Here is a 70,543-nt window from a genome sequence, read left to right as displayed (position 1 = left end):
GGAAAGCCTTGACTTGGTCTTAATGATTCTTATCCACACATGGCCCCCGGCGCCGGGTGGGGTGTTGTGGTGGGGGAGCGTGCGGGGACGCTCGTCGGGTTTTGTCGTTTATCAGTTTTTCTGGGACTTTGGATTGATTACATGAGTTAAGCGGCCACCTCTTGGTTATACTCCAGTGCTTCAGCTGTGTGTTGTTGAGTTTTTAGGGCAAACGGCCTATCAAAAGAAAGCACTGCCGGTCTTCTTATCAATCCTTATCTCGTGCTCACCATCGATCTCGATTTTGCAGATCTTTTTCCCTTGTTTTGGGTTCGAACAGCTAGAGTAGAGAAAACTAGGGTTTGAGAAAAGGGCAGAAAATAGAGGGGGGTCATACATTGATTGACCATTAGGTTTTGGGGGGTGCGATATAAGTAATAGATTATCTATTTTCCAAAAGTATAATATCCGAGAACCTATGAGATATGGGAAAATGGAGGAGGGGGACAAAGAGCATCTTTGGGAAAGAGGGAAGGGGCGGGGAGGGGGGAAGAGGAGAGCTCGTGGCCCCTCCTCCCTTTCGTCTCCCTTTCGTGCGTGTGCGTGCCGGTGTCAGCGTCTCCCACGCCTCCCCCAACACCGTGGAGTGACTACTGAGTGAATGGCGCCGGTCAAAACCCTGCGGCCCTTTTGGCCTTGGCATCGTGCATCATCCTTTTGCGGTAAAACACACGCTCTTTTGCCAAGTCGCATTTTACAGCTAAGTCACCTTTTACAGCGCTTACACAGGATAAGCTCTTCATTTTAGAACGTGTCTGGCTTTTCAAACCCAAGTTTCGTCCTCGCTGAGCTAACGAATGTCACGGGGTACTCGTTTTGCACGATTAAGTCCTGACTAACGTGGCCTGATGCTTATGATCTAGGATGGGGTCGCCCCGTAGCTTGCCACTTCCAAAGGTTTTGCGATAGAACGAGAATATCTAGTACCCAAGTGCTAAGGCCAAAGGATGGTCTCCGTGGGGCAATAGGTTCTTCGCAGACATATATAGTCGGGCACAAATAGCATATGGGACCGACTCCATCGGGTCTTTTCTGTCCATAAATGATATGTATATGTGTTGAATATAATGCTTGGACAGAAAAGGAAAGGTCCCTAGTGCTGTGGCATAGCTCTGTTGTCTTTATTTGGAGCATTCTCATTAGTCTTTTCCCGTCAGTTTCCACTTCAAATTCACAGATTCATGAACGCACGGCTCGTGCCCACTGTACTTTTTAAAAATCTTTGACGTTGCTCTCTCTGTTCCTTGTCGAAAAAGATCTTCGTACGACCGATTCGTTTGATGCTGCAAAGATAGAAAAAAGGAGAAATAAATCGCTAAGTGTACCGATGCATCATGATCAAATGAACGAAGGACCAGACAGAGAAAAAAAAGGGAAAAAATCGAACGGCAGCTCCCATATAAAAAGCTGAGCAAGACTAGACCCGTAAGAAGCGGGGGAGGAGACACGTGTCGCGCCCGTAGGTGCGTGTGGACCATGACGTTAAACATTTAGTATTCGAAGATAAATTTTGCAGACTCATTGGGTGCAAGTTGCTCATTTTAAGACATATTAATATCTCTCTCTATCTCTCTCTACGATGCCATTTTGGCAGTCACCAATTTAAATGAGATGGGCCAGCTACTATTCTTTCTTTTTTCCGGTTCTTTGTAGCCAATGGTTTGACCAAAAGTAGGTATTAAAAATAATTTAACATAGGCTTGATGCTTTTGTTAATGAAATTCTCTCATTGAATTCCGTTAGCTCGTGTCGTGTAAGCTGTCAAGCCTACATGGAATTTAGGTTTAGAACATGCAAATCTGATTCTTTTTTATGTGCTTTATGCCTGTTTGCTTTCTTCAGCTTCGCTTAATCTGATCTTCAAAGCCTAAGAGAAGTAGAAACAAAAATGACATCGAATTCTCCACTCAACTAAAGCTCAACACACATATAGTCGATTGAATGATCTATTAGTCATGCTGTCAATGTCCTATTGTGATAAGTCATTGTGTTTCGCAACAATGGAATTTTCCGCTTTTAAATTGTTTGAAAGTTCGTGGACTTTCATGGGCAACACGTGATATGGCCGTTATGTTAAGTAATTTTTGCCGTTACCGGGCCTCACATTTAAATTTCAAAGCTTTGTTATCTTTTGATGTTTGAATTGTTAAAAGGATTAATAACGATGTGATGGGGTGGAGTGAAATAGTGAGATGAATTGAGGGCAAAAATTTCGTGAGAATTTGGTAGAGCTCGTGTTGAATTGACAACACAAACTCAATTGATCTTTGCTTTGTTACGCTTAATTTGGACCTAGAGAGGTGTTCCCTATACACAAGCATAACTCCACTTGACTCACGATGCAAGTGATGATCGGAGTTCAAGCTCAGATCATGCTCAAGCTCGAGCGGATAATGTTATTGATCTTGTGTTAACAGCCTTAATCTCAACTCGGTACATGCTCAAAATTTCAAACTAGGTTCTCAATACGACCGATTTAAATACGGGAGGGGGAGAGAACGTGGAGCGCCGGAGGAGACAAAAGAGAAGAGAGAGAGAGAGAAGAGAGAGAAAAGTGGGGCCCACCCACCGCCCACTCGCAAGCGGAGTCTTACCAAAACTCCAAAGGCCCCACCAATCTCCATTTTTATTTTCTCTCGAGTCTCTGCCCTCATCGACCTAGAGCTATAGCTCTAAACCTTAAACTGTAACATCCCCCCTCTCCATTCCCTAATACTTACAAAACATGACAACCTAAATCTTTCATGTCCTCTCCTTCATCTCCCTGTCTCCTCAATCTCTCCAACCTAAAAAAAAAAATCCCCCACTCTTCTCTCTCTCTCTCAAAGAAACTCAGATACACCTCAAGCATGGAGAATTCAGCTCAAGCGTACTTTAGCTACAATTGACAGCCGAAACCCAACTCATCATCATCATCTTCCTCTTCTTCTCCTTCTTCCTTTTCTTCTCAAAGGCCATCATTACATAGTAAGGGAAAAGAGCAACATCGAAAAGGAAGCGAGAAAGGGAAAGCTCCCCCCCTAGGAAAAAGGGAGCAGAAAACACCCAAGAACGAAGTCTCCTTATTTTTGCTTTTGTCCCCCCCTTTCTTCTCCACTATCTTCGTCTCTTTTTGAAAAAAACCTCTCGCTTCTCTCTCTCTTTCTCTCTCTCGTTGCAATTTGCCTGATTTTGTGTATGTAACAAAGAACTGATGGATCCAGCTTCTGCTCATGGTCACTCCCTTCCACCACCCTTTCACACCAGAGACTTCCAGCTCCAACAACAGCAGCACCAGTTCCTGCACCATCCGCCAAGCTCCGAGGACGAGAGGAGCGGCGGCAGCGGCTCCCTAAAGCGGGAGCGCGACGAAAGCAACGGTGACAACAACCCTAAGGGCGGTGAATTTGGCAAGGACCAACTGCTGGGCGATCAAGGCGGAGAGGGAGAGATCACAAGGAGGCCCCGAGGGAGGCCGGCTGGATCCAAGAACAAGCCGAAGCCCCCGATCATAATCACCCGGGACAGCGCCAACGCACTCCGCACCCATGTTATGGAGATCGCAGATGGTTGCGACATCGTCGAGAGCGTTGCCACCTTTGCGAGGCGGAGGCAGAGGGGGGTGTGCATAATGAGTGGAAGCGGGACTGTCACCAACGTCACCCTGAGGCAACCGGCCTCGCCTGGTGCGATCGTGACTCTGCACGGCCGGTTCGAAATCCTATCCCTAGCTGGCTCGTTCCTGCCACCTCCAGCACCACCTGCGGCCTCGGGGCTGACCATATACTTGGCTGGCGGGCAAGGGCAGGTGGTTGGGGGGAGCGTCGTGGGGACACTCATCGCCTCGGGGCCCGTCGTGATCATGGCAGCCTCATTTAGCAATGCTGCGTATGAGAGGCTCCCTCTGGAGGAGGATGATGCGGGAATTCAAGTCCAAGGAGGGAGCATGGGGTCCCCAGGCAGCGGTGTCGGAGGGCAGACACCGCAGCAGCAGCAGCAGCCGCCACCGCAGCTCTTGGGAGATCCGAACAACGCGGGGCTATTTCACGGGTTGCCTCCAAATCTCCTCAACTCGATACAAATGCCGTCCGAAGCTTACTGGTCTGGAGCTAGACCGCCTTACTAGTGCAAAATTTCAGTTATGCTCCTTTCTCTTTTAATTTTAATCTCTCTTTCTCTCTCTCTCTCTCTCTGTCTTTCTCTCATGAGCACATTGAAGCTTGCTAGGAGGTAGCCGGATCTTCTGTAGCTACTAGTGGAAGTAATCTGTGGTTTTATTTTACCTTGAATGAATTTTAGGTTTTCTGTCTTCTTCAATCAACTAGCTGATTTCATTTCTCATTTTTCCTGACTAGGCCTAGGACTGATTGGGTTTGATGTGAAGAACCATGTAAATTGGGTGGTGAGGCGACTTGTGTGAAATCTTCCGTTGATGTTGCTCTTGAATTGTAGGATATGAGGAACTTGGATTTGATAGAATTTGTACTGCTGAATGTGCCGATCAATTTGACAATTTATATTTTGTTCCTTTCGAGTTTCAAACATCTTATCTCTCCTGATGGTTTAACCTTCTTCTTAGAGAGTGCTCTTCTCCAGAAATATTAATGTTTGAATTTCACGTTATTTTACAATGGGGTGTGTGTTGTTGGTCATCCATCTTCATGAAAACAAAGATGCAAATTTCTCCGACCTTAAGCTTTATTATTTTCATTGGGTCTTTTTTTTTTTTTTTTTTTTCATTTTTGTTACTTCACGTATTGATTTTGAGAACATCTAGGAGGATAAAAGGGGGCCCATCTGGGGTCATTAATTATGGGGTGATAATAGGAGAGATAAATAGTTCATGAATTTATGTGTGAGTGTGCGAGTGTTGCTTCGATTGAGATAAGTTGAGAAGGTCAAGGCAGTTCATTTAAAGTGGCCTTTTGCAGTTTCATTGAGGCTGGCATGCTATTCAGGAGTGAGGCAAAGAGGCATATGCATTTGCGCATGGTGTTCCTTATTCTTGGGGAGAGAAAGAGCTTATCTCTCTCTCTCTCAACCCTCTCTCTCTCTCAACTCTAGGGTTATGTAGTGAAGTTGGACATGAACTGGTCTACACGTGCACTTCACTGAACTAGCACCTTTACGAGGCAAACCACAACAGCACTTCCATAAAACCGCCACAATTACCATCCCCTTTCTCTCCCTTACATGGAAGGCATGCCAGTTTTCATCTTTTTGTTCATTCCTTTGACTGAAACTGCATGCATTTTGACCCATGCCAAGATCTATCTTGTCCCCACTCTGAATCGAGACTGTTCCTTTCTTGTGTACCCACCTGTTTTGTCTCCCCCTTCTTGCTTCTCCCACCTTTGTTTTATCTTCTGATGGAATCCCTGGGATTTGAGAATTTTAACTGGCGCTTTGAATTTTGAAACAATGTTTACCCAAACATGAATGCTGGAGGCTAGAGACCAAGGATCATTTACTCGTTTGGTTAATTAAACTTATGTTTAAGTTTAATTGGGTAGATAATGAAGCAAATCGATTTGTACATGAGTGTTATTTGTCTAAACTCAAGCAGGGAAAATTTGATATATCATTTGGTATGTTAAATTCAGTAGACATCTTTGCATCCTTAATATTGCTCATATTCGAATTAGTTAAAATATTTTTTGTTTTCATTTCTGTTCCTCATGTCCAAGCGATCAGTAGGAAATGTTGTCTTTCATGGCTAATACTTAGAGTTTGGCAAGGGTGCATTTATTAAAATTTTCTTTTAGCTTGCCACGGTGATTCTTTTTGTGGATTATCTATTTCTTATATGGAAAAGGTACCTCTAAATTCGTGAATAACCTATATATCATTAACACATCATAATGAGTGATTTGAAACATCAGAATTTTGAAGGGTTGAGATACTTCTCCTCCTTCTTCTTTGTGGATAATTTGTACATGATTAACACATCAGAATGAGTGATTTGAAGGGTTGAGATACTCTTCTTCTTTTTCTTCACGACAATGATTAATTCGTGGATAATCTGTACATGATCCACAAATTAGAATGAGCGATTTGAAACATTAGAATATTTACGCATTGAGATACTCCTCCTCCTTCTTCTTCTTTGTGGATAATCTGTACATGATTAACACACCGGAATGAGGAGTGATTTGAAGGGTGAGATACTCTTCTTCTTCTTCTTCTTCTTCTTCGTGGAAGTGATTTTTTTGTGGATCATCTTCCTCTTATATGGAAAAGGTACCTCTATATTTGTGGATAATATGTACATGATTTAAACATTGGAATGAGTGGTTTGAAGGGTTGAGATACTCTTCTTCTTCTTCTTCTTCTTCTTCCCACCTTTGGTCACCGAAGCATCGTCACCTCATCTATCTCTCTCTCTCTCTCTCTCTCTCTCTCTCTCTCTCTCTCTAAGTAAGAATAAAAATCTCAGCTCGATCAAAGAATTGAAATGTGTTTTCTGCTGGGACCAATTTAGAAGGCTTATAGGAACATGTCATAAAAGTAGTGCCCTTCCAATTTCTCTTGAAAAATGAAATTTAGCCCCCTGTGAACAATCATGATGCATTCTTCATAAGTTAGACTGGCTTGACACCTCTTTTGCAGCTTCTTGAACCTCAAATGTATATCTCCACCTATTCAACTTGCGTTTGACTCAACTAGATCGACGCTATTACCTCGGGCTTAGCTCCATAAAACTACTAATCAAAGGCATGGACGACCATGGATCTGAGGTCATTGGTCGATCTGTAGCAACCACGCTGGTGATGGTTGTCTCAGCGGCCACTCGTGGTGAGAGAGGGGGGGATTATCATGTGCACGCTCGGGCGTGTGCGTGATTTTTCCCATTACTATGTGAAACTATTTTGATAAAGTCTGGATGTTCTTGGTGAAGTGGCTTAATTTGGATTCTTCATTTGGTTGACGAGATGTTAACTATTCATCTGAGGGGATAAATTCAAGGCGTAAATTTATCCTCTGAAAGATAAAAGATCCATACCCTGTTTTTCATATCTATATCTATACTATCATTAAAGGAGAAATAGATCCTCTCCCTTTGTTTCTAACTTTTGACTGTGCACCTACAATGTTTTATTTTCAACAGTGAGATCATGATGAAAATCTCACTTCTTAGACTAGTTAGGGTTTTCAAAGCTTCCTTTCTTTACTCAACGTTCATATGATAGTGAAAGGTAGGGTTTGTCAAAGATAGGATTCTTAGAATTACCTGTCGCATCCTAGCCAATGTGAAAACTAATTTTTAACATAAATTTGGAATAAGGACACATTGCGCATATGTCATCCTTTTATATGATTGGTACAGCATTTTTGTAGTAATCCTTACTATGAAAAAGGATCGGAGTTTTTATAAGGTGTCAAACACCTTAAAACTGCAGTGCATCTCCATAACTTCACTAATTTGCTCAGTTTTAATTGCTCCATTTCTTCTTAGAGTTATTACGGTGTTAAAAAATGTAGTAAGAATGAAATAAGTTACCTTTATAACGTAGCTATGAAACAACTTGGTTACAGTAGAACCGCATCTACATGCCAAACGGAATAACACATGAAATTACAGGAATGACTATCTTCTTGTTGCTAGATATGGTATAGATCCAATAGACAGTGAAATTTTCGTTTGAATCCTTTGTCATTATCAATAGCGATGACATGTATTTAAGCGTCTTCCATCTAATCCATGCTTTGCTTTTCCATTCATTGTAATAGCCACTTTAGTATAACATCCAACATGAAAGCTATATTCTATCTATACATCGACTGTGCAACTTAGGTTGGCAGGTAAGCAGTTACATATGCGAACAAAACTAGGACAAGGACCCTTCGAGCGTTTTTCTTTTGGCATATAAAGGTTCATTCAAGGGAAGCATTCCTTACGGAACTTGTTCAACCTCACTTTATGACTAATGTTGGGTGAAGTTTGTCTCTTCGTAACAATGAAGTAAACGACCTCTCCCAACTAATTATGACAGGAAACATTTATAGGACTTGTTTAATTCTAGGTTATGCTGCAGACCCTTGACATCTAGGGTTTCCTCTATGAATTGATTTGCAATTTGCGCAATTTGCCCGCATGGCTCATATGCTGTAATCTGTAAGCTTTCAGATAAAGCTTCCATTTCCATCATTGCCAGTAATTTAGCAGTTCAGAGGCATCATAGAGCACTTAAAAATATTTGCCTAGTGGATCCTCGAAGCTGTACCTGGTTATTCGCCAGTGATGTTCCTGATGCAGCGTGACTAAATTAGCATGGACATTCTGGAAATATCATTCACAAATTAATTTGCCCGAGACTATATCTCTATTGTTACTAACATCCATGACGAGCATATAATAGGATGCAAACAACGCTCTACTTCAATCCCCGCGTCAAACTCGTGGAAGTTACTGTGTTTCCATCAGGTTCTGTTTTCATCCTTGACTGTTTAAATCATTCATCCGGATCTCGACATATGGGTGCTAACCTAATCCTTACATCAGTACGGCTTATGGCGAAAGTACCCTTTACATAATCCCTGACGAGGCAAATCTTAAGCTCGGAATTTATTCACCTAAAGAGGGGGTACTTTGTTGTAGAGAAACGAAAAAAACAAAAGAAAACACGCGTAAGTTAGTTAAGATTTTTTCACATCTATGTTCTCCATCTAAGGAGGAGAGGTCTCTTTTCTGGAAGTGCCCAGATTGGGCGATAGCAAATTTTTCCCAGTGGAAGGGCCACAAATCTCAGAAGGGCACTCTCCGAATAGGCCCGGAAATTGCCCAGGGAAGTGTCTAAGAAGTTAAAGCGTTGTGTATTAAGCCCACGGGGCTTGAGTTACTTCTTCAAACCATAAGCCCAAACCTCCACCACCAGTAGTCCTTTTTCTGCTGTAGACTAGAAAAGGCGCGGAAGGTCGAGGCCGGCGTCGAGCTCGACTGGCATTGTCGGCTGCCCCTGACGTTGCCGTACGGGCTGCGACCAAATACTTGGCTTGAGGCACATAGCTACTCAACATCATCTGAGATACAAACATAGGATATTAGCGAGTCCATCGAGATTTATCATTTAATTTTCACATTTGATAGCATTGCCCATGAACACGCAACTTGTTCCGAAATAATTGAAATATTCTTTCAACTTGTTCCGAAATAATTGAAATATTCTTTTCGGCTAGGCCCAATGAAGAAAAGCAAAAAATGCTTCTTTCGGGTTTGCTGCGTGGTCACCAAACTAAAAGTCACTTCTTTTGATCAAAAAGCGAGATTTTAAAGTCCCTTCTTTCGCTGGCGATGAAGGCCCCCTTGTAGAGGCATTTCTTTCTTTTCGATGTGCCAGAGGATATCTATCTTTGCTTGGTGCAGGATAAGTTAAATTACTAAAACTCGAATCAAAACAGCGATACATGAACATTTTGCGTTCCTAGATTAATCTACTTTCATTACGATATGTTTCAGAGAGTCCATTCATTCTTGGTCAATTCACAGAGAGAACAGAACACCAGCATAGACAGCTCTTGCGGGGCCAAGTTGGATTGGAGAGAAGGAAACAGAGGAATCATTCCAGGACGCAAGAAATAAAGGCAGACATTCCAGGAGCAATTCCTCTAATCGACCAGGAAAAGACAAGAAGGGGCGAAAAAAAATATATTCAATCCACTGCTCTAAACCCAGAACTATTGCTGCTTGCCCCCTTAATCTCCACGAATTGACTAACCCGCCTCCGTTCAGATCTTGTCCACCTTGTCCGCCTTGATCAAGGGGTTGGCTTTGGCGATCGCGTCCTGGCCTGACTTCTTGAAGTTGAACTCGCACCGGTGGCTCTCCGGGTACCGGTGCGCCCCGCAGAACGTGGACCCGCACTTGCAGTTGAAGCCCGTGAGGCCGACCTTCCTGTTGCACGCCTCGCACCTAGGTGGGCAAGCCACGGACACGAGAATTTCAGATCATCCGGAGCGACAAAAGGACTAATGAAATCCACGATCGGCACCTTCTAAGGACATGAATTCTCTTTGGAAAAAACCAATTCAACTCAATACTAATGATAAAAATTTGAACTTTAAACGGGGCGGGTAATCGCCCACCAGCCCCCCTCGATCTGCCGAGCACAGTACCTGTTCGTGGCCTTCGACTTCGGCTCGCCACTCGTGGGTGGAAACTCCGAGCTCGACGCCCCGACGCCAGGCATGGCCCGCGATGGACTGGCCGCCGCCCTCGTCGAAGTTTCTTGTGGGGCCGGGGCGGCGTCTGGGGCAAGGGACTTCTCCATGGCGGCCTTGGCGGCTGCGGCACGCTGCTCCCGGAGGCACAAGTCCTTGTAGCACTTGGAGCAGAGGCCCATGGTGGCGGGGTTGCCCCAGAAGCCGCAGTTGTTGGCGCAGAGCCGCGCCTCGGTGACGGGGACGCTGTCGTCGCGCTCCGAACCCATCTTCCTTCCTTCTTCTTCCTTCTACTCCTGCCTGATTCCGATTCAAAGCGAAGAGGAAGCTCGTCAAATTCAAGAGCTTCTGCGAATATCTTGATGCGCAAGGATTGTTGTGTGCAACTGCGAGGGGCTTCTGGAACGATTGAAATCCCGGGTTTTGCACGATTCGCTCGAGAATTGCGGTGGTGGAAAACCAGAAAAATACAGTGCGATGGATTTGATTATGCGTCGGGGGGAAAGATAGCGGTCCGGTCGGGAGTGATTTATAGTGGCAGAGAGAATTTCAGTGAGTGGAGTGAAATCGGACCCAGAAAGGAAAGGCTATAACTACTTGGATTCGCACGACCTATTCCAGCACATTACGTAAAAAATAATAATAATTATAATAAGAAGAAAATCAATTATTTGTATATATATCACATCGCCTACTACAGAAGTGGGCTATGGACTATTTAGTCCATGTATTATAGAATTTGTGTATATTATTAAAAGAAAAGACAATTGTAATCAAGAAAATATAAACTAAACAACAACAATAACATAATATTAGGGGTGAGCAACCGGTCCATCATATCGTGCCACCAACTCACACGGGAGTTGAGTAGGGTTCCTAAAATAAAAGAAGGAAATTTAAGGAACCGGTTTTTGATAGCTAGGTTCCCGATATTATACCGCTTTAATCGTCCGTCAAGAAATCCATCAATATTTTAATCACCGTCCCACAAATTATTCGCAAATAATGTTTGCCAAAAATAATGGTCCTATCGGCGGTCGGCCTGAAGCCTCCCGGTTCAGACCAAGTCCAATCCCAGACGGGAACATCGTTCTAGAACCAATCGCCCATGAACACTACTGCCCAAAGCTCAAGCTAACCTTAAACCTTCGTGAAGAATCCATTTAAAAGTAGCTGATTTGAACATAGAACCCGCTCCAAAAAGAACTAATCCCCATGTTTCAGTTTCGAAAGAAAAAGCTCCAGATACTCGAATGGAAACTAGAGAAAAGGAAAAAAAAAAAAAATCGGGATCCCGAGCGTGATTACCTAATAATACTCGCGGCTTTCGTCCGACGGTGGGAACGCGGCCGTCGATCGATCAGCTCCAAGCATACCCTGCGCCGGCGCCGGCGCCGGCTCGACGAGATGGATGAACAGGGAACGGAGAGGAACGGAAGTCGGGGATTGATGAAGGAGGAGAGAGCGAGAAAGGGAATACAGAGGAGCCCTGAAAAAGAGAGAATCTCTGGAGCTTTTCCCTTTCGGCGAGAGATGCTTTGAAGATGAAGACGGATTCTCTGTCTCGACTCGACGGGGGAAAATCAAGAGGCGGCCGCCGCCGTCGCCACCCACGGGTTTGCGCGATCTTTTTTTCCGAGGGGCCCGCGTTGGTTTTCCTTCTCCCGTACCGACCGGCGTCCGTCCGATTTGCGGGTGTCCCGTTTCTCGGGACCTGATCGGACGGTCCGGAGTGAGATTTCACGGGGATTACTGTGCTTCTTGTGGTCCTTAGATGTAGATGAAAGGAATTTCGAATGCTTCGTGCTCTGCTCGACCCATTCAGTCGGCCGGTCGAGGTTGGACCGGGCTCGCCGTGGTTGGACCGGGCCCGTTTCCCGCGCTCGGAGGTTCTGTAGTGTGCTGACCTCATGATGCCTGAAATGGAGCTTTTCCGTTGACAAAATCGGGGGTTGACTAGTCGCATAAATTACAACAAAAAGGAACTTTGTTAGGGTTATCATGGAAAAATTTCGTCCTCCGCTATCTTTTTTTGGAATGACGAGAGGAGTAATTTTTTAAAAAACTTATTATCTCAATCTATCCTTTTGAATTGTTAACTGTTTGCATAATCTATTAAAGTATTTTGTTAGTTAATAAAGATGATATCTTTTCATTATGTTAGACAACTCATGTGGATATATGTGTAATCTCCACGCAAACAAAATCTAGTAGACTCTAAATCAAGTCTATTAATGTGGAATCTTGAAATAATTTTTTCTTAAAAAAGAAAAAGAAAAGAAAGAGTACCTTTTAATTTTACCAATTTATAAATCCTAAACATTTTAATAATTTACCATGTAATCCTTTCAACCAAATCATTAATGTGGACGTCAACTATCTTACATAGCATGGTATGAGTCAATCGTGTTGACCTGGACGATTTTTTTAAATTCCTTTTTTATTTTTTTTCCTTTCATTTTCTTTCCTATTTTTTTACTATGGCCAGCGAGGTCATCAAAGTTAGCTAGCCACTGGGTGAGCATCACAAAGTCCTCACTAGTTGCAAGCGAAGGCCATGAAGCTCTCGCCATTGGTGAGAGTCAAGGCCCTCACCCAACCTTGCCTAGGGGGAGGTTGCCTTGTCCAAATGTAAACAAGGGTAAGCTTGCTAGATAGCGATAAACCTTAATGGGAAAAATAGAAAAAAAATAAAATAAAATAAAATAAATAAATAAAAATTTAGAAAAAGCAAGAAAATTGTCCACACCAAAGCTATGTCACGTAGGACAACCGGCATTCAGCTTACCAAATTCCGGTTAAAATTAATCATAATGATTACATTGACAGATGGTCAAAACTTTTTTTTTATAAAAAAAAAATACCTAATTAAAGGGTTTAGCACTAAATTGGTGTACAATAGTTTTATAATTTTTTTTGGTAATTATCCCTATAAATTCTAAACTTAATTACATAGCTGCCAGTATAAAAGGATATAAGACAAGAGAAGCAGTTACAATAAGCAATCATATTTGATCTTTTATGAAACTAAAAGAATAAGTTACCTCTGTATTGTGGTAACTCTCCTTCTCTTTATTCTAAGTATTGGAAAACTCGATCGAATTAACATTATGATACCAAAATATCCTACCAAGACTATGAAGTCTTTGCCTACTAGGAATCGATGACTGATGCCAAGATTTTGCAAGCGGATTTTCTCTTATTATACCCAGGTTTCTATAAAAGGACTCTGTGTACTATGTTTTGTAAAGAATTCACAAAATCCGATCACAAAAGTCAGAAAGATGTCAAACTATCAAGTTCATGTTTCGGCTTCTCCGATGTTGATTCGCGATGACCCGTCGCTGCCTCACGCTCACATGTGCGTCTCCTACACCATTCGGTCCATCCACGAGTCGACCGACCGATCGCCATCGTCGCGCATCGTCGACCATTACGGAAAGCAGCGCTTTGAGTGTCCGCAGTTCGTGTCTACCGACACCGACACCTCGCCGTCGTCGACCTCTTGGAGATTCATATCTTTCACGCTAGACAGGTTGCGACTGCCGTTCCCGTTGGATCGATTGAGATGGGTCGATCCGGACGGCGGGGAACTCGCGGCTCGGGAAGATCAGGCTCGGGACGAAATCCTGTCCGAGATTTTGAACGTCGCCTGCCGGGTCGCGAACGACCCCCGCAACAGGGGGCGCAAGAAGTTCGGCGTCTCGGTGGACGTGACGAAGGTGGTCACCCTCCCCGAGGACGAGATCCGAGAGATGGTTCGGAGGCTCATGGTTGCGGGCCTGGGACGCTACGTCCACGAGATGCTCCGGAGGTTCGAGGCGGCGTCGGAGTCGGCGATCGGGAGCGTGGAGAAGGCGGTGATAGCGAAGCGCCGCGATCCGAGCGAGGTCTGCGCGATCTGCCTGGAGGAGCCGGAGGTGGGCGAAGAGGTGAGCCGCATGGGCTGCTCGCACGAGTTCCACAGCAGGTGCATCGAGAAGTGGCTAGAGATTGCGGATACCTGTCCCACATGCAGACACCAGTTACCCACGCTCGATAAACGAGGTTAGCCCGAGCGGCATGGGCTGCTCGCGCGCGAGTTCCACAGCAGTTGCATCGAGAAGTACCGAATCTTTTGCTTCGTGATCTTTTCTTTTAATGGTCGGACTCATGTGAGGTCGCGAAACAAGTTTGACACATTGATTTGCTGTTTTCCTGTTGATTGATTGCATTATACGTTCTGATGATTTTCTTCGCTTGCACCACTATGGGCTGATCGATGAAGGAATGACACTGTCGTATGAGAGCAATAGCATTACGCTTGATGAATTCTCAAGGGTTAGGATCACTTTGAACACTAACCATACTGCAAGTATACTCAAGTGTTTTAACAAGATGAAAAAAGGGCACAATTTGTTATATATACTATTGAAATTCTAAATTCTCAGGCTAATTAACTCTACTAGATTGGCTTAATTAGTAGTTAAGGCACGGACTTATGCGTATGGATTAGGTGCGAGCCTCGCCAACCCTCGCCTGTGGCCGGTCACCGGTCATCAGGATGCCACTTAGTTGACTGTCCCCAATCAAGTTCCGTTTTCAATGGAAACCCTGACTTTGTCAACCGGTTTCCACCTTTACTCTTTTTTTTTTAATCTTTTCCAAAAAAGAATTAGCGAGATTCCTACTAATAAAAAATTACAAGTAAAAAATGAATGATCAATGTGATAATTTCTTATGTCTGTGCACATAAGACTCAAGACCATCCTCGTAAAACCCTCCAAAATTCCAACACAACCCAAGCATTGTTAATTACAAGTAAAAAATATTTGTAGACAAGTTCGCTATCGCCAAGTTCGCCCCACCGAGTCCCCCACCAAGTTCACCGTCGCTAAGTTCATCGTTGAATAACGGTGCCGTAGCTTAGCAAGGTTCTTGGTGCCTTTTTTACCACAAAGTGCCCTTGCAATTGTTTCTAGACATAAAGTTCTCAGATATGGACACTACTTCTTTCTTCCAAAAAGGAAATGAAACCATAAGAACTAGTTAGTGCAGATGAACTTTCTTTAAACTTTGAATAACTACTTAAATATTGAGGAAAGAATATAAAATTTACTAGATCATTCTTCTTGATTAAGTTTGTCATGTTTTTTTATTTGGTCTTATTTAGAGTTATTTAGAATCAGACCACATCGAAGTAACTTTCTTGTTAATTTTCCTTTTGTAGATGACTTATTTTTTATTGAATTGCGAAGGCAAATTTGTATTTTGTTATGTGAATTCATTTTGTTGCAAATTAAACGTTGACGTAAGTGCTTTAAAGTAACAGTCCATTTTGAGCCTTTAGTATCACTTCAAAAGCAACATGCTACCAAACATTTGATTAATTAATAATTCAGTTTAATTAGTAAAAGATTGCAGGCATTTTTATGAAGGAAGATAGGAACAATTTTGTTAAATTTGATAACTTAATATGGATGGAGACAACTTCAAAACAACTTAATAAATTTGAAAAACGAATTTAATTTCCCATATGAAAATTTTAATGGAATCCCAAGCAGTGGGATTCAACAAATCCCACTCAAAATCCCCGAGGCTACTTTTGGTCGTCTAGATTTCTAATTAAGATAGGACTAGATAAGATAGATATGAAATCCTGGAATTTTTCTATATCTTATTCATTGTTTGATGAATTGCAATATTAAGGTCAGATATATTCATATCATATCATGTACATTTTTTGATATAAATGGTATATCATTGTAAATGAACCTAAAATTCATGAATTGAGATGATGAAAACCTCTCGCAACACGATTCTCTAATTTATTTTTATTTTTATATTTTATTTTCCTCTCTTTTTAAATTATTATTTTTATTTCTTTTTTCCCCTTCCATCATTCTTTAATAAAATTTTATCAAATAGTAAACTAATATACCTAAAATACAAAACTACCTAAAATATGTAATAAATTTAGATATATAATTTATAGATTGAATGTATATTATAAGATATAATTAAAGTTGAATATATACATTAATATACGATTAAATTAAAAAAATATTTTTTATTTCTTAAATTAAAATTGAATATTATTTATATTGAATATGACTTCAATTTTGTTAATTTAATAAGTTTGTTATTCGAGAAAAATAACTTTCTTATTATGAATATTAGAAATCATATCTATCTTTATCTCACATTTCTTATGGAATAATTTTATCTGATCTATATCTCCTTTATTATCTGACTTCATCTTATCATGAGCAAGCACAAAATGTAGAATAATATCTTATCTCGAATTTTATCATGATTACCAAATGTAGGATAGGTTGTACGTTTTAAATAGAGTTAAAATTTATTGGTCATCATCTATATTGTATGATTTGGGGGGGGTTATTATTTTTTTTTCTTGTACGTTATTTCATAAAATCTTATTTTTCGTCTTTGACCAATTTTGACTTAAAAAATATTAAATCCTGAACTTATCTGAAATATTTTTGATTTGTTTCAATTGCTTTTATGTTTTCCAAACGGAGGTGTGCAACTTTACTCTATACTCTATTTTATATTTAGGAGATTTTATATCTATATATCTGTCCAATAGCAATACATTTGTCAATCTACAATTGGTTGACCAGACACGTGCACTTTTTGAGGCGTGCCAAATGCAAAAAGAAAATTGTATGTATTTACAATTTCAATTATGTTAAGGACTCTCAAGAGAAAATTGCAAAGCCATGGATTTTGGGTTTTTATAAGGGCGAATAAATAAAAATGATTACACGAGGCTTCACATCATAAATTGAGATATCTTTCTGTTGCTCCGTTCTTATCAATTCACCACGTTTTGGTCATTACAAACTTGGAAATAGATTTATTCAAACTCACGCTACGAAATTCTTCCTAACTAGGTTTAGTAAACTAGTAGGCAAGGGACATCATAGTTCTGTAAAGGACATTAGATACATATATAATGCCACTCCAAAAATAAGTTCAACATACCTCATGACTATCGGGTCAATGTCTATGCCATTTCTTTTCGGGTGCCCGATGAGACCATCAAGGCAACGCTCGCTCATGCTCGTCGAGTACAAGATTCAACCCTTTCCCCCAGTGGATTAGTTCTGATTTTGGTCATATATTCCCGATTATCAACGAATATGTTTTTGTCGGCTGATCGAGGTTGGACTAGGCTCACCATGGTTGGACTGGCTTTGTTTCCTATGCTCAGAGATCCTATGGTGTACCAACCTCCTAATGCTTGAAATGATCTTATCCCTCGACTAAATTGGAAGTTGATTAGTCACCATAAATTACGACAAAAAAGAAATTTTTGATAAGGCTATCATAGAAAATTTCGTGCTTCATTATTTTTTTTTGGAATGACAAGAGGAGTAATTTGAAAAAAAAAATTATTTTCTCCTTCAATCCTTTTGAATTCTTAACTGTTCATATAATCCATTAAAGTAATTCGTAATTAACAAAAATGATATCTTTTCATTATGTTAGACAACTCATGTGGATATGTGTACAATCTGTGCACGAACAAAATCTAATAGACTTTAAATCAAGTCTATTAATGTGAAATCTTGAAATAATTTTTTCATCAAAAAAGAAGAAGAAATGATACATTTCAATTTGATTAATTTAGTCTTAAATCTTTTGATAATTTGTTAATGTAGTCCTTCTATTCAAATTGTTAACGTGGATACTAGTTGTCCTATGTATCATGGTGTGGGATAGTCATGTTGACTTGGAGAATTTTTCAATATTTCTGAATTTTTATCATTTTCTTTTATTTTCTTTCATTTTTTTTTCTCACTATGGTCAATGAGAGCCTTTGGAGCTAGCCTACATTGGGCGAGCACCGCAAAGACCTTGCTAGCTACGAGCAAGGGCCACGAAGCCCTCATCGGCTATTGGTAAGAGTCACGTCCTTTGCTCGACCTTGCCTAAGGCGAGGTTACCTTGCCCAAATCTAGGTGAGGTCAGCCTCCTCCAATGGTTGATGAAACCTGATGGTCCTCACCTACCATAGTGGAAAAAATAGAAAAAATGAAAAATAAATAAATAAATAAATAAAATTATGAAAAATTAAGAAAATTATCCATGTTAGTGCCGGTCGTTCATGTTACCAATTTCCGGTTAAATTAGCCGACGAGAGCCGGCCTCGCCGAGGGCCGACGACGCTCCAATGAGGTCACCGGCCCTCGTCGGCCGGGTCGCCGGTTCGGGGACCGGCCACAAGAAGAAGAAGAATAGGAGAAAAAGGAAAAAAAGAGGAAAAAAAGTAAAACAAATTAATTAAAAATTAAAAGAAATTGATTTGAAACAAAATCAATGAGCACGGTACCAAGCGCAATTCTATTCCGAATCGAAATTTTGGATAGTCACCAAATACATTCTTTTACTCATAATCAATTCCTAGGAACAAAATCAAAAATAATTATTTCTAGTCGAATTTCTTATCGAACGTAATCGTTATTAAACGCACCCTTAGTTTAAAATCTTTTGACCATTTACATTTGATTCTTTTTTCTGATTCTGGAACAAGAATCATATATATATATATTATATATTTTTTATTCTTGATTCTACTCCCAATTTGTTCTGGGAACAAAAATTTTATCAAACGCGATTTTATTTCCAAATTGATCCCAGAACAAAGAATCAACTTGGCTATGTTTGGATGGTTACCAAACATGACCTAAATTGACCAAAAAGGATTTAAGATTGGATCGGCATTTGTACAATTTGTTCCTGGGAACAAAAATTTTATCAAACGCGATTCTATTTCCAAATTGATCCCGAGAACAAAGAATAAGAATTTGGCTATGTTTGGATGGTTACCAAACATGACCTAAATTGACCAAAAAGGATTTAAGATTGGATCGGCATTTGTACAATAATTTTAGGATTTTTTTTCCCGCTAATTATCCCTTATATGATTTAATTACATAGCTGCTATTATAAAGGCATATGAGGCACGAGAAGCAGTTACGATAAGCAATCACATCTTTATCTTAGATGAAATTAAAAGAATAAGTTATCCTTGTATTGTGGTATATCTCCTTCTCTTTATTTTAATTATTCGGAAACTCGATTTGACTTAACATTATCACACAAAAATTATCCTAACCGACGCTAGGAAGTCTTTGTCTACTAGGAATTTGGAAGCGAATTTTATCTTTATCATACTAACGTGTCTATAAAAGGATTCTTTTTTTTTTTTTTTTTTTGTGACCCAGGGAACGCTCGCACGGCCGGCAGCCGGAAAGTAAACCCTGGGGAGGCACGCGGGAAACCACCATCTACGCACCCCGGGCAAGGCACCACACAGCGCTTCAGCCTCCCTGCTTCGCAGGGGCTTCGAACCTGGTTTTCCTCGGTGGAGAACACAAGCTCTACTCTCTACGCTGCAATGGTGGGTGGTTATAAAAGTCGAAAAGATGTCAAACTACCAAGTGTCTATAAAAGGATTCTTTGTTTTGTGAAGATTCACGAAATTCGATCACAAAAGTCGAAAAGATGTCAAACTACCAAGTTTATGTTTCTGCTTCTCCGATGTGGATGCACGATGACCCGTCGCTGCCTCACGTTCTCATGGATGTCACCTACAACATTCGGTCCGTCCACGAGTCGACCAATCGATCGCCATCGTCGCGCATCTTCGACCATTACTCGGTGTGGCGCTTCGAGTGCACGTGGTTCGTGTCTACCGACACCTCGCCGTCGTCGCTTTCTTGGAGATTCATATCTTTCACGCTGGACAGCTTGCGACTGCCGTTCCCGTTGGATCGATTGAGATGGGTTGATCCGGACAGCGGGAAACTCGCGGCTCGAGAAGATCAGGCTCGGGACGAAATCCTGTCCGAGATCTCGAACGTCGCCTGCCGAGTCGTGAACGACCCCCGCAACAAGGGGCGCAAGAGGTTCGGCGTCTTGGTGAACGTAAGGAAGGTGGTCACCCTCCCCGAGGACGAGATCCGAGAGGTGCGTCGGAGGCTCATGGATGCGAGTCTGCAATGCTACATCCACGAGATGCTCCGGAGGTCGAGGCGGCGTCGGAGTCGGCGATCGGAAGCGTGGAGAAGGCGGTGATAGTGAAGCGCCGCGATCGGAGAGAGGTCTGCGCGATCTGCCTGGAGGAGCCGGAAGTGGGCGACGATGTGAGCCGCATGGGCTGCTCGCACGAGTTCCACAGCAGTTGCATCGAGAAGTGGCTAGAGATTGCGCATACTTGTCCCACATGCAGACACGACTTACCCTCGCTCGCTTCTTGATTGTCTATTTTCCTTTCGATTGATTCCATTGTATGCACTGATGATTTCTTTTGCTTGTACCGTCATGCTTCGTCCATGAGAAAAAACACTTGGGCTGATCGATGAAGGAATGACCTTGTTGTTGGAGAGCAATAGCATCATGCTTTTATGACTTCTCAAGTGTTTTGACAAGATAGGAAAACGGCACCATTCGTTCTATGTACTATTGAAATTCATAATTCTCACACTAATTAACTCGACTAGATTGACATAATTAGTGGTTAAGGGATGAGCTTGTGCATGTAGATTAGGTGCGAGGCTCGCCAGCCCTCGCCTATGGCCGGTTTCTAGCCATTGTCTAGGAAGAAGGGAAAAGAAAAAGATAGAAAAGAAAAAAGGAAATAAGAGGAAAACAAAAAAAAAAAAATCAAAAATTAAAAAACATTGCAAAAATTATCTACATCAATGTTGATCGTATCTTATAGGATAGCTAGTGTCTATGGCAACAATTTTCAACCTAAATTAGTTAGATGAACTATACATGATAAATTGTCAAGAGATTATGACCAAATTAATCAAATTAAAAAGGTTTAGCATTGAATTGAACACAAGCATAATATGTTTAAGACTTTTTATGGTTATTATCTCGAGTTTGTGTGTGGGCTACAAAGCTATTGAAGCATTCATGAGTCCAAGGTTTAACACGTCGAGAATCAACTTTCGCATAATAAAAAGAACATTATACATTATATCTATATATTAATATTAGTTTTCGTTTCCTTTTATAGTATCCAGAAATCTAAAGATTAATTTAGTATTTATTCATGACTATCCATATAGATTATATCTTTCTCACTCTTATAGTTGTGCCCCTTAAAATTTGAACTTCGATGCCCTTTTCCTTTTTAAACTTTTTTTCTCTCTGTCCAATAGCAATACACTTGTCGATCAACAATTGGTCTAGCGAGTCACGTGCACCTTTTGTGGTATGCCAAATGGCAAAAAGAATATTGTAACTATTTATAATTTCAACTATGTTAAAAAAGAAAATTGCAAAGTCAGGGATTATGGGCTTTTATTGGGGCGAATAAATGTAAAGGAAATTAGGCAATTGAAATGAGTATACGAGATTTCAAATCATAAATTGAGATAAACATCACCAAGGTTGGTTAATGGTTATCTCACCGTAGCTTTGTTCTTATCAATTCACTAAGTTTTGTTCATTACAAACTAGGAAATAGATTTATTCAAACTCTCGCTAGCAAATCTTTCCTAAATACTAAATAGGTGTAGTAAACTAGGACGCAAGGGACATTATTGAAGTTCTATAAAGGACATTATCACCATCTCCTTCGGATACATATAATGCCACTCCAAAAATAAGTTCATACCTTATGACTATCAAGTGAATGTCTACGCCGCTCCTTTTTCGGTGCTTGATGAGACCATTGTGACAACAGCCACTCACGTCTGTCGAGTACAAGGTTCAAGCCTTTTCCCCATTGGATTTGGTCGGTTTTTGGTTATATATGCATGACTATCAACCGACATGTTTCTACATGTATTGATGTGATCCTTTGATGTCTCCAAATAATTTACAGTAGTCGTCATCTTGGGAAATTATATCTTTCTCGTTATGCAATTTCCCGCATCCTTTCCCCTTGGATCGTTTATGGTAGAGTGATTCGCTCACAGGAGGCTTCACATCCCTAGCCAAACGCACTCAAAATGAGATAATTTCCAAGATAACAAATGTTGCATGTGCCACGGTTAACACGTGGGATGTAGGGTGCAGTACATCTTGGTATCCATCTCTAAGGTGTTTGACCTTCCTCCGGTGGATGCGCTTGAGAGGAGGTCTATCGGAACGTATGAATTAGCAATCCGAGGAGGAAAAGGTGATATTTGAGTGTGGTGATTTGAGTAGGGTTTGTGTGACCTGCTTGGCAGAGCTAGTGACGGGTGGTGAAGTTAGTTACACTGTTTATTAGACCTGTTAAAATGGATCATAAACTTATTTTTAATCCACATTTGATAAGCTTAGTCATTCATCATATGTGTTAGCTATGTTTAATAAATGGATTATTAATGGATTTCGAACGACAAAACCCAAAAATGTATAGGTGTTAATTAGGTTCATAATTTATTTAAATCCAATCATCTTTGTAAAATATCAAGGTGACTTCTTTTATTTCCATTATTTTTTTTTTATTTTCATTTTCATGCATAAATGACTAACTCTACCACTTCGAAGGTTATGCTTCCACTACTTCACCGAGCTTGCTCACAAACTTCATGACTCTACGACCCAAAAGTTATATGAATTTCCCTTTTTGCGAAGATTTCTCCGACAGTAGTGTCTGAAATTGCTGGCTCCATCACTTGGATGTTTCCTTTATCTTATCGATGGTTATGTCAATCATGGCCTTTTGTCACTTGAATCAACTTTCATTTACCCACGTTTTACTCTTGGACTTGACTGTTTTCATTTGTATCTTCCGCCGGCTAAATTATTTTTTTAATGGATGATTGCAGTTTTCGATACTCGGCCAATTTTTCTTTCATCGTACCTTACTTGGGATCCTTTAATCCGAGTTTTTTTTTTTTTTTTTTTTGAGCAAGATCCTTTAATCCGAGTTGACGTTTAAGGACTTTGTCATTTTTATGGTGTCAACAAATCCCTTTTTCTATGATTGTATAGTTATTAACAAGTGCGTTTCTCAGAGGCTTGAAATCAATTTCGGTTCTCAAATTGAAATGCAAGAAGAACTATGTATTTTCCAATGTCGAAGATATGTTCAAGCATTGCTTCTTCTTTCTTTGTAACTTTTATGCCATGTGTTAAAAGTCTTTTTTAACGATTACACTTGGAGCAAAGTTATATATTATCATTTTATGTGCAAAAAATTCGGCGTCATTATGAGATTCTAAAGATAATGTTTTTTGAAAGTTAGTCAATTGAATTATATATGATTCCAAAATGAAGGATATAGAAAAACTATAATTGCCCCATTCTTGGTTGACCCTCGTTATGCAAAGCAATAATATGTGTTTTTCTTTTTTTTTAATGTTATGTTATCCAGAAGTTTGTCACAAAATTTAAGGCCCAAAAGGATGATTCCATGAAATTAAAAAGATGGACATACAGCATCATATTATTGCTTTGCATAACGAGGGGAAAGCAAAGATTCTGATTCTCCCTACCTACTTTGACAGCAAAATTATTCTTCCCCTTCCCTTCTCAATTTTTAGAGAAAAGGAAAAATAGAGTGTACATATATATCACCGGTGTATAGAAAACCTTATACAATCTCATTTATCATTGATTCGGAGTCATGCCTACCCTCTTTTCCAATCAAAGGTGTATGTTGTGTAAAATTCCTTTCGGCTATATATATATATATAGTACTCTAAAAAAATTGTTAGAGATTCTTTTAACTTTTATATGGAAAAAGAACAAAACAAAGAAACGATGAAGGTGATTAAGCGAAATTTTTTCATCCTTTTTTTTGTATTTTATTTTAAAATATAGCGCTTCTCATTCACTGATTGACTCGAGTGGACGAAAATGCCTTTCTTTAACACGTAAGGATTCTTCTCAAAATGAAAAGGAGGACAAGTACACTTTTGTCACTTAAAGTTTTTGGCCATTCGAATTCCACTTTTAAAGTAATTTTGTTTTGCACCAAATCCTCATTTTAGGGATGAGTACAACTTAATCAAATCATTTCGGATAGGCTTATTGAGAGGAAAAAAGTTTGACATTAGACTTTGGCAATCCAATTATTCATCGAATGAATCGTATCTCGGTCAAACTCCAGAAACACATCTGAAACCGAATCGGATTTAGAATTTTCATCTATTTTCCGTTTGATTTGTAACGATTTGAATCGAATTGTACGTATCCGATCACCCTTGTTTGCATAAGAAACGTTTTCTTTCTAGTTCGCACGAGCAAATGTCTTGACCAAAAACGGTTTTTATCCACGCAGCAATCATATGCATCTGAAAATTACAATCTAGAAACGCATCAACAACAAAGATCATGGACGAATTGAGATAGGACATGGAAATTTGAGGACCAAAACGACATAAACAAGAAACACAAGGGGGCGGGGGGCAAAAAACACATATGCCCACCGTGACGGTGAAGTCACGACAAAAAACGTTCCCCCAAAGTTATCGACACCAGCGCCTGCCCTGTCGCTCCGAGCTGCTCACCCCGTCGCCACGTGTCCCGATCCTCTCCGTCCGTCGCACGCGCAACCTGCACTTCATCATCGTCTCGATCATCATCGTCATCGTCATTATTCATCTCTCCGGACAGACAGAAACACTTCTGAATTAAAAAAAAATTTGCAGACGGAAGCGCAAAAAAAAAAATCTAAGCTTTCACGCCATAATCTTTTGGCGATTGGGCTTCGCTTTAATCAATGCTTGCCTTCGGCTTCCAAGCATCGCTTTGCGTTTTCCCTTCTCCATCTCCCTCTCTCCACCGTTGATTTAACCCTCTCATCCACCAGTCCTCCTCCTGCCGACCCGATGCGTGCGCGGAATTCGCTCTGAAAGCCCGCACGTTTCCTCCCTCCCGGAAAGAGACCCGCATTCGGATTCTGGGTCCGTCTCCAATTTCCGCGATACCCTCGAACCCGCGGGCCGATTTCGGCGATCGGGTTCCTTAAAGTTTCGATTTTTATTTCTGGGTTTTCTTTCTTGGGTACTCGATGACTTACTATGAGGAAGCCGAGGTGGTTCCGGAGCTGAGGGTGAGGGTCGGAGAGGGGGGCGAGGGGAACAAGGGGATTACCACGACCTTGCGGTGCGAGATCGTCCGGGGAACGGCGAAGCCGGGGGAGAGCCTCCTTCTCCGAGGAGAAGTTGTGGGCGGCTGGTGTGGTATTTGGTGAAACTGTTCTTGCTGTTTTCTTGCCTGGGGTTGTTGGCTGGGGTTTGCATCAAATGGGTCTGGCCGTTTCTCATGGACAAGGTTGGTTGTTGTTGTTGTTGTTGTTGGATATATAACTTTGTTGCCTTTTGTGTTTTGGATGGTTATTTATGTTAATGCATATATTTGGTGTGGCTTGATGTTTAGCTGATTTATTGTGTTGGGTTTGAGTGTGGGTTTTCGGTAGCTAGTGTGTTAGATTCGATGATAAGCTATGGTGGGAATTGTGTTTCAATGTTTATTTTTTGATTAAGTTTCATGTGATCTGATGGACTATAAGAAGGCAATGTTTTGCCTCAAAAGTACGTGGCTGTTTTTGTTTATTGGTCTCTGTTCTTGTACGGGTATGCATTATTTGGTTGATTGGAATTTTATTTTATCAGGATTAAAATGCTTAGTTGAGCTTGCCAATTGACCTGTATGCCAGGAAGCCCCTCTTTTAGAATGCTGGTGCTTAAAAGTTTTGCTTGAACATACAGTCACTGCTCAGTTTCTAGTCCAATCTGATGTAACTGACATTGTGGAGCTTCATAACCATCTTTGTGAAGTTGCATTTGGTATCAATTTGTATCGGTCATTATTTGTTTCCTGCATGTTCGAGTTTGGTCATGGAAAGGGGTAACGTACCAAGACTATCATTGTTGTAATCATGGCACTGTAAAGGCAGTATTGTTTATGACTTAAAACCTGTAAATTGCCTGTCAAGTGTTCTACATTCTGAGAGTGTAGATCTAAATTATGTGCATTCTGGAGTTGGCTAGGGTGGAAAACCTATCAGAGCTCTTGGAGAGTTCTCAAGTTTTGAGTCAATTGGTATAGCAGTTTTCACGGCCCTTTCTCAATGTGATGTGCTTCATTTGCAGGAAGTTATCCCCATAATAAACTGGGAGACCACAACATTTAGCACTCCGGTTCTTGCAGTTCTAGTCTTTGCTTCTGTGGCTATATTCCCCACCCTGCTCTTACCATCAACCCCTTCCTGGTGGGTTGCTGGAATGACTTTTGGCTATGGCTATGGCTTCCTGCTGATTATGTCAGGAGTAATTGTGGGTGTATCACTTCCTTATTTCGTTGGCTCTCTCTTCCACCATAAAATTCAAGTAAGTATCTTCATTAGACTTGGACACACCATAAGTGATGTGAGTTACGATACATAGATTTTCTTTGTTCTTGCATTCTTGTTTTACATCAGCTTGATTGCCATGCAGAACTGGCTGGAAAAACATCCAAAGAGAGCTTCCCTGATAAGGTCAGCTGGCAGAGGAAATTGTTTTGACCAGTTTCGAGCTGTTATTTTGATCAGGATATCTCCATTCCCTTATATTTTATATAACTACTGTGCTGTGGCAACAAACGTGAGATACCTACCCTACATTCTTGGGTCGCTGATCGGTGTCGTGCCAGAAATTTTTATTGCAATTTACACGTAATCTCTCTCTCTCTCTCTCTCTCTCTCTCTCTCTCTCTCTCTCTTTCACGCATGCGCATGTGCCCACTCACTCACACACACACCCACGCACACACTCACACACATGCATGGACACTCATAGACATGTCTCACACGAGTTATGATAGTATTCAAACACTGTTTAGGCACATTTTTACCACTTAAATATATGTTCCTTATGTGTGCTTGTAAAATTTCATGTTTGTTGTCATTACAGACTTTATAAACCTTATATAGTGATTTTCCAGTTCAAACTAAATCTATCTTTTATATCACTTGGTGCTTTTCAGTATATTATGTAGTGGTGAACAAAAGATAATGATTAAACTTGGGTTAAGGGAATACATTAAGCTTGACTGTCTGCATGTGCTTGTTTCTAGTATGCTCCTTACTTGTAGTGCCTCAGATTCTTCTGGATTGCCCTAAATTTGAAGCATGAAGAAACCTATCCTCTTTGTATTTATTTTATCTGTCCAAGTTATGGATATAACTTTGGCTGCAGGGGAATTCTGATAAAAACTCTTGCTGACGCATCTCACGATCAGCACTCACTATCTGCTCCCCAGATAGTCTTTAATGTGCTTGGCTTCTTGGGGACAGTTGCTACCACGATTATTTTCACTGTGTATGCGAAAAGGCAACTCAAAACAATTCAGATGGAAGAGGAGCCATTACTAGAATGAGATGGCTCCTGCACTGGGTTGAAATGTAAAGATTTGCACTCAGAGTACGCATAAGGTGGCACCTCTGATGGCAATGCGCACTGCAGGATGAGGTTCATTTATTTTGGAACTTCAATCTGTGGTGAAGTCGATTCTTAGTGTAAATGGCGTTCGAGTATTGGTGATGGTTGGGAGTCAAGACTGGTATCTAACATGATTCTACTTTCTGGATCGAGCATAGGGGGAACTTTTCATGTCGCAAGATTTGAATCATTTCGATACTCTGAAACAACACAACACGGGGATACGGCAAGAACCTGATCTTCCCTATTGCCATATGATGCCTCATCCTTTAGGTAAGCGAGTTTCTTTACTATAAGCTGTATAGGGGTTGAATCTGTTTTAGAAGTTACAAGCCAATTCATGCAGATTCTTGTCTGTATATACGAATATCAATCAGATTGACTTGGAAATTCTTGTGGTTACCGTGTGCTTTCTATTAACGGGCAAATTCGTACGGATAGTTGCCTTTTGTCCGTGAGCCGTATCTCTATTCTTATCATTATTAGAGCGTGATTAGGGGAAATAGGAAGCCGGCCATGTGGTGGGTCATAGTTTCAGATGTTCTGTTTTGGGTGTTTGTGCATTTGAATTTTCACTAGAAACCCGACGATTATCAGGTGCTTTTTGTATAAATATAAAGAAACTCGAATATATTAGTACAGGTGCAACGTTTGGGTGGATCGTAATCGGGTTTGATCCGAATAGATTCATTTAACTCTTATTCGTCAATTTTTCTTTATCTGATGCAATTTAGATAACTCGGTACCCGGTCTGATCGTTGAACTCAAATTCACTCAAATAACTTAAATATTAAATATGTTACTTAGACTTCAGCAAATATGGAAATGTTAAAAATGAGAGAGAGAGAGAGAGAGAGAGCTGCTAATGTTAATAAATTAAACAGTAGGAAATCAAGAGACACATGGCGGAAAATTAAACAAACAGAAAATTGAAAAATGCGTCAAAATTAAATTAACATGATACATAAAATCTGCTTCGCTTCAGATATTATCTGCAATGATGCATATCTACGATGTTGATCCAAGGCTGCCCTGATGCCGGCGCTTTCTTGGTTTCCCCTTGTTTGCCATAGCCGGCAACCTCAAGGCGGTGAACAGAAGTGTCGAGTACCGTTTGTGTCGATGTCGATGGCGGTTGTGAAGGTTGGCCGCCGCCTAGAAGATAGAGGGAGACAAGAAAGTGAATGCAATGACTACGTTGAGGGACGATCAACAAAGGGGGGGCAGCTGTCGTGGCTTAGAGCTATCACCATTAGCGATGTTTGCTGGCGAGATCATTTGCTTGTCTGATGTCGTCGGCAGTGGTGATGCACCGCCACGGCGAGCTGCCTCCTCCTTTTAAGTTCCGAGTGCTTGAGCACGTGTTCCTCCTTGTTCTTCTTTTTTGGGTCTAAGTAACATGTTAAAGATGGATCTATATCGCAGATCCATTGCCCCAATTTTGGTTGGGCTCTACTACGATAAATTAATTCCAACCTCCTATTAAAAATTATAAGCACCGCATATGCTAGCTACTTGATCCGTGAGTCAAAATTTTAATATGGAACTTGCTTATATGATCAATCTAACATTGTTGTTGCACGAAACTTGCTTTTATAGACATAGTTATAATATAGATAATCTAATGGAGAATGCGTAGATAATTATTTATTTCGGTATGGAACCTAATAAAAATGTTAACTTCAGTTTTGTAAATATGACCTTAATATTCCGAGCCATTAGTTTATATTGACATGGTGTCACATCATGTGATGTGGGGCTATTTCATAAATTGATACGCAACATGCATGATGATGTGGCATGACTACACGATTTCATATTCAATGACAAGTTTTGCTAAGACAAATTAGATTGGATCGATCTAGGTCAAGTTTTTATCAATTTTTTTCGAATCAGTTACCTCCGTATTGTGTCAAATTCGGTTTTTTTTTTTTTAATAAAAAATTCGAGTTTAGGAATTCAGTATGGTCTGTTACCCTGGCAAGACCTCACTTAAAATGCATATGGAAGCTGGATTGGGCCTTGAAAAGGATTGTGCATTTAGCCAATATGGGATCCACACGGTGGGCCGACAGCCGGATGGATTTCCGCATGACATCCCGCTACCAGCGAGGATCGTGATACGACGAGTCCGCGAAGGATCGATCTGCTTTGACTTAGGTTGGATCATGTGAAAATGGTGAAGTGGTTAGCAAGCAACGGAGGCGACAGGTAGAGAGAGAGTAACATGTGAAAGCATCATCGGATCAATCAACGTCAAGAGCAGCTCATCCGGTCAAATGTAGACGTTCAGCGACAGAGGCCGCGACTAAGGATGGATTCATTTGCTATCATGTTGGAAAATCTCAACCGACGTACCTGACTAACCACTGACGGCGCGAATTTTTCCACGATCGTTCAGATAGGTTTATGCTCTCGTATCAGTACCCCCGTTCCATTCGTAATTCTAGATGAATCTACACTCGATTAATTTAGTCAGAGGAGAGTTTTGAGTGATAATTTGATCATCTGTTCGTCTTGTTTGTTCATAATGGCTCTGCTAAGATACCAACCGAGATGGCCTTAAACCTCGTTTGAGATATTTCCCAAGAACGATTGATAAGCTTCATGTGCGTCTGGGCGAGAGAGAGAGAGAGAGAGAGGCAGGGAGATTCCCTTTTCAAGACAAGAAAAAACGAAAGTGGGCAAGTTTATTACGGGGCAAAGTGCAGAAAGAGCAAAGCAAAACAGGGGCGTCTACCTACCCAACCGCCATATTTCAATACTGTCTAAGCGCTGGCCCTCTTTATACTCAGGCATCACGCGTTCTCGCCATCGTATTCAATCGGGGTTGGACCAGACTCATCATGGACTGGTTCAATCACCACCGCCGAATAGCATTATTCATCCAACGTGAAAATCTCAATACGATCATCAACAAACGGCCCGGTTCATGCGAGCGGGGACTGAATTTAATTCCTCATCTTCCTCTCCTCTCACAAATTAATATGTATCTCTCCTTTAGCTGGTGTGGAATGCCCAAAGTGCTGTCTTTGACGTGGAAAATGGGGCAAGCAACAGTGGTAGGAACGCATCAAGGGACAACATCAAAGACAGATAGGCATGTGTCATTGCGAGTGAGGACCACACTGCTTTTGACGACTCTTTTGCTGCTAAATTAACTATTCACTGCTGAATTTATATGAATTTGGTGCATCCACAGAAAGGGTTCTGCTTGATTATTGCTTTATTTTTTGGGGCGCGGACCAGGAACCCATTTAAGGCAAAGGGCATATGCAGAGCGTTCAATAAGCTGAAAGTGAAATCTCTTTGAATGCTTTCAATGTCATGGACACCTTTTCGGGTTCTGATCTCATTTCGTTTTTGTCTATTCATTTATTTATTTTGTGGTTGTGGGGAGTGAGGAAGGTGGGGGAGTTGAAGCCAGGGTGGGATCACATGGTCATTTTCCCATTGTAATTTTCCTGACCTTTGAATCTTCTGTTCCCCTTTACTTGGTCAAATGCTACCTGACAAAACCAAATCATGAAGAAGCAGAACGTGCACGACGAGCACCAGAAGCGAAGCTTTCACTTGAAGGAAAAGCTTTTCAGCAGACAAGAGAAAACCAAGAAGAAAGAAATGTAGACTGAGTAAAAGTCATCTTATAGATTATTATTATCACGATGTTAAACCATGGCATCATGCTCAAAAGTTTGCCGGAACAAGTTCCCATGCGGCACGGCTGGGACTCGGCCGCCCGGTTCTGTAGCTCCCTTAGCATGAGAAGATCCGCCTGAGGCGGAGAGTAAGAGTGCATATCTGCCCGTTTAAGGAACCGGTCTCGCCCCTGAATTGTTTATTCATTTGGATGAACGGCACGTCTCACCTACTTCTTACACGAACGTAATACTAATTTGCCTATACAAACAACATGGTAAACGATACCCAACCAATTGAATTGTCTCCTCAAGGTCTACATCCAACGGCTGGAAGACAGGGGAAAAGGAACTGTCGATTCACAATCTTCACAGTGTAAAAAAGAGAACAAAATGAAACCCCCCCACAAATCTCTCTCTCTCTCTCCCGTTGTCTCTTTTCTTTTTCTATTCATCTTTCTCTTCTTTTGAAGTCTCTGTTCCTGCTGCGACTATTCCGCACATGAAACAAGAAGCGAAGCAAATGGAAAAGCTTTACCATTTCGGCTGATAGTTAGTCTGCGGTGTTTGTGCGGGTTCAAGAGATGATGGCGTGGCGGTGATGATGGTGGAGCAGGCGTGGTTGGTGGGGAAGAATAAATGCCCTCTCTCTATCTCTCTCTCTCACGCACACAGACACACCAAAGAACAAATTATAAGGTCCCTCTCGATACCACTTTGGCGATTTAATTCAATTCAATATGAGAGAAGAGGAGACAAGAGACAAAACCAAAAATGGGTCTGTGCCTTTTTTAAAATTTTCAATTCAAGGTTCCATCTTTTCTTGTTGGTTTGTGAGAGAGAGAAAGAGAGAGAGAGATGAAGCTGCACATGCACGATCAACGTGCTCCTCCCCAGTTGGTTGCAATTTTAAACACATAAAAATATGAAGTGAAGCTTGAGAGACAGAGCTAATTAAGCAGGTGTTATTCAAAAGTACATTTCTTATCATAATTTTTTGTTGGTATTACGTTGAATAAGGTTAGATTAGATTATGTAAGAGATCTTCTTCTTTAAACTACAAAAATTGCGCATTTATTAAATTTCCAAGTCTCTCTCCCACCTCTTGCTGCCCTTTCCAGCGAAGCCCATGTCACTTACTGCAGCTACCACTTTCGTTGCATGACTCTCTCTCTCTCTCTCTCTCTCTCTCTCTCTAACTCAGTTAAATTTAAGAAACTTCTGCTTTTGATTGAACCCCAGGCAACAAAACACCTTCATCATTCTTGGGCTTGAGTCAGGGAGGATCGCCCGAATCGATGATTCGCTGGGATTTCCCATTAATTGCTGCCGGCGCATGAATGTGCTCGGTCAATGATAGCCTCCTTTATCAGATCAGAGTGTGAGTGAGAGGGTGCTCTTGCTTTGCTCTTGCTTTTACTTAACGATCAGCAAGATGCGGCATTTCTCATTCTTGAAAGTTCGCGTCTTCAACTCTGCTGCTGGAGCGAGAGCTGCCGGGATTGCCGAATCCTTCTGTTCCGCTCCGTCTTGGTGAGCTGAATCAACTACCCATCATGCCAAACGGTTAGATCCGGCGAATTCGTCATCGGGATTTCGAGCATGAGAAGCCTCGGTCAACGCCCTCTCCCTCATGCTCTCGCGCTCGTGATCCCTTGCTTTCTCTGCATCATATGCGGGGTGTCGCCGGTGACTGAGAAGGAGATCTTGCTCCAATTTAAGGGCAACATCACGGCGGACCCGTACGACTTCTTGGCCACTTGGGTCCCCAGCGCTAATGCCTGCGATTTCGGGGGCGTTACTTGCAATGCAGATGGGTACGTGGAGAGGATAGTCCTGTGGAACACCAGCCTCGCAGGTGTGTTGTCTCCTGCTCTATCTGGTTTGACGTCATTGAGGATTTTGACATTGTTTGGGAATCGCTTCTCTGGGAACATCCCAGAAGAGTATGAGCTTCTTGAGTCATTGTGGAAGATCAATTTCAGCTCTAATGCTTTGTCTGGCTTAATACCAGAGTTTCTAGGTAGCTTGCCAAATATTAGGTTTCTTGATTTGTCCAAAAATGGTTACAATGGAGAGATTCCAGTTGCTTTGTTCACTTATTGTTACAAGACCCGATTTGTTTCTCTGTCTCATAATACTCTTTCTGGCTCGATACCCGAGTCAATCGCGAACTGCTTGAATCTTGAGGGATTCGATTTTTCTCACAACAATCTTAGGGGAGGAATTCCTTCCCAAATTTGCAATATTCCGAGCTTAAATTTCGTGTCTGTGAGTGACAATGGTCTGACTGGGAGTGTGCAAGAGCAGATATCACAATGCCAGAGTTTGAATCATTTGGATCTTGGCAGCAACAACTTTACTGGGTCAGCTCCTTTCGGGGTTCTCGAGTTGAAGAACATTTCTCACTTTAACATATCGCACAATGCTTTTGATATGGAGATTCCTAACATTACATCATGCGGTGAAAACCTAGAGATCTTGGATGCCTCAGGGAACTACTTGGGCGGTGACATATCTTTGAGCATTGCCAAATGCAGCAGCTTGAGGGTTTTGGACCTGGGGTCCAACAGGTTGAGCGGTGGTGTTCCGACTGAACTTGGCAGTCTAAAGAACCTTTTAGAGATTAGATTGGGCAATAATCTGCTAGATGGAACAATCCCTGTGGAGATTGGAGGCATTGAGCCACTACAGATCTTGGACTTGCAGAATCTCAACCTCGTTGGTGAAATACCCACGAGCATAAGCAATTGTCGATTCCTTCTTGAGCTGTGAGTCCCCAAAACTCAATTGCTTATGATAATATGTGAACAATTTTTAACTCTGAAATTTATAAGGAGTAATTTCTGGGTTGTGACTGCAGGGATCTTTCTGGTAATGCATTGGATGGTGAAATCCCTCAAAATCTATACAACATGACGTACCTGAAAGTTCTTGATCTTCATCAAAACAAAATAGATGGAAGCATTCCACCAACACTGGGGAACATCTCGAGACTCCAGATTCTCGATCTGTCAAATAATTCGCTTTCTGGATCCATACCCACGTCCCTTGGGAATCTGGCAAATTTAACACACTTCAATGTCTCCTTCAACCACCTCTCTGGTGTCATCCCTGCTAGCACAATCCTCCAGGCATTTGGTCCATCTGCATTTTCCAACAATCCAGGGCTCTGCGGGGCCCCTTTGGAAACGAGTTGCTCAGTTACCCCTGCTCCACGAGAGACAAAAAAGATAACTGCTTCAGTGATTGTGGCTATTGTTGCAGCTGCCGTGATCCTTACTGGTGTCTGTGTGGTTACCGTAATGAACATCCGGGCTCGACAAAGAAAAACAGATGGTGAGGTGGAAATTGTTGAGAGCACTCCGTTAGGTTCGACTGATTCGAATGTGATAATCGGAAAGTTGGTTTTGTTTAGCAAAAGTCTGCCGTCAAAGTATGAAGACTGGGAGGCAGGGACCAAGGCTTTGCTTGACAAGGACTGTCTGATTGGTGGCGGCTCGATTGGCACAGTTTATAGGAGTGATTTTGAAGGTGGGGTCTCTATTGCGGTCAAGAAGCTTGAGACACTAGGGAGGATTAGGAACCAAGATGAATTTGAGCAAGAAATTGGACGCCTGGGGAATCTGCGGCACCCTAATTTGGTTGCTTTGCAAGGATACTACTGGTCGTCGACGATGCACTTAATCTTGACCGAGTTTATAGTCAAGGGGAATCTGTATGACAATTTACACGAGTTTTCTTATGCTGGAACGAGCACAGGCGGTGGTAACCCTGAATTGTATTGGTCTAGAAGGTTCGGGATTGCCCTTGGTACAGCGAGAGCTCTAGCTTACCTTCACCATGATTGCCGGCCACCTATTCTTCACCTCAACATAAAATCACGAAACATATTATTAGACGATAGATACGAGGCCAAATTGTCCGATTATGGTTTGGGGAAACTGCTTCCCATTTTGGATAATTACGGTCTGACTAAATCCCACAATGCAGTTGGGTATGTGGCGCCTGAGTTGGCTCAGAGTTTGAGGGCGAGCGAGAAATGTGATGTTTATAGCTTTGGAGTGATTCTTTTGGAGCTGGTGACGGGCCGGAAACCGGTCGAGAGACCAGTGGCAAATGAGGTGGTCGTTCTCTGTGAATACGTGCGACAGTTACTGGACAGAGGAACTGCCTCAGATTGCTTCGACAGGAATTTGAGAGGACTTGTGGAGAACGAGCTGATACAGGTGATGAAGTTGGGTTTAATTTGTACATCTGAGACTCCGATGCGAAGGCCGAGCATGGCTGAAGTTGTTCAGGTTCTTGAGTCTATTAGGTCTGGACCTGAATCCTAGTGATGCAACTTGTCCTGACGGTGGGATTCATTTTGGGGGCTTTTCCGAGTACAGACATGGTAGTGCATAGCCTAGCCAAGAGGGTTTTTTTGTTTGTGCAGACGAAACATGGGGTTGGGAATTGTTTACAGAGAATTCAATGGAACAGAACAAGAAAATTCTTTTGTATTCTTTCTAGATCATCAGTCCGAAAATGTTCATTGACCCTTGTAATTTTCTGAAAATAAAATCATTCTTTCTTTTCCCATCTCATTGTTTCAAGTTGGGAAGTCGGGGAATGTACAGCAATGTCTGAGATGCAATAACGGAACAGTGACAATTTTCTAAGTCGCAGAATCATTAACACAACCTCTTCTACATTTTGCCACTCGTTAAAAATCCCAAGTAAATCGCATGGAACCATGGCTTTCACTTGCGTCCATCATTTGTATACATTGTTTAAAAGTTTCTCCCTTCATCGTTTTACAAGCTATGCATTTTCATCATACTCATTATTGCTCTGTCCTCAAGGTCATCAGAATAATTTGGCAAAATACAGAGTGAATTGTACAACTTATAAGGGCAATTAATTATCAACCCACCCTCAGCAAAATAAAGTATTTGCATAAACAGAATGCAAGGGCCAAGGGGCCCAAATTTGCAAAATCCAAGAAGGACACGACACCTTTTCACCTGTCATCATTGATAGAAATGCTTAAAAGCAGTTCCATCTCCAACTTCCACTGGTGATGCCCATTCAAATCTATTTGAACACTTTTTGCAACTAATGATGGACACCTTTACAACAATAAGAACAAAAGGCAAAGGAATTGGCTAAAACATATCACAAAAGGAAGCTTCAACAATCTAATGAACAATTCCTATTTACCAGCATTATCCGTTCACTTTTGGAAACTGCACTACATTTTAAATCCAAGATGACCCTTACAAAAGGCCATAAAGAAACAATATCGAAGCCGATACATATCGACTAAGAGACCAAAATTGACAAAGAAATTCCATCAGAGTCGCCTCCGGATCCAAGCTGAGAACTGCTGCTGCTCAGTTTTAGGGCAGAATCAACAGGCATAAATATGACCAGAAGTAGCCAAATCCAACCGAAGAAGGTACCCACGTGATTTCTCACTTGATACTTGGACTTGAAATTTTAGGGTGATTCGAGTCTTCTTCATCCATCATCATTCGAACTGGAGGCTAACTTTGCCCCTTCAAATTATCCACAGGCGACCCACTTCTGTAGATTGAAATCGATAAAAAATTTTCAACTGCGAGATTTACAAGTTTCAGTAACTTTTTGAAGCCGCTTCATAACTAGAGGAATATCTTCTTCGGTCAATGCAGTGAAACAAAACCGGAACCATCCAGGTTCAATACAGTGACAAATGGATCCAGGAGTGACATTAATCTTTGCTGTATTCAACAATTTATCCCAAAGCTCCAACTCTCCTTTCTCACTGTATGATCGAATCAACCCGCTCATGTCAGCCCAGCAGTAGGAACCCCCACTACCTTTCACACACTCAATTCCTAATTGCCTTAATTCCCCAGTGAACATCATGTACGTTTTTCCAAGCTTCTCTCTGCTGATCCTGATGAAGTTCTGCATAAATCTAGTGTCAGAAAGCAGAGAGACAAGCATGCGCTGGGTCGGAGATGAAATTGAAGAGAACCGCGCCAATTTCTTAGCAGCAGCCACAACATTTTGGTTGAAGGAGTAAATGACACCCACATTAAACCCTATTAGAGAAAGGTCCTCCGACAAACTGTAAATGATATGAACTCTGCTCCGATCAAAGTCTTCTGAATCAGCAACTTGGGCCATACTCAAAAACCCCTCACCGTGAGTCGAACCAACAAATACTTCATTACAGATTATGTGCATGTTCTTTTCGGTGGCAAAATCTAGAAGGTTATAAAGAGTCTCACGGTTTGGCAGACTCCCAACAGGATCTGATGGATTTGAGATTATAATCCCACGAACCTTTACCCCGCGCTTCTTTGCCTGGCTGAAGGCGAGATCAAGAGCAGTAAAATTTAAACTGAAGCCATCGGCACTACGACAAGGGACTGGTATTATCTCCACTCCACTTCGCCATTTCAAATCACAGTCGAAACTGCATGTGTTATTCAAATTTAGCTTCACACACACCTCTGAATATGTAAATAGAATATCTGCACCTATTATTACCTGGGATAATATGGAGTTGGGACTAGGAACGCATTTCCAGCATCCGCTATGCAGAAGCTAAGCATCTCAATAGCAGCGCTTGCACCTGTCGTCAACACAATTTGTGACGGGTCAAAGGACACTGCTCCTTCAATAGCTTGGGACATGAATTCCGCCACGGCCTACATGATCAGTAAGATGATGCTCATAAAATGGAAGGATTCAATCAAAGGAGAATTGCACAAAATGCAGATGAGAATAGAATGATATGACTATGAGAGTGAATATCTACTTCAAATAACTCTTCGTGAGTAATTAATCCAGATACCAATTCACAGGGAAAAAGATGAATGATCCATCCAAATAAGGCAGGACTAGGAGTGCCCGATGCAATGTGTGTCATCAGTACTTACATTTGTACCGTCGAATAAATAATAAATGAATCTCGAGCATGAAGGAGGAGTCAACAAATTAATCAAGTTTGATTATAGCATGAATAACTAGAGATTAACTCAAACATCAATGACACGTCTGAGATTCGGCAGCAAGATTAGCTAACGGGGAGATTGGCTCGTAATCCTCTTCTTAGCTCAGAGATGCATGATAAATGCACGCACATGGACATCAGCATGCACTGCACGCACATATACACCATTTATAGCCTGCCATATGGAGGTGCTGTATAATTTGGTCACAAAACACGATAATGACGGGAAAAATTCATGATAAAGGCCGGAATTTGAAAGGTGGGTATTTGTAAATTTGGGTGTCGCTGGGGCCACCTAACTTCTTGCCCTCAACTTGGTATTTGGGATACTAGGGTGCATCTCCAATTGTCAATCACATGAACCAAGACAGAGAAAAATCTCCACAATTAATGACCATCTAAACAGCTCCATCGACTTCATTTCAAATGAATGCACATCATAATCAACAAATTAACATGACACATCGTCAAACTCCGCAATACGAATACAACATACATAGACAGTACACTGCGAACACAAACTCGAAGCATCTTACAACTTTCAACTCCATCAATCCATCAAAAGGCTGGTAATTTGTAATTCCACTGATGCTCAACTCATCCCCCAGCATTGCCTCCCTCCCATTCTCCACCAGCCAATTCCGAACCAAATCCGAACCCACCTGCACCCATCAGAATACCACACAAACAAGAAGTCATAAAATTAACTCAACCAAAATCAAAACGACATGAAAAAATCATCCAACATAAGAAAACAGGGAAAAAATCCCACCTTGTTCTCAGCCAAACCAAGCTGAATAACCCCATCTGGATTACTCATCTTATCATAGGCATCCTCCAAATACTTTTTCACCCCAACGATATCCGGCGAATCCCCACTCCTCAGAATCGCGTTCACCCGGCCCGACACGTGAGCCGGACCCCGGGGCGAGAGGTGGGCCCGGGAAAGGGTCCTCTGCAGCCCGGGCACCTCCGGCAGGTGCTCCGCGGACGACGAGGGGGACGGCGGCGGCGGCGGATGCTCCTCCGGGACCTGTTCCTCTTGAGGTAGAGCTGGAGGAAGTAGAAGAGGGCGCAGGGTATGACGGAGCCGAGCACGAGGCCGCCCCTCCCCTGGACCACCCCCTGCAGGGGGACGATGACCCTCATGGCGGTTCCCCCGCCGCCGCCGGACGACGACGAGGTCGTGGGCTTGGAGTCTTCCTCTGGATCCGGGTTCCGGGTCCGGGGGTGGCGGGGGCGGGTCATTTTGGAGAATTCATGCTTCTGGGTCGAGGCGAAAATCGAAACGAAACGAAACGAAATGGAGGAGTGCCAGGGGGCGGGGGCGGGGGCGGGGGCGGGGGCGGCGGTTCTTTTGAATTGGGTTCGGACGAGCGAAGGAAGAAGAGATGTTCGGAGATAACGAGGAGGGAGCAAAATGGGTTGGCTCGGAGCGGGCGAGAGAGGGAGAGACGGCGAGAAAAATCGGGTCTTGCGGGCCGTGCAGAGAGTTCTTTTGTTCGCTTCTCTGTTATGCTGGTGAAAACATCGGGCGCGCCCTTCCTTTTGTTCCCCACGGAGGAAGAGAGAGAGAAAGACAGACAGAGAGTGGGATCTCAAAGTCGTCGTCCGGATATTTCTTCGTGGCGCTTTGAATTTTTTTTTTTTACCTTTCGTGTCCCCGCCCCCCCGGGGTCTTTTAGACCTAAGTTAGGAGGAGAGCAGTAATCCCCGCCTCTTCAAAAGCAAATACGAGGAGACAGACACATGCTGACAGATGTTTCTGCAGATCCACTGACATGAATTGGAGACATCGTCGGTCATCTTCCAGTCATCTCGGGACGCTTCGCTTGTGTATGCACGCTTGGATCGAACGGAGGAGCGCTGCCGTGTCGCGAGGCCCGCTCGAGTTAAAAAAAGACATTCTTTGGGAGGCGCAGGGGGAGGAAAGGCTTTTCCACGCAAGGGGTTAAGAAAAGGGGAATGCTCGAGCGACGATTGGATATGGAAATTGACAAAGCGCCAAATGTCTCGGCGGAAAGACATGCTTCAAGATGATTTAATATTTTGATTTTGCGTTTGGCATCGTGAGCGGGATTCCTTTTGTGTTTGTGTGTGGGGCTTTTGGTTTTGAAATTTGTGGTTTTCTATGACTTTTTAGGATTAGAGAAGGCACGTACCTTAAACTAAAATTTTGAACACCGCTAATTTTTAGGACATTCCAAATCACTGCTTAGTTTTAGAAACCGTTATGGTGTTTGAGCCAAAGTAAAAGACGCATTTATTTCAAAGAAATGAATAATTTGAAAGATATTTTCCTAAAAATAATCATTTATATTGATTGAATATGTTAATTAAGAATTTTTCTTATTATTTGTAAGAATATATGTCTCAACATTTTTGTGAACAATGAAATTGTATTTTGTTTATTCATTTTTGTAAGTGTTATGAATGATTATTTTTTAATTTTTTTGAATTATTTATTTTTTGTGAAACAAATAAAACCTATACTTGCTTGAATTTTGAGGTAATTTTTATTGTTGTACTTTTTTTTTTTTTATGAGGAGACTTTGTTTATCTTATAATTGAAGAAACCCGATTAAAATAACAAATAATTAAAAAATTGTAATGTTAAGGCAATAATATATATTACATCAAATGTCTACACATGTTGCGCGGCATTACTCTACACTTTTTTTCCCCTTCTATATTGCATAAGTTCAAAATGTGAGACTCGAGTTAGTCGCAACTTGTATCCATTACCTTTGATCTTAGATTGATTGGTACATAGAGTTGATTGAAAAGTTGGAAATGATCCTTAGTATACTCATACTTTGTTAATATCGTTTGGAGCGTACAAATTCCGCATCCCAATTGTACCTTATCACGCTATTGACTTATAACCTCAACATGTTAGAGTCGGTCAGAGGCTGCATTGCTTTTAGGGTACGTCTCCGTTTTGAGATGTGTTCTTGAAAACCACAAGATCTAAAGGGTCCCCAAAAAAGAAGAATAATTCTTTTATGGAGACAAGCATCTTCTACCTATAATCCAACAAATAAATTGAAACGAGACAATGAAAACTTGAAACTTTTACGATTCCAAATTTGACAAATATAGCCTAATGATGGACCTAGAAAAGCTATTGATAAGGTCCTAAAGGAAAGGAATAATGGAATTGGAAAAAGAAATTCCTAAATAGGAAATAAGTGATTAGTTTTTCCATATCCAAACACGTCCATATTTTTGGACGATCAATTTGGAATTTTGCCTAGCATTTTATATCATCCACGAGATTAATGAGTATTATATAGAAAATATAGAATTTTCCTAGTCAAGTGAAATTAAAAAAAAAAAGTGGCGATCTTCTTAAAAATGAAATGTCATTCCTCCGATGCTCACTGGAGCTAACTCTACCCTCGCTTGGCAAATTAGGATCGTATTTAAGTTGTTAATACACTTATTGAAAAATGTCGCCCTTGGCGAGAGATTAAGATAGCTCCGATTCAGGTTGGAAGTAAATGCAATTCTTTTCTCAGTGAAACTCACCCTCGTGGATTAAAATGTGATCCAAAATTTGTATGGTGGTGTTTGGTCGAAATTGGTCCACACCCTTCATCAAAAGTTTATCTTTGATTTTTACTAAACCGGATTGAGCGGCGATCCGGAGAGGAAGTAATACATAAAGTAGTGATAACTAGATATGGAATAAAGTGCAAGTTTAGGGAATTGATTAATTAATAACTCAATAAACTGGAATTGAAAAGATATACAAGTGTTGACGATTGCATATCCTCTACAGTAATTCATGCTTATTAACAGTGACATTCAAATTGCCAATTACAATAACATCCCATGGTTTTAGGCTTCATAATCATTTTCATCGATCATGTATAATCCTTATCCTTAAACAGTTACAGCTCCTCAATTGCCTCTGGGATTAACTATCCATTGATATTTCCGTGGCATCTCGGTCTGGTCTTCCATCTTCAACATGTCTAGCTTTTTGCTTTTGTTGTCGACTAACCACCACTATATGTCGATAGTTGTTACGGTCTCTTGACCATCAATAGCTCATTGATTCCAAGTTTAGATCGGCATCATATTGATTGCCAACAATCATTTTTATCAATTGCATTGTCAACAATTCAATATTGAGCTTCGTATTACCGTTACGTCGATTAGGGGACTCGGCCATTTTTTAATGTCAACAAGTGACTCAAATAAATGGAGAATATCAAACTCGCTTCGTATGCTTTTAACCCTACGCAAAGACGGCAAGATTTAAAAGAAGAAACATGGCGATGGTTATTGTAACTCTAAAAAATGATTTCTCTCTCCGTCCATTTCATATCGTTTTTCTTCATACATATTACATATTCTCGAGGCCAAAATTCACAACCAGACAGGAAGTCCAAGATCAATTTGATTGCAGCCACAACTGGTTTTTTTTTGTCATTTTTTGGGTGATTTAATCCAAGGCTTCAAAGCAAGGATCTCCCTCGCACATGAGGATTCTCCACGGAACCATATATATTCAAGATTCTTCGCACCATTCACCATCAATTCGTCCTCTTGTCTTGGGTCGCTTCGTGACAAATTCTCCTCTTCGCCATGATCGATTGTCCAACCGCAGCCACAAGACTAGTGGAACAGGCCTCCGGCTAGAATGAAATCCACCATACATATATGAAAAGAATATCATATACACATATTAAATCAATCAAATTTGAGGAAAAAAGAAAAAAAAGAAAAAACTTCTTTACCATCTTCTTCATTTCATAGACATAAGTCTTAATCAGCCTTTTCATTGGGTGATGAAAGGATTGATGTCCTATTATCTTCAGATTAGGCTTATCTTATTTTCTCTTTATCTTAACATGAGGTCGCTATTCCAAGCTTTTTAACGGGGCCACCAGGAATCAACAAGAATCTAGCGCCCCACTTGCTCCAGCCACAAGCACACTGCTCCTAAATAATATCAATGAAAGACCCTTTATACGGGCCAGATTGAAACACTAATTTAATGGAAACTATCTGTCAGTATTGTTCACATGATCTGATAATCTACAAGTTCAGATTTTGTTGGGACTGTGTATGCTAACCCCCCTCTATATAAAAGAATATTGAGAGAGAGAGAGAGAGAGAGAGAGAGAGAGAGAGAGAGAGAGAGAGAGAGAGAGAGAGAGAGAGAGAGAGAGAGAGAGAGAGAGAGAAGGAAAATATGATTACTTGATGTTTCTTTTGGCCCCATGAAGAGTGAAAAATGAGGATGAAGATGGTGTGAATTGTTTTTACAACCGATCAGGTTAGATGCAATTTAATAAAGAGATGATCATGATGATCAGTAGTAGATGAACTTGATGATGGTGTAATTGTTTGTTGAAAGCATGAAGCCTCGATTCTGGGCTTGTTCTTGTGCAGCCCGAGCCTTAGATCTACGGTTTGAGTTATCTCAATGGTGATCAATGGGGTTTTCCCATCTTGACAGCCAATGTCGACCCTTGGCATGGAGGCAAGACCTCCTAAAGACAAAGATAAAGAGAGGAGTTGAGAAATAATAATGCGGAATAGTAAGTTGAAGAATTTGTGTGCATTTTTATTTATTATCATGAAGTTTTGACTTCATAAAATGACTAAATAAGATGACATATCAATTAAGATGCATATAATTAAATAGAGATATTCGCATAATTTTGAAAGATACAGAAAATCATTATAATTATCCTAAATATCTCTAACAAGAGGGACTCGCCGTGGTGGTGCAATAACATTAGGAGGCTCGTGATGGGTTCGCTGGGGCCTGCCGGGTCAAGCGACAGGGCGGAAGCAGCTGTATTGGATAGACTTTGCGGGTTGAGGGGAGAAAAAATGGTTTGGTGCGTATAATTTGCAAAAGGAAAAAAAAAAAAAATGCACAGTGGGAAATAGCAATAGATGAGCGATACCCAGTGAGCAGCCGCTAATTTCAGTCCTCATGTACGCATGAAATACATGAAAATATAGGAAAATTTCGGTGTGGATAAAATGGATGTCAACGTGTGAGGCTTATATGCAAAGTTGGTTGCGTTTGCAAACTCCATGGAAGTTGAAAGGGGGGAAGAAAACAACACGACATGGCCTTTCGTGGTATGGGGACAACTGTGGAGGTTGTCTTGGGATGGAGATCACTGGCTGTTCATGAATTGGGCTCTTGTCTCCTTTAGACGTTTCGTCGTTTGCATAAACCCCCATTCGATTATACCGTAAGATGCCTGAGCTTGTCTCTGTGTCTTCGCTTTTTCATACGGAAGCTCACGAAGACGACCGATCTGCTTCAGCCAAACTCAGTTAGGAGTCGATTTGGAAGTTGAAAGGCTTTTGTGCAGCACACCTACGGCATTCAAATTATTGCGTCATTGAGCGTTCTTTTCTTCCCCAGTTGATCATCTTCGCGCAAAAAAGATGAATAATTGTGCACTCATTTCAAAAGGCTCAATAATTTTTTTCGTTAATACTCCTTCCTATATTCATGAATACAATATCTAGTTGGGCACTAAAAAATTTCAGGGTGCGTTTGTCATTAGTAGAAACTTTGTGACAAAAGCAAAACATTTTCTCTAGGAATCGTTTTCAATGAAAGTAGTTAGTTTTTTTTTTAATCTAAAAATAGTTAGTTTTCATTTGTTTGGTGATTTAGGAAAATTATTTTTCTTCTTTTTTAAAGGGGAAGTCGTTTTCTTTGCATCTAAGTTTGTTGTTTTCGGTTCATGGATTAGATCAACTAAATTTCCATCATCCAAGCACTAGAAAGCAATTTCTAATAAACAATTTTCCTTCAAACGGATGGATTCTCAATTTAAGAATTATTCCTGTGAATTTGTATGGATACACATTACCACTTTCTTTTTTTCCCCGAAGATATGTAATATAATGAACTCAGGCTGCTCATCTTAAATAGTTACTTATCCCACACGGCTCAAAAAGAAAGGATCTATACACAATACAGTACATATATTGTAGGAACGTCCGCTGATTCAAATTTATAATAAAATGACTATAATCATGACTATATAGATTTCCAAAGTCTTCAATGAATACATCGTTGCTGTGTTTGCATGCATTCGATCAATCGCACACTATACCTAACAACTTCATCTAACATATTGGTGTCCAAATACTTCGACCGAAGCCCAAGAGACTATTAACGACATTTCGCTTCCTAACTTAATTTCCAGCTTTGAAAAGATGGTGGGAGAGGTGGTGTCAACCTCTAGCGAAACTACTTAATAAATATTAGATTATAAATGAAAGATTAATTAAGTGGTTGGGGAAAGAAAAGTTGATAAATCTTGTTGCGACAGAAAACGATCCGAACTCACGTGGATTGGATCCCATTTGACTATATTGAATGAAGCAAGAGGGAACAACTCGCTCCCTTTTCCTTTTTCTAGAAAATAACATATAACATCAGGATTCAATGAAGCCAAATTTTATTTATTTATTCATTTCTGACCCTCTTAGTTCTAAATTGCAATTTTCTTTTTCGTTTTTTTTTTTTTTGGCTATAACTTTGAAGGAGCCCTGGCAAAGTTGGACCAACTTTGGTTACTCTACATATAAATGCTTAAGTATTAAACAGCACGGTCGAGCCATCTGGGCCCAAAAGAAGTTGAACTGAACGGCTTGACTGGGCTTCAATGGGCCCATGATCTAACTTCAGGTATAAGTCTCATTCATTCATTCAGAACCTGAACTTAGAGAGTTCTCTTTATCGAGTTCTCTTTATCTAACATCTTCGTACTATTCAGTGCGACACCAACTTTCATATCAAAATTTGAAGTCCCTTCGCTCTCTCTATTTTGAAATTCGAATTCCCTGCGAAATTCGAAGTTCTACTCCGCTTCGTTTTCGTCCTTGCTTCCCGAGCTCTGCTTCCGTATGATCGAGGCGAAGGGCAGGGTGCTCTGCTTCGCCCATCGCCTTATGTCGTAGGCTCGCTTGATGGGCTTCCTCTCCTTGCCACCGTGCCTCTTCTTGGTTATTGCAATGGCGAGATCGTTGGGGAACAGCGTGTGCCAAACAAAGGCATGGAGGAGCGTTGACACAAACAGTAGGGCAACCATCGTTGACGACGTGAACGAAAGGGCGAGCGCGAGGCCTTTGCTCATGGTGCAAGGGACATGCTCTGCGTACTTGATTGTTGCCACCGACGCTGTCGTCATTGGGAATGTGTAAGACCACCATGCCACAGAGAATCTGCAAAGTTTCATACGGATGTGTCGATCAGAAAGCCAAAAGAAATTTTAGAAACAGCTTGGATACAATTTGGGGCTTAGGAATGCTCACTCCAATCTTTGTCTCATTTCACTTATGCAGATTCTTCTCAATTGATACTAATGGTTTGGCCTAAAGGGTCAGCATAATTCAAAGCTTCAAACAGAACTGAGGTATACAAAATTCCACATGATCTCCAGCTTCAAGAGATGTTCACTTAACCTACAACAGTTGAAGAATTTACCTAAACCCCGTGAAGAAGTTGATCCGCACCACCAGTGACGCATAGAGGAACAAGGCAATGAAGTAGCAAGTCCTGGACAAGCCATCGAACTCGTCATAAATGGCATCCCAAGCAATACTTGCAGCTGAAGGAGCCGCGATGAACATGGAATAAACGGGGTGCAGCTCCTTAGGCAAAGCCTCACTTGTAGGCAACCTCTGGTACAATGTCACGAAAAGCACCAGATAATGCGCGAACCCGACCGCCCAAAAGAACTTGGCGGGCTCCTTCCACCCGACCTTTGCTGCCAAGATCGCCCCCACGAAGTTCCCGACCACCGAGAGATGCGAGGAAGGGTTTGCGACCTTGCAAAGCCGCCGCTTCCCCCCAGATAGCCATTGCCCGTAAATTTTGAGCTCAAGGAAGAAATAAGGGGCCATGAATGTGCACCATATTGCGGGATGGGGCGGTTTGGTAAATAGGACAGGCGGTGCCCCGATGACTAGGAACATGCAGACCACCCAAGGGGCGAAGAAGAAGTTGATGCGGACCGGGTGGAAGTATTCCCGGCGGACGGCTTCAAAGTAGAAGATGGACTTGAGGAGGTAGGTTACGGTCACGGAGAATAGGACGGCAAGGGCGAGAAGCCAGAGCGAGAGGTTGATGAAGGGCGAGATGTGGAGGAACTGAGTGGCGGGGCTTGTGGCGAGGGACCGCCACAAGACGGCTTGGCTGCTAAGGCCGAGGCAGATACCAAAGCAACCGATGGGGAAGCGGAGGAGGAAGGGCCAAGGTTGGTCCTTTGGGAGGAGGATGTCTTCAAAGTCCTGCATACATTCATATGAATTAGAGCATATACCATCAACGATGGGCATGGTTTCCTCCATCTCTGGTTCGAAGAACTTTAGTCAACCAGTCTTTTGCATGTTTGATTACAAGCATGCCCACATTCTTTTTTTTATTACGTAACCAAACATGTCAAAATTTATTTAAATTTGCAGGCGAGTGATATCTATAATCTACTACATGATTATTAGAGAAAGAATCCTTCAATTTAACTGGCTAGGGACAGAAGAAAGTATAAGCCATCTAAGAATGACTTATCTAAACAGATTATTGATGATGAATCATTCCCCTAATAATATGATCGACTTGCTTGATCTGCAGAGGATATAGTCAGACAGAAATTTTTTTAGACATCTCTAAAGCTAATTGTTTAAGGTATGTCAGGTGTGATCTAAATAATTCATTTTGGAAATTTTGTATAGATCCAGATATTGTATATTTTGAAATTGATGGTTGTAAATGATTATTTCCGAAGCATAAAAAGATCTACTCCAAAAATACCCAAGACTTCCTAAGGCTGATATTCAGAGTTTGCTCAAATTAATAGGGTTCATCTTTCCTTAATAATCAGCGATGGTTCTAAACTTTTCCACGTCTCCACCTTGTGTAATAGAGATAACCGATACTAGAGATAAAATCGAATTTTTTCAAACTTATATTGAAAACCGAATAAGAAAATCTTAATGCGTTCTTGAACATATTTTAATAGGATTTGTAACTTGCACATTATTTTTGTAAGTTCATTTTGCAAATCATTTTTCACCCATACCACTATGCATAAGCGAAATAGAGGAGAATCGACACAAATGAAAGATACAGTTAATTCTATCCAAAGCCAAAAGTCGATTTTGCAGGAAAGATATGATCTTACGTTCTCTTAGTTTATAATGAGAAACACAAAAGTTTGATTGATTTGACGGTATATACTTTGATCCCTAGGGTTTGAGATTGGCCCTTACTGCTACAATCTTTCAGTCATTCAACATGGTTTGATAAAATGTCATAATAAGTACATAAATTTTTGGTCAATATCCAACATACACATCATCGATATCTCCCTAAAACTGTGAAAACACCGTAAATGTGTCATTTGATTTTGATATTTACCTTGACTTCATCAAGCTCAGGTCCTCTAAGAGCAGCGAAATACCTCCCAGCAGGCACACTCTTGTTCACCGACTCGTCTTCCCTATTCTCCACAAAACCCTGGGTTTTCTGCATATGCTCGTCCACGGCCGATGCCAACGCCTCTCTCTCCTTCCTCGACTTCATCAGTGAGTTCTGCTTGCTCAGCGCGCTTTTCGTCCTGAACAAGCTATAGTCCGCCTTCCTCATTCCTCCCTCCATGCCGCCGCCTGCTCCTTTCATCGCGGAGTCGAAGCCCCCGAAGCTCACCCCGCTCCTCGAGAGCACCTTCCTCTGGCCGCCGCCTCCATTGTTGGGGTCGTTGCGCTTCTCTCTGTTGAGCACCGAGAACCCCGTTTCCAGCGAGATTTGCCTGCTTAAAGTCCGCTGTTGCCTCCTCGAGTCTCGGAGCTTTGCTGCTCGGCTGGCGCGCTTGTTGCCATCGGGCTTGTGTTCTGCATTTGCAGCTGTTCCTGCAGTCGATTGTTCCGCTTCTTCTTCCTGGAGGACTTCGTGAATGTCGACGAGATGGGCGCGGGGAGAATTCAGCGGTCGAGTATCCATTCCCCCAGACAAACGGAAGCAAAGAAGAGAACGAGGACACAGTGTTTGGTTCGAATTGGTAGTATTTGTAAGTTCTTCGGGGGTCTTGCGTCGTATGTAGTGTGCGGCGCGCGCGTGAGAGATCGATCACGAGAAGCTGGGAAAAGATGTGGATCGGAGGGGGTGGTTGTTTGGTTGAAGTTGGGAGACGGTGATTTCTCCATCTTTCGTATGAGAAGAATCCCGTGAGAGAGCTCAGGTGAGTATGAACATCTTGTGGCCTAGGGTTAAGTATGAATATAGCTTTTGCACGCGACGAATTTTTCTTGATTGGATGGAAGAAAAGAGAGAGAGAGAGACCAATGACTAGAAGTTGCGTGTGATGTAGATATGAGCGCACCAAATGCATTCGGTCCTGCGGTAGATCGTGAGGAGATGTAACTGCGTAATTTGACAAATCGCAAGACATGTCGTTACAATCAAATACGAAATAATTCATTTTGATCATGTAAATCGAGTCACTTGATTGAAGAGATCATGACCATTTTTTAGGAAACTTAGTGCAGGTCCTATAGTCAGGTGGTTAATGAGATTTGAATCCAATGCTCAAGCCAAGAAAAAAGGGTCTCTTAGAGACATATTTTCAAGTGTTCATGAAACACAACGTTCTTGTTCACCCAAGTCAATCACCGCATGCGAAGTGTTATCATATAATAGAAATGAATTAGAAGTAAAAATCTTTATATTTGACATATGATGATTGACTTGAGTGGATCGTGGGACAATGCTCGAAACGCACCTGTGAAAAAACCTAGACAAAGAAGAAAGCTATTTCTATTATATGCCAGAAACGATACAGCACCATTCGAACGCTCAGATATTGCCCGTTTGAAATTCCTGAAAGGATGGTAAACTATTAGTGGTTGTGGGCCTTAAAAGACATCTGAGATCCATACACTTTCCGTGGAGACTCGAAAATTTATTCAATTTGTGATCCGTCCACGATGGGTTTGGCCATGAACTGATGAGGTCCATGTTGTCAGAACGAGGCCCAATGGACAGCACTTGGACACAGATCAAGTTTGAACTGGGGAACTAGGAAGGGGTTGGTTTAGGGAGAGGCCGAGGCCAATAGATTTTCATGGGCTACTTTTGCAGCATCGCACCTTTCGATCCTCAACGTGCATCCTTACGTCAGTTTTCGATCCCCCGCTCTTGCATGGAAGTGCTCTTGAATCCCAAGAAGGCGAAGCGTTTCTATTTGCGAAGTGGAATAGTTGGGCCCAGCCCAAAGCCCATCAATTTGGCCTTTGAAGCTCCGTCGCCCAAGACCCATTTTTTTTTTAAATATGATAAAATAAAATAAAGAGAGAGGGACGACCGATAGAAATAAAAAGAAAGAGGAGAGAGAGGCTTGTTCAACGGAGATGCATCTGAAGAGAAGGGAAAAAAAGAAGGAAAAAGAAGATGAGGGAAAAATTTTCAACGTAAGCGTCTCAGAGACATCACCAAACCAGACTAACTTTATTTCACAATGTCAGGTAAGGATTCAAGATCTTTATTAATCTAATTAGAGTTATTTTTGAAATTAGAGCATAAAGGTGTGTGTGGCTAATATCTCACCTACCATACTTAGATATTAAGGTATATGCATATAACTCATCACTGTGTTTTGAGTTGTGTAAAGTTGTTAAGGTAGGGAGAGCCTTACCAAAGTTCTAGAAGTATTATGATTCTACTATTACAGGAAAATGAAAATCCCACAGATGAAACTATTGAGACTTATCGTGTATTGGAAATCACTCCTATTCCCGGTCCAAATTGCTTGGGTTCCTTATTTCTATCGAAAAATGAATCAATTAGATTTACCGAATTAATAAATCATGACCAATAAACTTTCGGGACAAATAAACTGTTTATTCAAAAGGACTTAAGGGATATTAATTCGTGGTACTAGATTTACTAGAAAAATTTTAATAGAATGATCAACTTCAACGCAGTTCTTGTTTTTTTAATTTTTTCTTTTCATATGACAATGAAGTGATAGAGAGGGATGATCAATATAAATATCCCTTAGCGTTACTATAAATGTCTCACATCTATTACGGAAATGTTTGGTTTGAGTTATAACTATTTAATTTATCGATAAGTATACAAGTTTGCAAACCTCACTGGTATATCAAAAGTAAAAAATTCATTAAATCTCTCTACTTGAGGTAGTAGATATCCAAAGCATAAATTGACCAAATGTTCATTTACAACATGACTCGAATTTATAATCTCATGAAAGATAATGTGACTCTCCTCAATGCTAATCCTGTTTTATAACAATCACATACTTGAATCAAACAAAGTCACCATCAAAAGTCACATCACGTTTGATCGTATTAATAATTCCGACAAGGATTACTAGCTGTCCTGAGTTCTTCACTTGAGCACTCCTCCCATTCGTTGCAAACCACAAAAACATAAAAAGGGGGATGGGTCAAATGCAATTGCTGGCTTCCTTTAACAACACAAGGATTGAACATAAATGGAATGACTCCGATTAAACTTTCAAGCTGGGAAGTAGTAGTTCACCCTCCAAACAAATTTGTCACGAGGAAGACATCTCAAGAAGTTGCTCTGTCCCTTTTCCTAAACACCGACCACGTAACTCTTCATGATTAAATTAACATCCACCTAACAAAAGAGACCCATCACGGAACTTAATCTCATTAACAAAATGTCGCCTTCAGCGTGGTTCTCCAGCGGCCCCCACGCCTTCAGCGTGGTTCTTCACTTCAGCGTTGTTTAGGCGGTGGTTGCCGATAAATCAACCGGTCAAGATCTTCACTTGCCCAGTACACATCGGATGGAAGAACTTACTTATCTTAGTCACAATGTGACCCTGCTCGATGCTAATCCTATTTCATAACAATCACATACTTGAATCGAACAAAGTCACCATCAAAAGTCACATCATGTTCTGATCGTATTAATAATTTTGATAAGGATTAGTGTTGTGAGTTCTTCACTTGAGCTCTCCTCCCATTCGTTGCAAACCACAAAAACGTAAAAGGGGATAGGTCAAATGCAATTGCTGGCTTTAACAACACAAGGATTGAACATAAATGGTAAGACTCCAATTAAACTTTCAAGCTGGGAAGTAGAAGTTTACCCTCCAGACAAATTTGTCACAAAGGAAGACATCTCAAGGAGTTGCTCTGTCCCTTTTCCTAAACACTGACCACGTAACTCTTCATGATTAAATTAACATCACCTAACAAAAGAGACCCATCACGGAACTTAATCTCATTAGTTATATGCAGATCTCAGGCTAATTGACGTAACGTTTTGCCGTGACAAGAGGACACCTAGTCAATATTCTTGGGGATGAGATTAGCTTAAAGGGTACGCCAAAATGTCGCCTTCAAGCATGGTTCTCCAGCGGCCTCCACACATCTACGTGTAGAGGGGTTGTTCAGGCGGTGGTTGCCGATAAATCAACCGGTCAAGATCTTCACTTGCCAAGTACACATCGGATGGGAAGAACGTACCTATCATAGTTATTTGTTATTTGTTTTTGTTTTCTTTTGGGACGAGTGGAGGAGGAGGATTCTGGCGAATGAGGAGTCGCCGGTCTCTGTCGTGGCAACTTCAACTTCCTAGCATGGTCACGACAGACTGGAAAGATGGGGAATTTTCATTGAATGAATTGAAGACCACATCTCCTTCTTTCCACCTAAGCCAGCAAATTTCCATTTTCGTTGAAAATGAAATCAAGGGAGAGGATGATTAGCACAAACAGGAAATCAGAAAATTACTGGGTCATTGGATATACGAGCCCGACAGTTTACCTTTACAGATTCAAACCACTTGGCAAAGATATTTGGCATTGGATGGATAAGGTTGTCTTGACTCATTGGCACCTTCAAGTGATGATCATCAACTCATGCACAATTCGGTCATTATTTGTGCAATTGGATGGTCCAATTACAAATCTAAGGAGGAGCCAGGAACCCTTACTTGAACTGCTGTGAATCAGGGCCAGAAGCTGCCTCACAAACAGGGACGAAGCAGCGGACTGGACAATGACTGACCTTTCGTCTTCGATGACGATGCATCAAAGGCTATTCAGACAAGATCAATCTTTGTAAAATCGATTAGCGAACACAGAATGGAACCTGATGATTCACAAAACTAGAATACACATTCTACCATCCGTAGCGACGGCCTACATGCTTACTAGGACTAAGGCAGACGGGTGAAGCCAAAATCCACTAATTTAAACTTCTAACAGTGAAATTACACAAGTCATTGTCGAGAAAACCCTACCCCTTCTTAATGAAATCTTGTTATCACTCAATAAAACCTACTATCGTGGAGAAAATATGACAGATCCTGATAGAACAAAGATCAAGCCGATGAAATCCACACGTACTTCTCTCACATCAAATGCAAAGCAACTAGAGAACAGCAGGTCGTTCTTCCAAGTGCCGGATATTCCGGAGGAAACCGAAAGTAAATGATGAAGACATTTGCAACCAACTAAAGTTCTCAAAAAACGTAAGCAGGATGTAATTCATATATACTAAGAGAGAACAGCACTAAGAAGTGTCGGCAGACACGAATTTAGTCAGAAATCCAAAAAACAATATGAAGCTGGGAAGACTTTTTCTTCCCGCATAACGCGTCAACAATGATATTGGAATCAATCTTTGCGAAGTCCCGACAATAAAAAAATTACAAAAAGCTATGACATTGCAGGGTAGAGTAAAAGAGAGCTTTATTCCCTTATTCTACCCCCACCAATCAAGAACAATTAAGCAAGAAAAGAGAAGAGGGACTCAAGATAAATCAGATCTCCTCAGATCTCTTTTCCCTTCATCCCCCCGTCCTATACAATTCAATCTCATTAGCTTCCTTCCTTAAATCATATTTCCCTCCAATCAGCTAGAGCATCAATAAGAATTGACGAATTCCAATGCCGAAAGAAATAAAAAGAGCTGCAGCCGTGTTCGATCGATCACCTTATGAACTCTCTCTGTCAACGATTCGTGACCTTCGATCTCTTCTTCGCCTCGCTGTAGAGCACCACGCCCATGATCGTGACGGCGAACCCCGTCATCCCCATCAACGTCACGGGGTTCTTGAATATCAAAACTGACACGACGGCCGCCACGGCCGCCTTGGCATTCCCGAGCACCTGCAATGTGAGCGCGCTGGTGTGCTTCGTGACCATGAAATTCGTCAAGTTCACCAAGTAGGCCACCGTCGCGTTCCCCACCAACAGGAACACAATGAACGGATCGCCCCGCGCCTTCTCGACCGTGACGGCGGCCACATTGCCCTCGATGTACAGAGTAAAGGGCAACAGAATCATGGCGGCCATCGGGGCCATGTACAACAGCAGGTTCATGGAGTGAAGCTTCTCAGCTTCGGAAGTGAGCAAAATCCCTTGAACCACAGACTTCAGAGCCCTCCCGGCGGTCGAACCGACGCAGACCAAGAACCCAAACAAATGAAACAAGGGCTCGCTATTGCTGGCCACAACAATGCCAAAGACAACGGGCAAGAGGGCGAGGTACACCTCCCCGGTCTCTTTCTTGCAGGTGATCAAGAAAGCGAAGATCGCGGTGAAGAACGGGGTGGTCGCCCCGATGGCCTGGTTGAACGAGACGGGAATGTACCTCAGCGAGGTATTCCCACAAACAACTGAGAAGCAAAAGATGGCGCTCAGCGCGAAGATCTTCAAGAACTGCCGCCGCGAGAGGATGTGCTGGAGGGGCACTATCTCGAGGAAGCCAATGGCGAAGTAGCTGTAGACGGAGCAAGAGATCATGTGGAGCATCGTCAGGAAGATTGGGTACCGGTAGCCGTAGAAGCTGAGGAGGTACTTGTTGAGGAGGAGGACGCCGATGTTGGAGAGGTACCAGGAGGCGATGATGAGGGCCGTCAGGACGGCCGGGGACAGGTGGTGGGTCCCCGCGGCGGCGTTGCGGGCGTCGCCGGGCGGCGTCGCCGGGATGTCGAGCACCTGGTCGGCGGCGGCGGCGGCGGGGTGGTCCAGCCTCGGGTTGCTCATCCGGCGGGTCGTCCATGTCTGGGCTTCGACCATGGCCGCTCCGGTGGCGAAACCGTAAATACGGCGAAGAACTCCTCCTCCTCCTCCTCAAGTCTCTCTCTTTAAGAGAGAGAAAGAGAGAGAGAGAGAGAATGGTTTTTGGGTTTCTGAGATCTAGAGAGAGAAAGATGGCGATTTGATAAGTGACGGTGGAGGAATGGGAGTAGTAGGGAGGCGTGGATTTGATCGGACGGCGGAGGTTCAGATTTGGGGAGGAGGCGGAGCGTGGAGCGTCGGATGGGGGAGAAAAAAAAACATCATTAGATTCCTCGCGAAGCGAGATCTTTGGTGTCCATTGTCGAGTCAGAGTGTCGGTATTGGATACTCTTTCCTCTCCTTTTCTCTTTTTCCTTTTCTTTTATCTCATTTTCTTTTCTTTTCTTTTCCAATCTCTTTTCGCACTTTGGCCCGACTAATTTCTTAACCTTTCGATAAAACCCAGCTATTTCAAAAATTGATCGGGTAAATGCGTAATTCATATTTAAATGTTTTCACACTCATTGGACTTTGACCTAAAATTTAAAGCATAGAAGTACACAACTGGAAAAGTAGATGAGAAGGATTTCTGCTTTTGTTGTCGAACTTATCCAAGCAATTATAAAAATAGTGAATGGGCACGAAAGATTAAAAATGTGGATTTTCCATTAGACGATGGACAAGTTGACTTTGGTTAGCTCGAAACCGAGTGAATGGGAGCAGACTAGACCCATTACAAAGCCGGCAAGAAAGAGAAGGGAAAAAGTCGCCGAGATCTCACATTTTTTCCATTTGGCCACGAACGGACATTTGTGAGCAATTCATTTGCCTCATTGAATTGCCAATTTGCAAGGTTTCTCACACGTCAATGTTTTTGTACAGAGAAAAAGGGAGAAATAGAATATGAATAGATAAAGGGGCAGCCGACTTGCATGGGCAACGGTGGGGGTCCATTTGACTCTATCAAAAGCATTCACACTACCCATTTTTCAGATGTCATCCAATCACGATTAATTTATTGCTCTTCGTCACGGAGGATTTCAGCCTCTTTTTTTTAAGGTTTGCCTCGTGAGCATTTCGGCAGTTCTATTGAATTCGGCCCATCTTGCCATGACCATGGGCCAGCCGGCTTCTCAGTTCTCGTCAATTGTCCACGGCCCAATCACCCCCGATTCCAAAGAATGGTGGCCCGGGGAACTTTCCCCGGGTGGGGGTGGGGTGGGCTGAGTCCGAGTGGTCTCCTAAATGCCTCATTTTTAACGAGAATTTTTTTTTGAAGAATTATAAAAAAATTATAAATTTATTATAATTATATCAATTCAGTTCAAAATTCTTTTTTGTTTTTTTAAACCAATTCAACTTGAACTTTTTGTAATTGTGCAAATTTAGTTTATTTAGCCGGTGTTAGGCGAGCTAATAGCTGCCTTCACCTGCAGCCTATCTCCATCTAAAATGATTAAGAGACGATGGGGGTCCACCTGCTCTATCTTGTCTAACCCATCTCCGCTTGGACTTCCATTTGAAACTTTAATTTTCGCCAGGAAGCAACGACATCAGATTATCGACTGCTATAATTACATGAACGACGAAATCGTAGTTACGAACGACCATGTCATTATAGAGAGTCACGAGTGGGTTCATCAGATCTGCACGGGCACGGCTTTCAAAGGTTGGGCCTTCCCTAAGGTGATGCCGAACTTATCCTCCATGCTCATATCTTCAGGCACGACCCCATCGGCAAGCGTCCAGTCGAAGCAATTAAGGAGCGATCCCAACATCATGTGCAGCATCCTCAAGGCCAGAGGCAAGCCTATGCATATCCGCCTCCCTCCGCCAAACGGGGTTAGCTCAAAGTCATGTCCCTTCACGTCCACTTCGGACCCTAGAAATCTCTCCGGCGAGAACACATCCGGATCCTCCCATAGGGTCGGATCTCGCCCTATCGCCCACACGTTGACGAAGACCTGTGCCCCCTCGGGGATGGTGTATCCGCCCACCTCCAAATCCGCCCCGCATTTTCTGGGGAGGAGGAGCGGCACCGGCGGGTGCATCCGGAATGTCTCCCTGACAATGGCCTGTAAGTAAGGCAGGCGGGCGACGTCGGGTTCGTTGACGAGGCTGCCTTTGCCCATGACTTGATGGAGCTCGGCCTGGGCTTTCGACAGCTTCTCGGGATTGTGGAGTAGCTCGGCCATCGCCCATTCCACCGAGCTTGACGTAGTATCGGCTCCGGCGACAAACACGTCCTGCATTTCGTGAAATGAATGGCGGTTTGAAAGGAATTAGTCTTATAGCGCCTGAGAACATAATGGATGACTTTTTAAGTTTTTATTTTTCACCCTTTCATTTTCTTGTGCCGTCTTGGTTACGATCTTTATTAATGTCGAAACTGCAAATTTTCATAATAACTAAAGGTAGTTTAAAATATCTACATCTCAAACATGCTTTCTGGTAACAAAATAAGCTAAAGCAAACGTTCAACAATGACAAAGAACACGTGCACACCTACCAGTAACAAGGGCTTGAGCTGGGACTTGTCCATGTCCTCCTCCTTATCTTCACACATGTCAAGAAGCGAATCAAGCACATCGTTCGTCCTCGGTGAGCCGGGCGTTTCCCTCAGCCGCAGCCGCCCCTCTATCAATTGATCGAACAGATCGAACATCTTCCCAAAGTACCTCGTCATCCGACGCCTCGTGCCTTGCGGGTCGATCTTCCTAAGCACCGGGAAGAAATCCACCACGTTAGGCTTCCCGGCCTCGGCCATGATTTGCCAAACGGTCTCCTTGAACTCTTTCGCCGAACCCGAAGAACGGTCCACCAAATCCAGAGAGAACATGGCGTCGGCCAAAAAGTTTATGGACGTCGTGAAAGCCGCTTCGCCGATTTCCACTTCACCGCCGACGCGAGCGCTTGTCTCCACATGCGCTAGGAGTTCTTGGACTTTCTTGCGGCGCAGGTGCTGAGTGGAGTCGAGCTTCATGTTGGAGAATAGGTGCACGTTGAATATCCTCCTCAGGTTCCGCCATAGAGGCGAGACGGGGACCCAAGGCAAGCTGTGCATGCCCTGATTGAAGGCGGTGACGGCATCGGGAATCATGCGGTTGGCGAACGAAACGTCGTGAGTCTGGAGGATTTCTCTGGACAACGTGGGCGATGAGATGACGACGGTGGTTATGGCCCCAAGTTGGAGCTTAATGACGGGACCGTAAGTGTGGGCGAGCTTGGCGAGGGACTTGTGAGGGAGGTTTCCGAGCTCAAGGAGGTTACCGATCACCGGGAGAGGTGGCGGGCCGGGCGGGAGATTGGAGGGGCTTGGCTTGGTCTTCTTGGTGATGAAACGAAGAGCTTGGACCAGACTCCAAGCGAGGTAAGCACACAGTATCAACACTAAGAGATCCATCTCTCTCTCTCTCTCTCTCGGGGTTTGAGAGCTTCAGAGGTAAATTTATACAGTCGAGCTATGTAGGCTGGTTGTTGGGGACTAGAACAATCTGAATACGAGGAATTTTGTGGCTTCTCCATTCTTACAAGTATGTTATGTAATACATTGCTTGAATAATAGTAATTATCTTATGGAAAATTGGCAATCTAATTACTAATGATTACTCTTATATTATATACGAAATGTATAGCATCACCGGTACAATTGTGCGAGTTTCCAATGTTCGTTAAAAAGATTTGACCAAACAGTCAAAACTTACTTCATCAGTAGCTAAAACCACATCGCATGCTCCTTGATTAGGTGTGGCATAATGTATCTTCTCAAGACCACCATACCTTCTTGGGCCAAAGAGATTATGGCTTAGCGTGATGTAGTAGTTGGACAAACTACCCTTCTCGCACGTGAAGGAAAAAATTATTTGAGAAATTTATTTTAGACCTTAGTTTATAATCTCGTCCCTATCAAATCTCTTATTGGCTGCATTATAGATTAAATACATATGCAATTTAAATATGAAAATCATTAAGATAAAGATTAATACTACGAAAAACCCTAAACTGGTATATCAACAATAAATTTATTTCAAATTAATTTTTTAATCACAAAAAATCTCAAATTGATACACTTGTGATAAATTTATCATCCATTAATTTACGTTAAATTTTACTGTTAAATTGCTAAATTAGATGATATGTAACAATTAGCGAGTGAATCGATTTGAAATTTAATTTCCATTTATCTTAGGTATATTAGTTTGTGATTTTTCGCGGTATTAATTTAATTTAATAGAAAATAATTAAAGGTAAATTTGTCACAAACATACCAATTTAATGGAAAAGCAAAAAATGGCAAACTTAGAGAAAAGATCTTCAAGAACTGCCTCCACGAGAGAATGTGCTAGAGGCGGCCTATCTCGAGGAAACTAAGGGCGAAGTAGCTATAAATGGAGCAAGAAATCATGTGGAGCATCGCCAAGAAGATGGGTGTTGAAACCTAAATTTTGATGACCTGATCATCCATTTATTACATAGAAAATTATGGATTAATTTTTAACCCCTAAATAAAAATATTAGAATTTTAATTACATAATATATATTTTAAAGAGCATTTATTATATAGTTTATATTAATTGCATTAGACCCGTGGATGGCTTGGAATTGATGGTTTTAAGCTTTAATTTAGCGAGTTGGATTAAACCCACAGTGAGAGAATTTCGGCGAGCCTGTCTTTTTTTAATGGCGGTAATTATTCATGTTGAGTTTGGAAAAATTGGTCAAATGTTTGAAGCGATAAAGCTTTATATTGTCCAAGATTTTTTGACTCTATAAAATAGGTGTAACTCTTGACGATATTTGTATATGCCTAGCTACATGATAGGCAAATCAGCGAGCAGCGATTCGGTTGATTGTGGGAAGGAGACGAAAAGAAGAAAGGCTTGAACGTGAGTGAGAAAGAAAAGATTTGGCTGAGCTGGTGGACACAAAATGAACAAAAAATAAGAAGTATTTAAATAAAAGAGGGAAAGTCAGAAGAGAGGAATCAACTGCATCTCGGACCATGTCCTCTTGAAGTAATATATAATATACATTGCTTTAAAATAAGAGTGTTGAGAATTACTAATTCCCTAAATTGAATTCGACACGAAATCGAACTCCTAAAAAGAATGTGGAAGACGAGCCCAAAAACAAACATGTATCACCCATCAAAGACACACCACAGAATCGAGCGTACCTTATTGTCCACAGATTAAATATCAACATTGAAGTTTGAGGAATAATATGATCTCGGTCTACTAAGGAGCGTACTGTTGGTTCAAGGAGGGAGAAAAGTTTGATTTTGGGAGAGAGAGAAAAGAAAAGCGTACCTTCATCCAAAATGTGTGTTCTCATTTTCTTTTCTTCTTTTAAATACGTTTTTTCCAAAAGATACATCCCCTCAATATAATACCTCTTCATATCTCAACCCTTCATCCATGGGCCCTTATCTTGCGGGTCGGGTTTTTAGGCCTAACATGGGTAGACGGGCCCTCTCAGGCCCATCAACATAAATAAATAAAATCATCAAAGAGGATCTCGTCTCTTTCCTGGAGTTCTTCAGCTGCCCTACATATAAAGCATGACTTACTACGAGAAGAAGGGAGTCGGCAATTGTATTAAAAAAGCACACAGAGAGACATACACGTGAGAGAGAGTCCTCTTTCGGCCGAACCAAGAAGCCTCCACGTCGTGCGAGGCTCCCTTGCCATGGCGCCGCACCCGAGCCGCCTGAGTTGCCATCACTGCACCGTCTTTGTTGTGTTGCCCACAGTAGCAACAACGGACTCGCTGCCGTGACCTTGTTGCCACCGTGATGAGCTGCTGCCGTGGTGTCAACCTCCTGCCGTCATGACCAAGCCTCGACGAGCCTTGCTCAACTGAGACGCTGACGGAGCTGCTGCCTTCCTCGTGCCCGATTGCTAATTGATTCGCTGCTGCCCCGTGATTTCTCCTTGCAGCAATCACTCGAGCAGCTTCCGCATCCCCAACTATCCATGATCTACTGATTTGCTATACCACGAACCAGCACACCCCAGGGACGCTTAAACCATTGTCGCCTAGTTCAGAGTCAGCTAGGACTCCCGCGAGTTCCATCTAGCCTGGCGATGCCCTAAAATGTTTTCTTCTGATTCACTAACAATCGCTCAACAAGCTTTCGCCGCTTCGTTTGTACTCGTTCTTTGGAGGTTTCGTCGAGGTCCAACAAGGCCAGCACCTCCCGACCAACGTGAATACCACGTCATATTTTTGCGGCCACCGCTTGCAAGCCTGGAGTCCACGGTCAAAACAGTTGCTAAAATCTTGGCGAAATAAGTCAAAGTGGTGAATTTGTCTTCTTTCGGATGTTGTCCAGAAGTGATTATGCGAAAAATGGTCAAAGCTTCCTTGCCGCGGAGCCACCCCGACATCTTCGTGCCGAGCCGAGCAGTCCACCGTAATTCACCTTGGGTGTCCTCGCCGCTGCCGGTCACCTGCCTCGCCATGCTTCAAGCCGCCTAACATTGCCCACACCGTCATTGTCATTGTCACCCTTCACCATCGTGGAGCCGGTTGCAATCTCGGTCTGCTTATGTTTGATTCAAATTTGGAAATAAAATCCTCAATATTTTATTTGAGTAATTCAATATTATCTACAATCGCTTGATATATTCTATTAGCAATTAGAATATTCTGTTAGATATTTAATTAAGTAATGTAATATTCATAAAATCTTAAGATGTCCCTCAAGTTAAGAAACTTTCATAACTTAATAACGTACTTGAAATGCCATCCAATCTCTAACTACAAGATACAATGCCCGGCATGCAAAAAATCCTCCATTCGATCCATAACCATTTGAATGCGATCATTAATTTACCCATTCCCAAATTTGGTTTATCCATCAATATCTACAACTACTTGGATATGATTGTCGCTTTATTTTGTATTCTTATTGACATAGATAACGTAAGATTGTGGATTACATTATTTAATTAAAAATCTATCTATTATTTAATTGCTTTCCTTAAAAAAGAAAAACCCAAAAAGTATATTTGAATTATATTTGATTCTTGCTAGAATATTACTTGCTTTAGGTTAGATTGCATGTTTAGATTAGGTAATTTATTTATTCCGAATTTTTAAACTAAAAGAACCAAAACCATTGCTTTAGGATGTTAAATTTTTCTGTTCCTTAATAAAAAATTGCATGTTTAATTATTGTGCAGTTTTAATTTTGAATTTTAATAAAAGAGTAAAGAAAATATAAAAAATATCATGCATGTGTTATGTAAAATTAGTTCATCCATTACACATCATTTAATCATTGCATGTTAAGGATCATTTAAATGTGTAACATATTAGGATAGTTTCATTTAATATTTGCCCGTCATTATATTATGTCATTTAATTAATGTCACATGACATATAGTTTGCTTATTAGATTTATTTAATTGTTTGTCGCATCTCATGCTAGTACAGACCCATTTTTATATGTTCACGTAGATTAGATTTCATTAAATAAGAACAAAAATTCTAAAAAAGATTGAATGACTGCATGTTAATTAGAAATTATATCTAAGGCCGTTGATGTGAATTCTAAGCTAACATTGCAGATACTTTTGTTATTATGAGGTAAGTCCTACAATTTATTTATTACTTTATTGGATGATAAATTAATGGTTTGTGCACCTACATGTCAGTTCACATATTGGGAAGTAACAAAATGAATCCAAACTGTCTATCAAGCTTTTTTTTTCACAAAAAAGAATGGTACCGAAATGGCATTAGAGAAATTAAATCCCATACTCAAAATATTTCGTTTGTAGGAGTAATAATTCTCCCATTATTTTATTTAGGTGTTTAAGCGGCCTACCATAAATTTATTAGCGGTAACTTTGTATTGAAAGTTATTTGCACGTTAAGAATATGAATCTTAAGTTACGAATTGGTATGGGTCGGGAAAAGCTTGGGTTAGGGACTTAATAATTCATTAGTTGAACCCATAGGTGGTGTAAGGTTGCAACGATGGGGTACCAATTAGCCGTAAAAGCTAAGGAGGTACTTGTTGAGGAGGACGACACCGATGTTGGACAGGTACTAGGAGGTGATGATAAGGGTTGTTAGGATGGTGGGGGAGGGGTGGGGTCCCGTGGTAGTGTTGTGGGCCTCAATGGTGGAGGGGGGTTGCCGGGATGTCGAGCACCTGATTGGTAGTGGTGGCGAGGTCTAGCCTTAGGTTGCTCATTCCATGGGTCATCCATGTCTAGGCTTCGACCATGGTTGCTTCGGTGCAAAATTGTAACTATGGAGAAGAACTCCTCAAGTCTCTCTTTTGGCGCAAGAGAGAGAATGGCTTTTGGGTTTCTTGAGATCTAGAGAGAGAGAGAGAGAGAGAGAGAGAGAGAAGATGGCAATTTGATATGTGACAGTGAAGAAATGGGAGTAGGGAGGTGTGGATTTGATCGAATTGCGAAGGTTCAGATTGGGGGAGGAGGTGGAGCCTGGAGCATTGGATGGGAGCCAAAAACATCATGGGATCTTTATTGTAAGTGCCAAAACTTAGTATGAGTGAACATTTAAGTGCTAAAAGTTCAAAAAAGTAGGCACTGTTTGGTTCGATTTTGGGGGAATGTCCTTGGGGAAATACAAAGACCTTTAGTTTAAAGGGGTTTGACGAAATGCAAATACTATTTGGTAAACAAAAATTGAAAAGATGCCTTGAGATGCAATTTGGGGAAAATGCTGTTTGGTAAACACATACATTTGGAAAGTCATTTCATGTGCTAATTTTAAAATTTTGCAACTTTGATTTGTTAAAAATCAAAAACAAAAATCAATGACCTTAACTTTTTTATATATTTTTTCAAGTTGATAGTAAATGTATAAGAAACATATTAATAAATTTTTAAATAAAAAACTCACATCAAACTCAATTAAAATAGAGTAATTTCATTATAATAAACATGACAACATATGTTCGAAAGAAAGAAATAAGTTATCGTTAAATATTACAAATGTTCTTAATTATTTATCAAGTTTATAGCTATTAGGTGCTATGTCAAGGAATGTATTATCATTAGAAGCACTTGTCCCCTCATTTATAACATCATGGTCAATTGAATATCTATACTCGGGATCCAAATCTGCTGTTTCAAAATCCCTGTAAGTTACGGCATTTTTTTTTATAAAATTATGCAAAGCCATTGTAGCTATGACAATTTGCACTTGCTTTTCATAACGATAAATTGACATAGTAGTTAAAATCCAGGAATTCATCTTCCTCTTGTTCACGATTTTCCCCTTCTTGAGAATCATCCATAATTGCTTAACATAACAAAATATAGAGTTAGAATAAAAAAAAAAACAATGAATAATCTTAATAATCCATTAAGAAAAATAATAGTATCAATCAACATATATATGCAAAGTCAACCACATAAAGAGAACCCCAATTGGAAACAATTCTCACATTAAAAAAAATTTAATATAAATTAGGTCCATGCATAATTTAAATAGAGTTCATATATAAAAATGAAATAGCATATTAAAGAATTCAAATAAGATGCTATGACAACATCTTAGTCATGATTAAGTTCTTCCATCTCAAGCTTGAGGTACTTCACCCTCAGGGCATTAATATTTAAGCTCATGAAGACCTGCCTATTGTCATTTCCTTAAAATGTTTGATTGTAAAAAAGTACAGCTTTTCATCTTGCACAATCTTCAGTATGACATCCAACATAGATATGAGGTCCTTGTAAGGACCAAATCCCTCATATGTTTGAGATGTAACAGTATCGGCACTCCTACTTTCAATAGCGGAACCAAGCCTGTTAATTTGGCTTCCAAGTAATTGTGCCGGGCTCAAAATTTTATTTTTCTTTCCTCGAGTTTGCATCGTTGAAGTTTGCGCCACTCTTTTATGAGCCCGAGTTTGAATTGGTTCATCAATCTTTTGACCCACATGACATTCCAAATTATCATCATTAAATCCTACGCCATCATCAATATTGGGTTGTGTGGCATCAATATTCTCATCAACACATAAACTTTATGTAGGATTCCAAGTGATTCTTCTAGTAGCAACTGTATCCATGAACATTCTATCTAGCAACACTTCAAGATCAGGATGTATGCTTTTCGTCCTAAAAACCTTAACCTTAGGATTGACCTGTTATAAAAAGCATTTGAATAAGTTGTATAATTGAAAACGAGAACTTAATTGAAAAGTAAAAGAACAAATGATAAATACCTGGATTTTACTCTCTCACTATTCATCACTTGCATTGATGGTTTTCTTTCTTAGATCCCATCCTAGTATTGTTTCACTTGTTGACACCTCAATTTTAATTAGGTTAATTTTATTAAGTTTTTATTTTATTTTGTCATTTCGGATAAATAAGATAATTAATAAACAAATAAAAAAAGTAGTAAAAACAAAAGAAAACAAAAAAGCCAGCCCAGCCCCCTCTTTTTCTTTCCACGCAGGCCCAAGGCCCAGCCATTTTCCCAAAGCCCGGCCCCCTTCTTTTCTTCTTCTTCCTTCTTCCTTCTTCCCTTTTCTTCTCCCTACGCCTCTGCAACTCACGCGCATAGAAGACGACGACGCGCGCGAAGGATGGCCTACGGCCAAGGGGAGTAGGCCGACGTCGGCTGGAGAAGATAAGATCTCGAGCGCCATCAATGCCGAGCACGCTTTGCTGGATGAGCTCGGATGGGACGCCGGTTCAGCCAAGGAGAACCGCTCGGCGCGCGAAGGGGACCGGCGGTCGAAGCTCTGTTGACCGGATTCCCTCGCCTATAAAAGGGCACCACCTTTGTCGAAGAACGGCATGAGCGGGCTCTGAGATCTTCCCACTGAGAGACTTCGGGGGAGGAATCGAAGAGCGAGCAAGAGAGAACTCGAGTCGTGAGCTTAGCCCACCCTCCACCGAGAGACTTTGGGGAAGGCCGGCGGCGAGCGACTTCGAGTAGGTCAGATCCGGCCGGTGGAGGCTCGGATCTAGCCTGAGTGAGAGAAGATCGAGGCTGAGGAAGGTCCGGCCAAGATTTGCGCCTCAGATTTGGTTCTTTTTTGCTGCTGTTGTTGCCGCCAGACGCCATGCCGCAGTCGTTCGCCTCGACCAAGTCCCGACGCCGTTGCTTTGAAGGCTTGTTGTCTTGCCCCACCTGCGAAGCCGTTGCCGTGATCGATCCGCCGACGCCGCGCCAGATTGGGAAGCTGAGTTGCCCTGTCACCGCCACCGTTTGCCACCCCGTCATGGACAGGTAACAGTAACCGTCACCACCGCCGGTCGTGTCGTCGCCGTCGCGTCTCCCCCCCTTTCGAATCGTGCCGCCACTAAAATCCCCATCACAGACCCGTTGTCGCTTGTCCTCGCTGTCCTCATAAGCGGATTGTCGTCGTCGTCTCCACCGTCGTCGCCGTCAAGCCCGTCGTCTCCGCCGTCGCCGCCGTTCGCCCGGTGACGCCACGTCCCTCTCATCGGCGCCGCGAGAGAGCAAGGGGTAGAGGAGGCGGGGAACCGGGTCGATTCGCGGGTCCGTCGTGACCCGGTTCCCCTGTTTCCAGTAGGGTTTCCGCGGGCCGGGTTGTGTGCGTGGGTCGGGTAGCTTTTGAACGGAGTTTTTATAAAACGGGCCAAGAGTGGTTTGGGCTTATTTTTTAAAAATGGGAGGAAAAAAAACTGAGTCGGGCCCGCAACGCGGCTCGTCTCAGTGTCTCGGGCGAGACGAAGCGGGTCGGACCCAACCTGGGGATCGACCGGTTCGTTTTTTTTTATTTAAATATTATTATAATATAAAATAATATTTTTAAAAATAATAATAAATAAATAAAAATAATTTATTTTCCAAAAAAGATCAAAAAAATAAAAATATTTCTTATTTTCCAAAAAATAGCAAAAAAAAAAAATATTTTCCAAAAAATAAAAAATCCAAAAATCCCTTTTACTTTCAAAAATAGAAAAAGGTCCCAAAAATGTTTTTCCTCCACAAAATGCATGTAAAATCTCTCAAACATCCAAAAACCTCAAGGTTTAAACAAGATTAGGTACCGAAAGGGCATTAGTGATTAACTAGTGTAATCAAGTCCCCGATCCTAATTTCTCTGGTTGCGCAGGAGCGAGTATTTCTCCCGATACTTCGCTTGGGTTTCTAATCGACCCACCCCAAACCGATTAGTGGCGACTCCGTTTTAAAATTAATTTACAGGTTAAAAATTTAGATTATTAAAGTCGTGAATTGGTGGACTTGGGAGAGTCCGGGCATAACAAATTTCAGTCGAGCCATCAGCCTCCTTAGGCGCTCGTACCCGATCGCGGGTGCCGAAAGAAAAGAGGTCGCGACGGCTTGGCGACTCCATTGGGGAAGTTTGAGGACTTAGGCCATTTATGTCTCGTTTAAATTCTTTACTGACTTAGGTTTTTTTTGTTTATGCAGGTCAAAAGCTTGGAAATTTATTTTAATTTTGCTTAAAATAGATTATCTTGTGATTATAAATGTTGTGCATGCTCTACTGTTTTAAACACTACACGTGGCACACACAACCCGACCGCCGGACCTGGGCCGCCATAGGATTTCTAGGATGGTGTTAAGAAAGATACAACCTCGAACGCGAGACTGCGATGTAGAGGTTGCCTTTCTTTTCCCCGAATTTCTTAGCCGAGGTTAGGAGGGTATGCTGCTAACGCGAGACTGCGACGGGCAGATATCCTTTTAATCTCACCAAACCTTCTCAGTTAGAAATTGAGCCGCACATATCATGCGCATGTCTATGTGATTGCCATCAATTTTCTCGTGTGAAGTAAGTTTTTATTTCGTGTACTTTGCAATTTACTTACCTTCCTGTATATATTGAGTAGTCCATGATTAGTGTAGGATTTAATATCGCGGTCATCTAAGTTTGAAAGTAATTGTCATAAAGTTTTTTTTAAAAAAGTTTAAAAAAAAATTGCAAAAAATTACTTTCAGTTGATGTTTTTATTCTCAAGCATGTCACAAAATTCTTTTCCACAAGAATTTTCATTTGCCTAAAAAAAAAAAAAGGGGGATAGAAGCCTTTTTCAAAATTTGTTGCAACTCATGCTTTCTTCACCTTTCAAATTGAATATCTTTTTAGCTCATGTTAGCATGTCACGTGCCCTTTTTCAATCCATGTTTAGGAAATCCTCTACTTGAATAAACAAAAAAGGGTAAGATTAGGTCGTCATCATGGACTGACTCCCTATTTACGCCTTGTATTCACACACGCTTGCTTATTCGTGGCAAGGTAATCATGGAGCGTCAACGTTTACCGATCCAGATTCGCTCAAAAGCAAGAGCAAGAATGGCCGAAGAAAATGTACCTAGCCGTATTGCGGTTGTAGAAAGCAAAATGAAGCAAGTCTTTAATATGCTTCAACAACTCTCAAAGCAGATAGACTCCATCCAAAGCAAACTTACTCTTGCCCCGGCCTCAATCGAGGTATTCTTGCCACAATCATCTACCATGGGTGATCAAGGTGGAGATACCAACGATAACATACCCGAATTGGAGAATGATCCACACCAAACCGTGATTGAGAAAGCTAAGCCAGACAGTTTGTCTAAAGCTGAGCATGACAAACGTCTCGAAAAGCTTGAGGAGAGACTGAAACAACTGCAAGGCCTCCAAGATCCTACTTCGACGGACCTCTCCATTTATTCCAAAGTCACAATGCTAGAAAAATTCAAAATGCCCGAATTTGAAAAGTATGACGGCACAACTTGCCCAATGACTCATTTGCAAATGTACTTAGTTTGGATGGCCCAACACGCCAATAATGCACCCTTGATGATCCAGTTGTTCCAATCAAGTCTAGTAGGTCCTACCCTGAGGTGATACATCACAAAGAACATAAGCCTCCTCAAAACATGGAGCGAAGTGAGTGAGGCGTTCCTCAAGCAGTATGAGTTCATAATGGATATTACCTCTTCTCGCGAGGATCTTGAGCGTACCGAGAAGAAAAAGTATGAATCATTCAAAGAGTATGCCATTGGGCGGAGAAATCTAGCCACCCAAATTAGTCCCGAACCAACCGATTTCGAACTGAGAAAAATGTTTATCAAAACCCTCCCTTATGAGTACCGCAATCGAATGGTAACCACGATCGATCAACTCCTTCCAGTAGAAGAGCAAATCAAGATAGGGTTGAGGGATGGTTGGTTCACTGAATCTGCACCCACGGGTAGGCTCAGCATGAAGAAAGACAAAGAACCTCTAGTAAATGTCAATGCGACCTGTAATCATCCTTCAAGAATTCAGACATGGGCAGGACAACAACAGACCACCAAACGTCAGCCGTCCCAGTGTTACAGCAGCAGGAGACAATTTACTCCACTTCCCGGATCTCCATCACAGGTTTTGGTAGTCCTCCAGAATAAGAACCTCCTCTCAACTGAGCCAAAGCGACCAAACACAGAAAGCTTCTCCAGCTATGATCCATCCAAAAAATGCGACTATCACAGGGGAGAAGTGGGGCACTCAACTGATGAGTGCTTCGCTCTCAAAAGTCAAATCCAAAACCCGTTAGACACTAAAGCTTTCTCATTCCAGAGCAATCTGCTCCCTAATCACACCGACAAAGTAAACACGGTATTCAGTTATGAGGATAGTCAGAGCAGAAATGTTGAAACACATACCGCTGACATCTATCAAGGGCTGGTAGAGGTCGAGTATTATTCAGGTAATGAAGTGCCACCCTTAGCAACAAAAAGAAGAAGGGCCAGATGACACGACCACCATGTTTGGAGACCTTTTCATGGACACCATCAATGAAGGACCGTCAGGGGAAATGGGTGTAGGCCCGCTCAAGTAGAACCCTTTTTAATTTCTTTACGTACTCCCCTACGTGGGAACTTGTACATTTTTCTTAAGTCTGGTTTGTTTTATTTTCAACATCAGTTCCGCTTGAGGAACTAATTTTTGAAATCACTCTTCCAAAATGTAAATCCACATGTTAAATAAAGTTGAAAATATTTTGAGAGCATGAGGCGGTATCCCAAACCAGCCCAGTGATGCTATCCAACCATGAAAAGAAAATATCATCCAAGGAGAATACTGAGGGTTGGGCTTCCTCATGCTTCCCCGAATACATATTTTGAAAACAAAAAAACACTTCATCACCAAAATCTTTCAAAAAAGATGATAAATTTAATCATGTTTGTCTTTCGACTCACTCACTTCGTGTCTCAGAATATCATCCCCTTTGACTTAGTGTGACCAAAGGACATTTGAACCTGGCACATCATGTGAACTTGCTAAGTTCAAAAGCACTCTTCCAAGAAAGCAGGGGCAAACAGAAAAGATCCCGTTTC

General features: G+C 41.6%; 8 protein-coding genes across 9 annotated transcripts; 3 read left to right on the top strand and 5 right to left on the bottom strand.

The window, feature by feature from the left end:
- Positions 1-2,722: 2,722 nt before the first annotated feature.
- LOC104441842 (AT-hook motif nuclear-localized protein 26) lies at positions 2,723-4,546 on the top strand. The gene is made up of 2 exons (XM_010055088.3): positions 2,723-4,156; positions 4,374-4,546. The coding sequence occupies exon 1, from the start codon at positions 3,233-3,235 to the stop codon at positions 4,142-4,144; it is 912 nt and encodes a 303-aa protein (XP_010053390.1). The 5' UTR covers positions 2,723-3,232; the 3' UTR covers positions 4,145-4,156; positions 4,374-4,546.
- A 4,921-nt stretch (positions 4,547-9,467) lies between these two features.
- Positions 9,468-11,738, bottom strand: LOC104441841 (zinc finger A20 and AN1 domain-containing stress-associated protein 1). Its single transcript, XM_010055087.3, has 3 exons — positions 11,485-11,738; positions 10,132-10,476; positions 9,468-9,928 (listed from the first exon to the last, which is right to left on the bottom strand). Exons 2-3 carry the CDS (start codon positions 10,443-10,445, stop codon positions 9,745-9,747), a joined length of 498 nt encoding a protein of 165 aa, XP_010053389.2. The 5' UTR covers positions 10,446-10,476; positions 11,485-11,738; the 3' UTR covers positions 9,468-9,744.
- Positions 11,739-24,727: 12,989 nt separating this feature from the next.
- LOC104441840 lies at positions 24,728-28,196 on the top strand. The gene is given in 5 exon segments (XM_010055084.3): positions 24,728-25,280; positions 25,283-25,410; positions 26,232-26,468; positions 26,577-26,794; positions 27,318-28,196. Coding segments are annotated over 5 exon segments (897 nt in total). The 5' UTR covers positions 24,728-25,147; the 3' UTR covers positions 27,499-28,196.
- Positions 28,197-31,961: 3,765 nt separating this feature from the next.
- Positions 31,962-35,782, top strand: LOC104441839 (probable LRR receptor-like serine/threonine-protein kinase At1g12460). 2 transcript variants are annotated; one of them, XM_010055083.3, is made up of 3 exons: positions 31,962-32,160; positions 32,441-33,969; positions 34,062-35,782. In XM_010055083.3, exons 2-3 carry the CDS (start codon positions 32,801-32,803, stop codon positions 35,533-35,535), a joined length of 2,643 nt encoding a protein of 880 aa, XP_010053385.2. In that variant the 5' UTR covers positions 31,962-32,160; positions 32,441-32,800; the 3' UTR covers positions 35,536-35,782. The 2 variants fall into 2 exon arrangements, with proteins under 2 accessions (XP_010053385.2, XP_039167220.1); XM_039311286.1 differs by lacking the exon at positions 31,962-32,160 and having other exon boundaries at positions 32,258-33,969.
- A 496-nt stretch (positions 35,783-36,278) lies between these two features.
- On the bottom strand, positions 36,279-39,869 carry LOC104441838 (probable aminotransferase ACS10). The gene is given in 5 exon segments (XM_010055082.3): positions 36,279-37,649; positions 37,724-37,884; positions 38,726-38,851; positions 38,962-39,218; positions 39,221-39,869. Coding segments are annotated over 5 exon segments (1,614 nt in total). The 5' UTR covers positions 39,438-39,869; the 3' UTR covers positions 36,279-36,796.
- A 6,003-nt stretch (positions 39,870-45,872) lies between these two features.
- Positions 45,873-49,263, bottom strand: LOC104443150 (guard cell S-type anion channel SLAC1). The gene is made up of 3 exons (XM_010056493.3): positions 48,604-49,263; positions 46,672-47,477; positions 45,873-46,409 (listed from the first exon to the last, which is right to left on the bottom strand). The coding sequence occupies exons 1-3, from the start codon at positions 49,183-49,185 to the stop codon at positions 46,046-46,048; spliced, it is 1,752 nt and encodes a 583-aa protein (XP_010054795.2). The 5' UTR covers positions 49,186-49,263; the 3' UTR covers positions 45,873-46,045.
- Positions 49,264-53,700: 4,437 nt separating this feature from the next.
- Positions 53,701-55,414, bottom strand: LOC104441836 (probable sugar phosphate/phosphate translocator At1g12500). Its single transcript, XM_010055080.3, has one exon. It carries the CDS (start codon positions 55,262-55,264, stop codon positions 54,194-54,196), a length of 1,071 nt encoding a protein of 356 aa, XP_010053382.1. The 5' UTR covers positions 55,265-55,414; the 3' UTR covers positions 53,701-54,193.
- Positions 55,415-56,764: 1,350 nt separating this feature from the next.
- Positions 56,765-58,662, bottom strand: LOC104441835 (geraniol 8-hydroxylase). Its single transcript, XM_010055079.3, has 2 exons — positions 57,756-58,662; positions 56,765-57,492 (listed from the first exon to the last, which is right to left on the bottom strand). The coding sequence occupies exons 1-2, from the start codon at positions 58,647-58,649 to the stop codon at positions 56,887-56,889; spliced, it is 1,500 nt and encodes a 499-aa protein (XP_010053381.2). The 5' UTR covers positions 58,650-58,662; the 3' UTR covers positions 56,765-56,886.
- Between the last annotated feature and the right edge of the window lie 11,881 nt (positions 58,663-70,543).

Source organism: Eucalyptus grandis, chromosome 4 (genome assembly GCF_016545825.1).
Source record: "Eucalyptus grandis isolate ANBG69807.140 chromosome 4, ASM1654582v1, whole genome shotgun sequence".
Lineage (NCBI taxonomy): Eukaryota > Viridiplantae > Streptophyta > Magnoliopsida > Myrtales > Myrtaceae > Eucalyptus > Eucalyptus grandis.
The sequence above is the reverse complement of the archived record's forward strand: the minus strand, read 5'-3'. Positions and strand labels throughout refer to the sequence as shown.

Bases quoted from the DNA above. Each gene is read 5' to 3' on its own strand.
- LOC104441841 (XM_010055087.3), bottom strand. From the start codon at position 10,445: ATGGGTTCGGAGCGCGACGACAGCGTCCCCGTCACCGAGGCGCGGCTC. The intron at 9,929-10,131 runs GTACTGTGCTCG...TTGCCCACCTAG, and splicing joins AAGTCGAAGGCCACGAACAG to GTGCGAGGCGTGCAACAGGA.
- LOC104441835 (XM_010055079.3), bottom strand. From the start codon at position 58,649: ATGGATCTCTTAGTGTTGATACTGTGTGCTTACCTCGCTTGGAGTCTG. The intron at 57,493-57,755 runs GTAGGTGTGCAC...CACGAAATGCAG, and splicing joins AGCTCAAGCCCTTGTTACTG to GACGTGTTTGTCGCCGGAGC.
- LOC104441839 (XM_010055083.3), top strand. From the start codon at position 32,801: ATGAGAAGCCTCGGTCAACGCCCTCTCCCTCATGCTCTCGCGCTCGTG. The intron at 33,970-34,061 runs GTGAGTCCCCAA...TTGTGACTGCAG, and splicing joins TGTCGATTCCTTCTTGAGCT to GGATCTTTCTGGTAATGCAT.
- LOC104441836 (XM_010055080.3), bottom strand. From the start codon at position 55,264: ATGGTCGAAGCCCAGACATGGACGACCCGCCGGATGAGCAACCCGAGG.
- LOC104441842 (XM_010055088.3), top strand. From the start codon at position 3,233: ATGGATCCAGCTTCTGCTCATGGTCACTCCCTTCCACCACCCTTTCAC.
- LOC104443150 (XM_010056493.3), bottom strand. From the start codon at position 49,185: ATGGATACTCGACCGCTGAATTCTCCCCGCGCCCATCTCGTCGACATT. The intron at 47,478-48,603 runs GTAAATATCAAA...GAATGTATGCAG, and splicing joins CTGAGCTTGATGAAGTCAAG to GACTTTGAAGACATCCTCCT. The intron at 46,410-46,671 runs GTAAATTCTTCA...GAAACTTTGCAG, and splicing joins AACTTCTTCACGGGGTTTAG to ATTCTCTGTGGCATGGTGGT.